Source organism: Manis pentadactyla, chromosome 16 (genome assembly GCF_030020395.1).
Source record: "Manis pentadactyla isolate mManPen7 chromosome 16, mManPen7.hap1, whole genome shotgun sequence".
Lineage (NCBI taxonomy): Eukaryota > Metazoa > Chordata > Mammalia > Pholidota > Manidae > Manis > Manis pentadactyla.
Genome location: NC_080034.1, coordinates 61,395,884 through 61,467,972, shown reverse-complemented (window position 1 = coordinate 61,467,972; position 72,089 = coordinate 61,395,884). Strand labels below are relative to the sequence as shown.

Here is a 72,089-nt window from a genome sequence, read left to right as displayed (position 1 = left end):
GCAGGCTAAGGTAAATTTTACAGTGTCATGATTTAAATTGATACAGTGAAGTCATGGGTTATGCTGAGATGCTTTTCTTTATCTGCAGAACACTCAAACATTCAAGGCCAAGTTGCTTCTTGCCTTTTGAGTTTTAACGGATCTCACTGAAGATGTCTATAGTCCCAGTCTGGTATCTTTACCCTAGAGAATTAGTGTGACTCTGACTTTGCATAATGCTTATCACAGAGTTTCCATAGGGACTTCTTTGCACATTGCTACATTGTTCTGACTGTAATTATCTTGCTCTGCTTTTTCTCCGGAGGCCCTCCCTTACTCTGCCTAATCTCACGGTCCCTGTCTCAATCAGGTATAAATGCAAAATCATTTACTGATAATTCAGATGGCAGTTGTCAACGTAGTATTAGAACACAGAAATACTCAGGTGAAGGGTCCCGATTCTGATGGTTTGAGAAGGAAAGAGTCTGTGATAGAGACACGATGTGCTCTTCATGCTCAGTTGTTCTCTGGTTCCGGGCACATGGCAGGCGTCCCAGGTATTCAGCAGTTATGTTTTGGCCAATGGGCTGTGAGCAGAAGGAACAAGTGTCGCTTCCAATCAGAGGCACTGTTGAGCAGATGTGAACATACATTTCACAGAAAACCCTGAAGCTGTGTGAAGATGGTGGCCTCAGGAGGTGGCGGAGCCTCTGTCGGCCTGCCTTGCTGAGTGGCTGCACAGCCTTCTGCTGACCCATGCTGTATGTGCAGTATGAGGAGGACATACATATTTGTCATGTTCAGCTACTGAAAGTTCAGGATTAATTTGTTACCCTAGCACATCCTACATGATCCTAACTAATACAGTGACCTTGGGTACTTTTTTAGTGTGACTCTAAATACCTGTCCTGGGCTGGGCCCTTGAATGAATCCTGAGATTCTCTGTGGAAGATCTGAGGTGGTGTAAAAGAACAGAGAGGCAAATCCTATGACATGTTTATGTTAGAAGTAAGGAGCACTGCTCAGCCAGGGTTCCATGCTGGTTTCTCACATAGTGACTGGGTATTTGAGCTGCCAGGACCCTTAAAGCTCATTCAGCTCACTGGCAGACACCACTGGCTGCATGTCTAAATCTATTTCTGGCTCTTTTTTTCTTGCTAATGGAGCCCATGTGCTCGGGGAAAGCCTCCTGGGCTCAGAGGTGATCCTCACGTATATAAGTTAATTATGTGGCATCTCCCTTGCCAGTGATTAGAGTGGCCATGTGACATGGTTCTGGCCAATGCTACATAAGAGGCAGTCCCCTGGGGGCCTCCTGGGAAAGGCTTTCCTTGCTCTTAAAAAGAGATAACATAGAAAAAAACACTCACTTAAAAAAAAATTTTTTTTTAAATGAAGTATTGCTGATATACAATCTTATGCTGGTTTCAAATGTACAACACAGCGGTTCAACAGTTACCCACGTTATCAAATCCTTATCCCCTCTTGTTCAGTTACTGTCAACATAGAAAGATGTTACAGAATCATTGACTATATTCTCCATGCTGTACCCCTGTCCCTGCGACCAACTTATATTGTGATTGTGAATTATTGTGCTCCTTTATCCCCCTTACCCTCCTGTCCAAACCTGCTCCATCCCCACCCCCTTGGTAACCACTAGTCACCTCTCAGTGCCTATGAGTCTACTGCCATTTTGTTCCTTCTGTTTTGCTTTGAAAAAACACTTATTTATTTATTTATTTATTTATATTTTATTTTTTGAGAGGGCATCTCTCATATTTATTGATCAAATGGTTGTTAACAACAATAAAATTCTGTATAGGGAACTCAATGCACAATCACTAATCAACCCCAAGCCTAATTCTCAACAGTCTCCAATCTTCTGAAGCATAACGAACAAGTTCTTACATGGTGAACAAGTTCTTACATAGTGAAAAAGTTCTTACATGGTGAACAGTGCAAGGGCAGTCATCACAGAAACTTTCGGTTTTGATCATGCCTTATGAACTATAAATAATCAGGTCAAATGTGAATATTCATTTGATTTTTATACTTGATTTATATGTGAATCCCACATTTCTCCCTTATTATTATTATTATTATTATTATTATTTTAAATAAAATGCTGAAGTGGTAGGTAGATGCAAGATAAAGGTAGAAAACATAGTTTAGTGCTGTAAGAGGGGAAATGTAGATGATCAGGTGTGTGCCTCTAGACTAAGTATTAATCCAAGCTAGACAAGGGCAATAAAACATCCACGGATGCAGAAGATTTCTCTCAAAACAGGGGGGGGGGGGTGAGGTTCTAAGCCTCACCTCTGTTGATCCCCAATTTCTCACCTGATGACCCCCCTGCGACTGTGCCTGTCTTAGGTTGTTCCTCCCTTGAGGAATCTTACCCGTCTCTGGCTAACCAGCCGTCTTCTGGGGCCATACAGGGAAATGTAAAGTTGGTAAGTGAGAGAGAAGCAATATTGTTTGAAAAGGTTAGCTTTTTACTTCTTTGCAGATTTATGCCCTGAAAAAACACTCACTTTTGTACATGGCTATGTGAAGTATGTGCTTGGAGGTCTTGTTGCCATTTGTGTTCATGAGCGGAATCAACACAGTGTAAACCAACACGCTGAAGACTGCAACGTGGGAGGACTTTGGCTCTTGACATCTTGAGGCCGAATAAAGCAACAGTGGAAGGGCTCCACATCTGGACTTGTATGTGAAATACAGTACCCTGACTGTTAAGTCGTTGTTACCTGCAGCCCAAACCCTCCTAACTGATGTGCCTACCCCCTCATTTTACATTTTGCAGGTAGAATCTGCCATGTGTTGACTTTAGCTTTGTTTTGCTATTCTGTAAATTCTAGAAGAGATCTGTATATAAAGTGTTGTCTCTGCTTTTTAAAAAAAAATATTGATATAATTCTCATACTATACAATCCACCCACTTAAAGTGCACAATTTGATGGCCTTTAGTATATTCACAGAGTTGTCCATCTATCAACATAATCAATTTTAGAACATTTTCATTACCCCCAAAAGAAATCTGTACCTTTTAGTAGTCATTTCTGAATTAGTCTTCTTGGGCTGCCATAAAAAAATACCATCAACTAGTGGCTGAAACAGAAATTTTATGTCTCACAGTTCTGGATGATGGGAGAGCCAAGATCAAGGGGCCAGGAAGGGAGGTTTCATTCTGAGGCCTCTTCTCTTGACTTGCAGGCTGCTGCCTTCTCACAGTGTGCTCATGTGACTTCTTTGTACACGCTCAGGGAGAAAGAGCTCCTCTTATGTGGGCACTGATCCTATTGTATCAGGGACTTAATCTGATGATCTCATTTAACCTTAATTACCTCCATACAGGCCCTATCTCCAAATATAATCACATTGGGGGTTAGCATCCATCTATGAATTTGGGGGCCTGTAGTCTCAGTTCAGCCCATTTCTCCCTTCCTCCATCCTCTGACAACCACTGATCTATTTTCTGTCTCCATAGATTTCCTTTTTCTGGACATCCGTTAGTTCATAATTGGTGTGATTTGGGATATCTCTGTTCACCCAAATTCAGAACAGGATAGACAGAAGGACCAGATGGAAAGCTAGTGCCCTTTGCTAATGCTAAAGCTCTAGAAAAACACAGCTGAACCACAAAGGATCCACTATTCATTAGGGGTGGCTAGGCTCCCCCCAGTGGTTGGCACAGCTGGGCAAATGCAGCCCTTTCCCTCGGGCCCTGTTCCTGCAGGCAGAGGGAAGCCCAGCACACAGCTTTCTGCAGGCTGAGAAGCCCCAACCCCTTCAAACTCACCCATCAACCAGGTCATCCCCAGCGGGAGTGGAGGAGGTGGGAGGGGGCAGGAGGACTTCCTGTGGCTTCTTCACAGGAAGGAAACACAGCAGTGACAGCTGGCTCCCCTTCATGCTGTGATTGTGAAATGACAATGCCATTTCTAGAAGTTCCTATTTGCCTTGATTTGCAGTCATTTTTTAATTTTGGTATTATTAATATACAATCACATGGGCAACACTGTGGTTACTAGATTCTCCCCATTATCAAGTCCCAACCACATACCCCATTACAGTCACTGTCCATCAGTGTAGGAAGATGTTATAGAATCACTACTTGTCTTCTCTGTGTTGTACAGCCCTCCCCGTGTCCCCCACCCCCTACATTATGTCTCCTAATTGTAATGCCCCTTTTTCCCCTTTGTCCCTCCCTTCCCATCCATCTTCCCCAGTCCCTCTCCCTTTGGTAACTGTTAGTCCATTCTTGGGTTCTGTGAGTCTGCTGCTGTTTTGTTCCTTCAGTTTTTTCTTTGTTCTTATATTCCACATATGAGTGAAAATATTTGATACTTGTCTTTTTCTGCCTGGCTTATTTCACTGAGCATAATGCCATCTAGCTCCATTCATGTTGTTGCAAATGATAGGATTTGTTTTCTTCTCATGGCTGAATAATATTCCATTGTGTATATGTACCACATCTTCTTTATCCATTCACCTACTGATGGACACTTAGGTTGCTTCCAATTCTTGGCTATTGTTAATAGTGCTGTGATAAACATAGGGGTGCATCTGTCTTTTTCAAACTGGGATGCTGCATTCTTAGGGTAAATTCCTAGGAGTGGAATTCCTGGGTCAAATGGCATTTCTATTTTTAGTATTTTGAGGAACCTCCATACTGCTTTCCACAGTGGTTGAACTAACTTACATTCCCACCAGCAGTGTAGGAGGGTTCCCCTTTCTCCACATCCTCACCAATATTTGTTGTTATTTGTCTTTTGGATGTTGGCCATCCTAACTGGTGTGAGGTGATATCTCATTGTAGCTTTAATTTGCATTTGTCTGATGATTAGCGATGTGGAGCATCTTTTCATGTGCCTGTTGGCCATCTGAATTTATTCTTTGGAGAAGTGTCTGTTCAGATCCTCTGCCCATTTTTTAATTGGATTATTTGCTTTTTGTTTGTTGAGGTGTGTGAGCTCTTTATATATTTTGGATGTCAAGCCTTTATCGGATGTGTCATTTATGAATATATTCTCCCATACTGTAGGATGCCTTTTTGATGGTGTCCTTTGCTATACAGAAGCTTTTCAGCTTGACATAGTCCCACTTGTTCATTTTTGCTTTTGTTTCCTTTGCCTGGGGAAATATGATCTTGAAGAAGTTGCTCATGTTTGTGTCCAAGAGATTTTTGCGTATGTTTTTTTCTAAGAGCTTTATGCTTTCATGACTTACATTCAGGTCTTTGATCCATTTTGAATATCTTTTGTTTATGGGCTTAGACAATGATCCAGTTTCATTCTCTTACATGTAGCTGTCCAGTTTTGCCAACACCAGCTGTTGAAGAGGCTGTCATTTCCCCATTGTATGTCCATGGATCCTTTATCATATATTAATTGACCATATATGTTTGGGTTAATATCTGGACTCTATTCTGTTTCACTGGTCTGTGGGTGTGTTCTTGTGCCAGTACCAAATTGTCTTGATTACTGTGGCTTTGTGGTAGAGCTTGAAGTTGGAAAGTGAGATGCCCCCTACTTTATTCTTCCTTCTTGGGATAGCTTTGGCTATTAGGGGTCTTTTGTGGTTCCATATGAATTTTTGAACTATTTGTTCCAGTTCGTTGAAGAATGTTGTTGGTATTTTGATAGGGATTGCATTGAATCCATAGATTATTTTAGGCAGGATGGCCATGTTGAAAATATTAATTCTTCCTAGCCAAGAGCATGGAATGAGTTTCCATTTGTTAGTGTCCTGTTTAATTTCTCTTAAGAGTGCCTTGTGGTTTTCAGGGTATAGGTCTTTCACTTCCTTCGTTGGGTTTATTCCTAGGTATTTAATTCTTTTTGATGCACTTGTGAATGGAATTGTTTTCCTGATTTCTCTTTCTGCTAGTTCATTGTTAGTGTATAGGAAAGCCACAGATTTATGTGTATTAATTTTGTATCCTGCAACTTTGCTGAATTCAGATATTAGTTCTAGTAGTTTTGGAGTGGAGTCTTTAGGGGTTTTTATGTATAATATAATGTCATCTGCAAACTGTGACATTTTACTTCTTCTTTACCAATCTGGATGCCTTTTACTTGTTTTGTCTAATTGTCGTGGCTAGGACCTCCAGTACTATGTTGAATAACAGTGGGGAGAGTGGGCATCCCTGTCTTATTCCTGATTTCAGAGGAAAAGCTTTCAGCCTCTCGCTGTTCAGTATGATGTTAGCTGTGGGTTTATCATATATGGCCTTTATTATGTTGAGGCATTTGCCCTCTATTCCCATTTTGTTGAGAGTTTTTATCATGAATAGATGTTGAATTTTGTTGAATGCTTTTTCAGCATCTATGGAGGTGCTCATGTGGTTTTTGTCTTTCTTTTTGTTGATGTGGTGGATGATGTTGATGGATTTTCGAGTGTTGTACCATCCTTGTATCACTGTGATGAATCCCACTTGATCATGGTGTATGATCCTCTTGATGTATTTTTGAATTCTGTTTGCTAATATTTTGTTAAGTATTTTTGCATCTATATTCATCAGGGATATTGGTCTGTAATTTTCTTTTTTGGTGGGGTGTTTGCCTGGTTTTGGTATTAGAGTGATGCTGGCTTCATAGAATGAGTTTGGAAGTATTCCCTCCTCTTCTATTTTTTGGAAAACTTTAAGGAGAATGGGTATTATGACTCCTCTAAATGTCTGATAAAATTCAGTGGTGAATCCATCTGGCCTGGGAGTTTTGTTCTTGGGTAGTTTTTCGATTACCAGTTTAATTTCATTGCTGGTAATTGGTCTGTTTAGATTTTGTGTTTCTTCCTTGGTCAGTCTTGGAAGGTTGTATTTTTCTAGAAAGTTGTCCATTTCTTCTAGGTCATCCAGCTTGTTAGCATATAGATTTTTTTTTTTATTTTTAGATAATTATTTTTTACTGAAGGGTAGTTGACGCACAGTATTATATTACATTAGTTTCAAGTGTACAACACAGTGATAAAACATTTATATACATAATTCTAGGATCCAGCTGTCACCCTACCAAGCTGTTACAATATCTTGACTATATTCCTTATGCTATACATTACATCCCGGTTAATTATTTATTTTACTTTTGGAAGTCTCTCCATTTTTTTTTTTTTGTGAGGGCATCTCTCATATTTATTGATCAAATGGTTGTTAACGACAGTAAAATTCTGTATAGGGGAGTCAATGCTCAATGCACAATCATTAATCCATCCCAAACCTAATTTTCGTCAGTCTCCAATCTTCTGAGGCATAACAAACAAGTTCTTACATGGAGAACAAATTCTTACATAATGAATAAGTTACATAGTGACCAGTACAAGGGCAGTCATCACAGAAACTTTCAGTTTTGCTCATGCATTATGAACTATAAACAGTCAGTTCAAATATGAATACTCATTTGGTTTTTATACTTGATTTATATGTGGATACCACATTTCTCTCTTTGTTATTATTATTTTTAATAAAATGCTGAAGTGGTAGGTAGATACAAGATAAAGGTAGAAAACATAGTTTAGTGTTGTAAGAGAGCAAATGTAGATGATCAGGTGTGAGCCTGTAGACTGTGTGTTAATCCAAGCTAGACAAGGGCAACAAAACATCCACGTATGCAGAAGATTTCTCTCAGAACAGGGGGGGTGAGGTTCTAAGCCTCACCTCTGTTGATCCCCAATTTCTCACCTGATGGCCCCCCTGTGACTGTGCCTGTCTTAGGTTGTTCCTCCCTTGAGGAATCTTACCCGTCTCTGGCTAACCAGTCATCTTCTGGGGCCATACAGGGAAATGTAAAGTTGGTAAGTGAGAGAGAAGCCTTATTGTTTGAAATGGTTAGCTTTTTATTTCTTTGCATATTTATGTCCTGTGGCTTCTATGCCCAGCATTTGTCTTGAGGTGTCTTTACCACTTGGAGGAGTTATGATACTCGGTAAATTTGATATGAGGCACGAATTCTATTTAAGGGTTGTAATTAGGAAGGAAGAAGAAAAGCTATAGAAGTAGCAGGCGGAAGAAAACATGGGAAGATTGATTATTTCTTTGACATATCTTCTTGTAGAGTAACTTAAGCATGTATAGGTTTTAAGCTACTACTTAAATTGCACACACACATTAACATAATAGGAGTATAGTTACATAACCAAAGCATATCTGTAATTACCAGCCATCTCCAGTGAAACCAAGAAAACCAGTTAGGCACCTTAGGCATTTGTGAAAACTTATCTATGATATGGTGGATATTGTCCAACTGAACTTGAACAGTCTGAGAGAAATCAGACAAATTAAAACAACCCATACCTGGGGAATGTTCACATCCCTTATGTTCTTTTAACAGTAAATAGTCTGTAGTTGTAAGATTTTGGAGCGCTACAATTTGCACTTCTCCTAATTCTTGGTTGAGTTACAACAGTATAGATCCAGTCAAATTTGTTGTTTTACTGTATGCACAGGCCAGCTTAGATATCTCCTTCCTCATTCCCATGGCAAGTCCAGGAACTGGTGGGATGAGTGGATCTATAGCTGTAGCAGTGCGTGGATCTTTGTTGGGGTTTTTTGATGATCATCTTCTGGCATGAGTCTTCCAGAGAGTGCTGATGTTGGAAGTTCTTTTTCATGTCGTATCTTAGTTCATTTTCGGGGTAGCCCAATTAGGCTTTGATCTTCTGTATAAACGCAAACAGACCCTTTGCCTACACTTTTGTATGCCCTTTATACCCTTGTGTAGAACTCATTGGAGGTTACCACACAGGAACTGCCCCCATTTTTTTTTGTTTTGTTTTGTTTTTGGTATCACTAATCTACACTTACATGATGAATATTATGTTTACTAGGCTCTCCCCTATACCAGGTCTCCCCTATAAACCCCTTTACAGTCACTGTCCATCAGCATAGCAAAATGTTGTAGAATCACTACTTGCCTTCTCTGTGTTGTACAGCCCTCCCTTTTCTCCTACCCCCCCATGCATGTTAATCTTAATACCCCCCTACTTCTCCCCCCCTTATCCCTCCCTACCCACCCATCCTCCCCAGTCCCTTTCCCTTTGGTACCTGTTGGTCCATTCTTGAGTTCTGTGATTCTGCTGCTGTTTTGTTCCGTCAGTTTTTCCTTTGTTCTTATATTCCACAGATAAGTGAAATCATTTGTTATTTCTCTTTCTCCGCTTGGCCTGTTTCACTGAGCATAATACCCTCCAGCTCCATCCATGTTGCTGCAAATGGTTGGATTTGCCCTTTTCTTATGGCTGAGTAGTATTCCATTGTGTATATGTACCACATCTTCTTTATCCATTCATCTATTGATGGACATTTAGGTTGCTTCCAATTCTTGGCTATTGTAAATAGTGCTATGATAAACATAGGGGTGCACTGATCTTTCTCATACTTGAATGCTGCATTCTTAGGGTAAATTCCCAGGAGTGCAATTCCTGGGTCAAATGGTAAGTCTGTTTTGAGCATTTTGATGTACCTCCATACTGCTTTCCACAATGGTTGAACTAACTTACATTCCCACCAGCAGTGTAGGAGGGTTCCCCTTTCTCCACAGCCTCGCCAACATTTGTTGTTCTCTGTCTTTTGGATGGCAGCCATCCTTACTGGTGTGAGGTGATACCTCATTGTAGTTTTAATTTGCATTTCTCTGATAATTAGCGATGTGGAGCATCTTTTCATGTGTCTGTTGGCCATCTGTATTTCTTTTTTGGAGAACTGTCTGTTCAGTTCCTCTGCCCATTTTTAATTGGGTTATTTGTTTTTTGTTTGTTGAGGCATGTGAGCTCTTTATATATTCTGTACGTCAAGTCTTTATCGGATGTGTCATTTTCAAATATATTCTCCCATACTGTAGGGATCCTTTTTGTTCTATTGATGGTATCTTTTGCTGTACAGAAGCTTTTCAGCTTAATATAGTCCCACTTACTCATTTTTGCTGTTGTTTTCCTTGCCCGTGGAGATATGTTCAAGAAGAGGTCACTCATGTTTATGTCTAAGAGGTTTTTGCCTATGTTTTCTTCCAAGAGTTTAATGGATTCATGACTTACATTCAGGTCTTTGATCCATTTTGAGTTTGCTTTGTATATGGGGTTAGACAATGGTCCAGTTTCATTCTCCTACATGTAGCTGTCCAGTTTTGCCAGCACCACCTGTTGAAGAGACTGTCATTTCGCCATTGTATGTCCATGGCTCCTTTATCAAATATTAATTGACCATATATGTCTGGGTTAATGTCTGGATTCTCTAGTCTGTTCCATTGGTCTGTGGCTCTGCTCTTGTGCCAGTACCAAATTGTCTTGATTACTATGGCTTTATAGTAGAGCTTGAAGTTGGGGAGTGAGATCCCCCCTACTTTATTCTTCTTTCTCAGGATTGCTTTGGCTATTTGGGGTCTTTGGTGTTTCCATATGAATTTTTGAATTATTTGTTCCAGTTCGTTGAAGAATGTTGCTGGTAGTTTCATAGGGATTGCATCAAATCTGTATATTGCTTTGGGCAGGATGGCCATTTTGATGGTATTAATTCTTCCTAGCCACGAGCATGGGATGAGTTTCCATCTGTTAGTGTCCCCTTTAATTTCTCTTAAGAGTGACTTGTAGTTTTCAGAGTATAAGTCTTTCACTTCTTTGGTTAGGTTTATTCCTAGGTATTTTATTTTTTTGATGCAATTTTGAATGGAGTTGTTTTCCTGATTTCTCTTTCTGTTGGTTCATTGTTAGTATATAGGAAAGCCACAGATTTCTGTGTGTTGATTTTGTATCCTGCAACTTTGCTGTAATTCAATATCAGTTCTAGTAGTTCTGGGGTGGATTCTTTAGGGTTTTTTATGTACAGTATCATGTCATCTGCAAATAGTGACAGTTTAACTTCTTCTTTACCAATCTGGATTCCTTGTATTTCTTTATTTTGTCTGATTGCCGTGGCTAGGACCTCCAGTACTATGTTAATAACAGTGGAGAGAGTGGGCATCCCTGTCTAGTTCCCGATCTCAGAGGAAATGCTTTCAGCTTCTCGCTGTTCAATATAATGTTGGCTGTGGGTTTATCATAGATGGCCTTTATTATGTTGAGGTACTTTCCCTCTATTCCCATTTTGCTGAGAGTTTTTATCATGAATGGATGTTGAACTTTGTCAAATGCTTTTTCAGCATCTATGGAGATGATCATGTGGTTTTTGTCTTTCTTTTTGTTGATGTGGTGGATGATGTTGATGGACTTTCGAATGTTGTACCATCCTTGCATCCCTGGGATGAATCCCACTTGGTCATGGTGTATGATCCTTTTGATGTATTTTTGAATTCGGTTTGCTAATAGTTGTTGAGTATTTTTGCATCTGCTTTCATCAGGGATATTGGTCTGTAGTTTTCTTTTTTGGTGGGGTCTTTGCCTGGTTTTGGTATTAGGGTGATGTTAGCTTCATAGAATGAGTTTGGGAGTATCCCCTCCCCCTCTATTTTTTGGAAAACTTTAAGGAGAATGGGTATTATGTCTTCCCTGTATGTCTGATAAAATTCCGAGGTAAATCCATCTGGCCCGGGGGTTTTGTTCTTTGGTAGTTTTTTGATTACCGCTTCAGTTTCGTTGCTGGTAATTGGTCTGTTTAGATTTTCTGTTTCTTTCTGGGTCAATCTTGGAAGGTTGTATTTTTCTAGGAAGTTGTCCATTTCTCCTAGGTTTCCCAGCTTGTTAGCATATAGGTTTTCATAGTATTCTCTAATAATTCCTTGTATTTCTGTGGGGTCCGTCGTGATTTTTCCTTTCTCGTTTCTGATTCTGTTGATTTGTGTTGACTCTCTTTTCTTCTTAATAAGTCTGGCTAGAGGCTTATCTATTTTGTTTATATTCTTGAAGAACCAGCTCTTGGTTTCATTGATTTTTGCTATTGTTTTATTCTTCTCAATTTTATTTATTTCTTCTCTGATCTTCATTATGTCCCTCCTTCTGCTGACCTTAGGCCTCATCTGTTCTTCTTTTTTTCCAATTTCAATAATTGTGACAGTAGACCATTCATTTGGGATTGCTCTTCCTTTTTAAAATATGCTTGGATTGCTATATACTTTCCTCTTAAGACTGCTTTTGCTGTGTCCCACAGAAGTTGGGGCTTAGTGTTGTTGTTGTCATTTGTTTCCATATATTGCTGGATCTCCATTTTGATTTGGTCATTGATCCATTGATTATTTAGGAGCGTGTTGTTAAGCTTCCATGTGTTTGTGAGCCTCTTTGCTTTCTTTGTACAGTTTATTTCTAGTTTTATACCTTTGTTGTCTGAAAACTTGGTTGGTACGATTTCAATCTTTTGGAATTTTCTGAGGCTCTTTTTGTGGCCTAGTATGTGGTCTATTCTGGAGAATGTTCCATGTGCACTTGAGAAGCATGTATATCCCGCTGCTTTTGGATGTAGAGTTCTATAGATGTCTATTAGGTCCATCTGCTCTACTGTGTTGTTCAGTGCTTCCGTGTCCTTACTTATTTTCTGCCCAGTGGATCTATCCTTTGGAGTGAGTGGTGTGTTGAAGTCTCCTAGAATGAAGGCATTGCAGTCTATATCCCCCTTTAGTTCTGTTAGTATTTGTTTCACATATGCTGGTGCTCCTGTGTTGGGTGCATATATATTTAGAATGGTTATATCCTCTTGTTGGACTGAGCCCTTTATCATTATGTAGTGTCCTTCTTTATCTCTTGTTACTTTCTTTGTTTTGAAGTCTATTTTGTCTGATATTAGTACTGCAACCCCTGCTTTCTTCTCGCTGTTGTTTGCTTGGAATATATTTTTCCATCCCTTGACTTTTAGTCTGTACACGTCTTTGGGTTTGAGGTGAGTTTCTTGTAAGCAGCATATGGATGGGTCTTGCTTTTTTATCCATTCTATTACTCTGTGTCTTTTGATTGGTGCATTCAACCCATTAACATTTAGGGTGACTATTGAAAGATATGTACTTATTGCCATTGCAGGCTTTAAATTCGTGGTTACCAAAGGTTCAAGGTTAGCCTCTTTAGTATCTTACTGCCTAACTTAGCTCACTTATTGAGCTGTTATATACACTGTGTGGAGATTCTTTTCTTCTCTCCCTTCTTATTCCTCCTCCTCCATTCTTCATATGTTGGGTGTTTTGTGCTGTGCTCTTTCTAGGAGTGCTCCCATCTAGAGCAGTCCCTGTAAGATGTTCTGTAGAGGTGGTTTGTGGAAAGCAAATTCCCTCAGCTTTTGTTTGTCTGGGAATTGTTTAATCCCACTGTCATATTTGAATGATAGTCGTGCTGGATACAGTATCCTTGGTTCAAGGCCCTTCTGTTTCATTGTATTAAATATATCATGCCATTCTCTTCTGGCCTGTAGGGTTTCTGTTGAGAAATCTGATGTTAGTCTGATGGGTTTCCCTTTATAGGTGACCTTTTTCTCTCTAGCTGCCTTTAACACTCTTTCCTTGTCCTTGATCTTTGCCATTTTAATTATTATGTGTCTTTGTGTTGTCCTTCTTTGATCCTTTCTGTTGGGGATTCTGTGTATTTCCGTGGTCTTTTCGATTATTTCCTCCCCCAGTTTGGGGAAGTTTTCAGCAATTATTTCTTCTAAGATACTTTCCATCTCTTTTCCTCTCTCTTCTTCTTCTGGGACCCCTATAATACAGATATTGTTCCTTTTGGATTGGTCACACAGTTCTCTTAATATTGTTTCATTCCTGGAGATCCGTTTGTCTCTCTCTATGTCAGCTTCTATGCGTTCCTGTTCTCTGATTTCAATTCCATCAATGGCCTCTTGCATCTTATCCATTCTGCTTATAAACCCTTCCAGAGTTTGTTTCATTTCTGCGATCTCCTTTCTGGCATCTGTGATCTCCCTCCGGACTTCATCCCATTTCTCTTGTGTATTTCTCTGCATCTCTGTCAGCATGTTCATGATTCTTATTTTGAATTCTTTGTCAGGAAGACTGGTTAGGTCTGTCTCCTTCTCTGGTGTTGTCTCTGTGATCTTTGTCTGCCTGTAGCTTTGCCTTTTCATGGTGAGAGGAATATTTTCCAGAGCTGGGACTAGTGACGGCTGGAACGACTTCCTTTCTTGTTGGTTTGTGGCCCTCCTCTCCTGGGAGAACAGCGACCTCTAGTGGCTTGTGCTGCGCAGCTGCACGCAGACAGGGTTTCTGCTTCCTGCCTGGCTGCTATGGAATTAATCTCCGCTGTTGCTGTGGGCGTGGCGTGGCTCGGGCAGCTGCTCCAAAGTGGTGGAGTCGCGTTGGAGCAGGAGGGGCTGGGAGGCTATTTATCTCCTTAAGGGGCCTCCCTGCTCCCTGCATCCCATGGGTTAGGGTGCCCAGAGATACCCGGATTCCCTACCTCTGGATTAAGTGTCCCGCCCTTCCCCTTTAAGACTTCCAAAAAGCACCCGCCAAAACAAAATGACCACCAAAAAAAAAAAAAAAAAAGAAAAGAAAAAAATTTTTAAATTAAAAAAAAAATTTTTTTTAATTAAAAAAAAAGGTGGTCGCTCATTTTTCTTTATTCTCCGGTGCCAGCCTCAGGCCTCTGCTCACCCGTCTTGCTGCCGGTTCCCTAGTATTGGGGTCCCTATCCCTTTAAGACTACCAAAAAGTGCTTGCCAAAACAAAACAGCAAAAAATAAAATGGGCACTCACTTTTCTGGTGTCCTCCTGCGCCAGGCCACCGGTGCCCGCTCACTGTTCTTGCTGCCCTGTTTCCCTAGTATTGGGGTCCCTATCCCTTTAAGACTTCCAAAAAGCGCTCACCAAAACAAAACAGCAAAAAAGCATAAAAAAAAAAAATGGTTGCGCGCTTTTCTTATGTCCTCTGTCGCCCAGCCTCCAGTGCCCGCTCACTGTTCTTGCTGCCCTGTTTCCCTAGCATCCAGGGCCCCCTGGGCATGTACTGTGTCTGCACTCTGGCCCGGTTGGCTGGGGCTGGGTGTTTGGCAGCCCTGTGCTCCGTCTCCCTCCCGCTCTGCCTATTCTTCTCCTGCTGGGAGCTGGGGGGAGGTGTGCTCGGCTCCCGCCAGGCCGGGGCTTGTATCTTACCCCCTTCGCGAGACACTGGGTTCTCTCAGGTGCAGATGTGGTCTGGATATTGTCCTGTGTCCTCTGGTCTTTATTCTAGGAAGGGTTGTCTTTGTTATATTTTCATAGATACATGTTGTTTTGGGAGGAGATTTCCACTGCTCTACTCATGCTGCCATCTTCCGCCCCTCCAGCATATAGATTTTTGTAGTATTCTCTAATAATTTTTTGTATTTCTGTGGTGTCCATTGTGATTTTTTGTTTCTCATTCCTGATTCTGTTTGTGTTTGTAGATTTCCTTTTTCTCTTAATAAGTCTAGCTAGGGGTTTATCTATTTTGTTTATTTTCTCAAAGAACCAGCTCTTGGTTTCATTAATTTTTTTTATTGTTTTGTTCTCAATTTTATTTATTTCTTCTCTGATCTTTATTTTGTCCCTCCTTCTGCTGACTTTGGGCTTCATTTGTTCTTCTTTTTCCAGTTTCAATAACTGTAAATTTATTTATTTGGGATTGTTCTTCCTTCTTCAAATAGGCCTGGATTGCCATATACACTCCTCTTAGAACTGCCTTCACTGCATCCCACAGAAGTTGGGGCATTGTGCTGTTGTTTTCTTTTGTCTTCATGTACTGCTTGATCTCTGTTTTAATTTGGTCACTGATCCATTGATTATTAAGGAGCATGGTGTTAAGCCTCCATGTGTTTGTGAGCCTTTTTGTTTTATTTGTACAATTTATTTATGGTTTCATACCATTGTGATCTGAGAAATTGGTTGGTACAATTTCAATCTTTTTGAATTTGCCGAGGCACATTCTGTGGTGTAATATGTGGTCTATTCTGGAAAATGTTCCATGTGCACTTGAGAAGAATGTGTATCCTGTTGCTTTTGGATGTAGAGTTCTATAGATGTCTGTTAGGTCCATCTGTTCTAGTGTGTTGTTCAGTGCCTCTGTGTCCTTGCTTATTTTCTGTCTGTTTGATCTGTCCTTTGGAGTGAGTGGTGTGTTGAAGTCTCCTAAAATGAATGAATTGCGTTCTGTCCTTTAATCCTGTCAGCATTTGTTTCACATATGTTGGTGCTCCTATATTGGGTGCATATTTATGTATAATGGTTATATCCTCTTGTTGTACTGAGCCCTTTATCATTATGTAATGTCCTTCTTTATCTCTTGTTACTTTCTTTGTTTTGAAGTCTATTTTGTCTGATACTAGTACTGCAACACCTGCTTTTTTCTCCCTGTTTGCATGCAATATCTTTTTCCATCCCTTGACTTTTAGTCTGTGCATGTGTTTGGGTTTGAGGTGAGTTTCTTGTAAGCAGCATATAGATGGGTGTTGCTTTTTTTTATCCATTCTATTACTCTGTGTCTTTTGATTGGTACATGCAGTCCATTTACATTTAGGGTGATTATTGAAAGATATGTACTTATTGCCATTGCAGGCTTTAGACTTGTGGTTACCAAAGGTTCAAGGGTATCTTCTTTACTATCTTACAGTCTAACTTAGCTTGCTTATTGATCTATCATAAACACAGTCTGATGATTCTTTATTTCTCTCCCTTCTTATTCCTCCTCTTCCATTCTTTATATGTTAGGTGTTTTATTTTGTGCTCTTTTGTGTTTCCTTTGACTGCTTTTGTGGGTAGTTGATTTTATTTTTTGCCTTTAATTAGTATTTGGTTGGTCTGCTTTCTTTGCTGTGGTTTATTTTCTCTAGTGACATCTATTTAGCCTTAGGAGTGATTCCATCTAGAGCAGTCCCTCTAAAATACCCTGTAGGAGTGGTTTGTGGGAGGCAAATTCCCTCAACTTTTGCCTGTCTGGGAATTGTTTAATTCCTCCTTCATATTTAAATGATAATCGTGCTGTATACAGTATTCTTGGTTTGAGGCCCTTCTGTTTCATTGCATTAAGTATATCATGCCATTCTCTTCTGGCCTGTAAGGTTTCTGTTGAGAAGTCTGATGATAGCCTGATGGGTCTTCCTTTGTAGGTAACCTTTTTTCTCTCTCTGGCTGCCTTTAATACTCTGTCTTTGTCCTTGATCTTTGCCATTTTAATTATTATGTGTCTTGGTGTTGTCCTCCTTGGGTCCCTTCCGTTGGGAATTCTGTGTGCCTCCGTAGTCTGAGCAACTATTTCCTCCCCTAGTTTGGGGAAGTTTTCAGCCATTATTTCTTCAAAGATACTTACTATCCCTTTTTCTCTCTCTTCTTCTTCTTGTACCCATATAATGCAGATATTGTTCCGTTTGGATTGGTCACACATTTCTCTTAATATTGTTTCACTCCTGGAGTTCCTTTTATCTTTCTCTTTGTCAGCTTCTCTTCATTCCTGTTCTCTGATTTCTATTCCACTAACCACCTCTTGCACCTCATTCATTCTGCTTTTAAGTCCTTCCAGAGATTGTTTTATTTCTGTATTCTCCCACCCAACTTTATCCATTAACTCTTGCATTTTTCTCTGGAGCTCCGTCAGCATGGTTATGATCTTTATTTTGCATTCTTTTTCAGGAAGATTGGTTAAATCTATCTCCCCAGGTTCCCTCTCAGGGAATGTCTGTGTGATTCTGTTCTGGATCAAATTCTTCTGCCTTGTCATGACAATAGAGGTAGTTGTGGGCAGTTGTTGCACGTATTAGCTGGGAGAACAAAATCCCTTCCCACTTGCTCATTGCCTTCCTCTCCTGCTTGAATGGCGAACCCTAGCAGCTTGTGCGGTGCAGCTGCATGCTGATGGGGCCTTTTAGTCTGACTTGGGCGGCCGTGGGGAAGGCTCTGTGCCGCTGCTGTGGGCGTGGCTGGTCTCAGGCCGCCGCTATGCTATGGCGGGGCTGCTCCGGAGGAAGAAAGGGTGGGAGGCTGTTTATCGCCATGAGAGGCCTCAGAGCTGCGCTGCTTCCCGGGGGATTATGGCACCCATAGTTCCCCAGGATTCTCAGCTGCTGGGCTGAGTCTACCAGGACGCTTCCGTCCAGCTGTGACGCTGCTGTCCCTTTAAGACTTTCAAAAAGCACTCGCTTTTCTTTTGTCCCAGGGGCACCTTCTGTGGGGACCCGCTCACAGGTTTTACTGTTCTGTTTCTCTAGTATCCAGCACACCATGCACTGTGTGTCTGCGCTCCCGGTGCGGATGTCTAGAGCTGGGTCTTTAGCAGTCCTGGGCTCCCACTCCCTCCCCACTCCGACTCCTCTCCTCCCACCGGGGAGCTGGGGTGGGGGGTGTGCTTGGGTCCTGCTGGGCCACGGCTTGTATCTTGCCCCCCTTTGTGAAGCGCTGGGTTCTCACATGTGTAGATATAGCCTGGCTGTTGTACTGTATCTTCTGGTCTCTCTTTTAGGAACAGTTGTATTTGTTGTATTTTCAAAAATATGTATGGTTTTGGGAGGAGATTTCCGCTGCCCTACTCATGCCACCATCTTGGCTCATCTATCCCTTTTTATTACCTCTGGTGACAGCTATTTAACCTTGGGAACATGTCCATTTATAGCAGTCCCTCCAAAATACACTGTAGAGATGGTCTGTGGGAACTAAATTCTCTCAGCTTTTGCTTATCTGGAAATTGTTTAATCCCTCCTTCAAATTCAAATGATAGCCTTGCCAGATAAAGTATTCTTGGTTTGAGGCCTTTCTGTTTCATTGCATTAAATATATCTTGCCACTCCCTTCTGGTCTATAAGGTTTCTGTTGAGAAGTCTGATGATATCCTAATGGGTTTTCTTTGTGTGTGATCTTATTTCTCTCTCTGGCTGTTTTTAATAGTCTGTCCTTATCCTTGATCTTTGCCATTTTAATTTTATATGTCTTGGTGTTGTCCTCCTTGGGTCCCTTGTGTTGGGACATTGGTGCACCTGCATGGCCTGAGAGACTATGTCCTTCCCCAGATTGGGGAGGTTTTCAGCAATTACTTCCTCAAAGGCACTTCGTATCTCTTTTTCTCTCTGTTCTTCTTCTGGTACCCCCATATACGAATATTGGTCACACAGTTCTCTCAGTATTCTTTCATTCTTAGAGATCCTTTCTTCTCTCTATGCCTCAGCTTCTTTGTATTCCTCTTCCCTAATTTCTATTTCATTTATCATCTCCTCCACTGTATCTAATCTGCTTTTAATACCCTCCATTGTGCTCTTCAATGATTGGATCTCCGTCCTAAATTCATTCCTGAGTTCTTGAATATTTTTCTTTACCTCCACGAGCATGTTAATGATTTTTATTTTGAAATCTCTTTCAGGAAGAGGTCGATTTCATTTGAATCTTTCTCAGGTGTATTCATAATTTTGCTTTGAACCAGGTTCCTTTGACATTTCATAATTTGTCTGTGGTACCCTCTAGTCCTAGAAGCTCTACTCTCTGGAGCTGCTCAGCCCCTGGAGCAATGTCAGGGGTCTCAGGGGAGTGGTGTTGGTGCATGGGGGGAGGAAAGCACTGCTGTGCCTGTCTCCGCTGCCAGAACCTGTAGGCCAAACACACAGTTGTAAGCCTCTATGCTTTGTGTTTGTAGTTGCCATAGGCGGGGCTTCCCTCTAGCTGCGCAAACATCAGGGTATGGGCTGCTGGTTTATGAGCCTGAGCCAGGTGCAGGCTAGCTGGGAGGAAGACACAGCAGGCTGCATATCACAGTTGGGGGCCTTGGAGCTGTGTAGCCAGACAGGGGGATGGAGCACCTGAAGATCATTTAAACTCCCAACCTGCTGAGCATAGTGCACCCAGACAGTTTTGTCTACCTGTCCTTTCTCCTGAGCAGTAAGTTCTGTGCAATCCTTGCCCCTTTAGCAGCCCTCTCACTTTGCCCACCCAGATCAGCTGGATATGAATCCCCGTCCTCCACAAGCAGCTGGAATCTCTGTCTCTCCAGGCACTCTGCCTGTCTCAGCCCTCCAACTGCACTAAATCACCAGAGCACCACGCAATGTTTGTTCATGCTTCAAAGCAGATCTCAGGGCTAGGTGTTCAGCAGTCCCAGACCTCCACTCCCTCCCTGCTCTCTTTGTCTTCCTCCTGTCAGTGGGCTGGGGTGGGGGAAGGGCTTGGGCTCTGCCAGGTCACAGCTTCGGTACGTTACCCTGTTCCCTGAGGTCTGCTCTTTTCTCCAGGTGTATGCAGTCTGACGCAGCCTTGTTTCCTGTTGCTCTTTCAGGATTAGTTGTATTATATTATATTTTCGTATTCTATGTGGTTTAAGGAGGAGGTCTTTGTCTCGCCTCTCACACTGCCATCTTTAATCCCTGTCTCATACATTATACTTTAAACATGCATTTGTGGGCTGTTGGGAACATGATCATCCCCAATCACATTTCTATGGAAGAACATATGCCAAGATCCAAGCAAATTACTTACAAACAAACTTTTAGTAAATAACCCTCTTTAATGTGCTGCTTTAAATAGAGACAATATAATGAAGCGGTTCAACATAAAGGCTCAGAGCTTTCAAATATCTGTTGGGAGTGACTCCCAGCCCGGCCATCTGCAGCAGTGTCACCTGGGCAAAGTGCTTAAACCCCAAAAGCCTCAGTCCCTTAGTTTGGTAATGAAGATAATAAATACTACTTCATAGATTTGTTGTGAGGATTAAGTGAAATTTTCCAGCTTATAAAAAATGCTCTGTAAATGAAATTATACTATTGTAGAGATCATCTTATAGTATTCACAATATTTTAATTATTTGGCACCAAATATCCTTATGCCTTGCTTTCCAAAGGCACAAAGTAGGCTATGATATTAATAGTTATTCTTCTAAACTCTCTATGCATATGCATTTACCTACATTTCTCCAAAGAGTATCTGTTTCTGGTCAAGAACTTGCCCTAACCCACAGGCTTGCTGCAGCAAGCGCCCCTGGGGTCAGTAGTGATTTCTGCATTGCCAAATCCAAAGGACACTTTCAATTTAAAAGACATTTTCAAAGCCTCTGTGCTATGTTTAATTATCTATCAAATCCCTATTATGGACTGAATTGTGTCCCTTCAAATTCATATGTTGAAGTCTTAACCCCTAGTACTTCAGAATGTGACTGTATTTATTTGGGGCCTTTGAAGAGGTAATTGAGTTAAAATGAGGTCATTAGGGTGGAGCCTAATTCAGTATGAAGGTGTCTTTCTAAAAAAGATCAGGACACAGGCACACCCGAGGGAAGGCCATGTGAGGACACAGGGAGAAGGAGGCCAGCCACAAGCGGGGCGGCGGCCTCAGAGGAAACCGGCCCGACAGCGCCTTCGCCTTGGGCTTCCAGCCTCCAGCACCGTGAGGACTGTATTTCAGTTGTTTAAGCTGCCCAGCTTGTGGTTCTTTATAATTGCAGCCCTGGGAGACTAACAGCCTCCTTTTTTTTCTCACTCCTGCCCAGATTACCAGAGCTCCACAGAGTCCTGGTTCCCACTTTTCCAGTGGTTCTTTCTGGATGGCCTTGTTGCTCTTTGCCCTTCCCTAAATATTGGAGAACATCAGAGTTTAACGCCTTCTCATTCTGTACACTCTGCCCAGCAGATGTCACCTGCTCTTACTTTCTAATTACGTTGACAGTGACCAATTCTTTTGTACTTTGACTACGCTGATGGTAACCAGTTGAATGACTCCAGTCTAGTCCTCTCTTCCCAGCTCCATTTGTGTGCAAAATCGTACATCTGTCCCTAATGCTCTTCGCACCACCTTCTCTCCAAACCGGCTCTGCCTCCTATGTTGTCTCTTGCATTAAGTTGCATACATCACCATCTTACTGTGCATTCATGCTAGAGACCTGAGAGCCAGCCTCCATCTCTCCCTTTCCTTTACTGCTGTGTATTATCTCCTGAATACGGACTGAGCCCATTCTATCCTTTCCATGTTTACCGCTCTAGTCCTCACAGGAAGCCTCTCCTGCTTAGCCTGCTGCAGCACCTCCTAGTTTCTCTTTCTGCCTTCTGTCTCCACAAGTCAGGCCTGGTTGTAGTTGACTACGTGATCGCCTCTTCCGCGGATAGCACCACACGCCGTTTAGGACTCTGATCAGGTATCAGCTCCTCCAGAAAGACTTGTGGATCTACTTTGGCAGGCAGCACAGGGAGGGACTGACTGGGAAGGTGCTGTTTAATGTGGCTGGAAGGACGAGGAGGCATCCTGGGGTCTCTCAGAACACTTGTCCAGACTTCAAAAAAAGAAAATTCAAAATCTACTTCAGCTTTTGCCATTTTTCCCAAAGGTGATCCGTAAGGGTTGTTCGGTCTATATGAAGTCATCTACTGCCACCTTATGGCAAGTAGTTGAAAAGAAACTCCCACGCATAAAATTCTAACTTCTAAAAAAGCCTGATCATCTCTCTCTGTGTCACAAGGGAAGGATTATTCTGTGCTCCATCTAAGAACACTACCTCTTCTCGTGCGCTGGGAACTGCCCTCTCTGGCTTCCGTTGCCACGTTCCCTCTCTCTACTGATTCATTCCCATCAGCACGCCGACCTGCTGATTATCATCCACTTGATAACAAAACGACGACAGCAAAACAAATACCTTAACTCAGCCTGGCACGTCTTTCTGGCGGCCACCCCATTGCTCGGTTCTCCTTTTTGGCAAACCTCTTTTCTATACTTGCTGCCCTCACTTTCTTCTCTTCTTGTTCTCTCTCAAGTCCATTCCCAATCAGGTTTTGCTCTGACCTTGTACCCAAAGGGCTGGGTCAAGGCACTTAATGACTTCCATGTTGACATCCAGTGGTCAAGTCTCAGTTCTCATTGTGATCCAACTGAGGCTGGACATTATTGCTGAGTTCCTTTGTGAAACACTGTTCTCATATCTGAGACTCTATTCTCTCCTGGTTCGTTCTTCTAATCCACAGGCCATTCCTTCTCAGTGTGCGTCCTGTTTCCTCCTGTTAACTCTAAGCTTTAAGCACTGGACTGCCCACAGCTCAGCCTCCTGGGCTCTTACTTATGCACTTTCACTCCCTAGGCTATCCCATCTAGTCCTTCTCTCTCAAGTACCACTCATAAACTGATCACTCCAAATTACTCCAGCCTTACCTCCTGAATTCCAGACTTGACATTACCACTGTATGCCTGACAGGTATCTCTAATCAAGCATCTTTAAAATCAAATTTGTGATTTCAACCCAATCGCCTATCCTAACCAGCTTTTCCCCTTTTCCCTCACCTCAGAAATTGCCATGTCATTCTTCCAATGGCTCATGCTTCACTCCTTTTCTTGTGCCCACATCCAACCCATTGGCAAATCCTATTGACTTTAGCGTTTTACCATTTCTGACCACCACCACCACTATCAGCCTAGTCCAAGCCAGCGTCACCTGAGACTAATAGAAAATCTTCCTACGAGGTCTCACTGCTCCCACCGTGACCCCTTATCGCTCGTTTCTCCACCTAGGAGCCACAGATCCACCATGTTCCTTTGGACATGCAAGTAAAGCCATGCCACTTCTGTGCTTAAACCATCTAGTGGCTCCCCGTCTCACATGGGGTGAAATACAGAACTCTCCCTGAGACCTTCAAGGCCCTGCTTGCTGTGTGCTCACCCCTACTTCTGGTTTCACCTCCTGACACTATCCCCCAGCTCACCCTGCTCCAGCCTCGTCAAGAACATGGGATTTGCTGTTCCAGGAAGAATCAGGTGAGCCTCCTGTTTATTTAGATGTACAGCAACGGGGCTGGGGCAGGGCCTTTTTGGTGACTTGATTAAGGCTACCCATCCCTCCATCACCAAAGTGTAGGAAGAGAAGGAACTTCCTGAGAAGAAAGAAATGGACACTCAGATCTTCTCCTTTTTGAGTTTGAAAAGGGTTTGGACTTCTACAGATCGAGATGATTTTGGGCTGAGGCAGGTCTATGGGGAGAAGACACCTCAAAGGTCATCCGCAGGCTGCAGACCACAGGGGAGTCTGGCCCAGGGTGTCATGGGGCAACATTGCTGCGAAGGAGTGTTGGGTGGGGACGCCTCTCCACCTGGTGTGGGGTGTATGCTTGGTGGGGGGCGTTGGGAGTCAGGCTGCTTTGGGCGTGGAGCCTCCTGGGTAGCGATATCCTTGCAAAGTGGGATTTTGCTGCCTTAAAGAATTGCTGCATATCGAAACCCACAGTAGCACCAAAGATTTCTTTGAATCAGACAAGATGAGTACTTAATTGCAGCTCTTGTGATCCTCATTGCCTTCCTGGGCAGCTAATTCTGGAGCAGCTGCTTCTGGGGGCGGCTGTGGTTTCCTTCAGCCCCCAGGGCATTTGTCTCAGTTTGCTTCATGTGACTGGACAGGACAAGAATGGCTTTGGAGGCACTAATAAGCACTGGGGGGAGGGTAGGGGGTTGGATAATGCTAAGAGGTTGATGGGAAGCTGCAAGCTGTCAATGTTGAACTTCCTGCTAAACTGGTGTGTTGCAGCTTGAGCCGGGTTCTGTTTGAAAGATAAATGTAATGCTGCCTTCTGTGTGTCCTAAGCTGGTTGGGCTGCTCGTTCCGGTGATGTAGCAGCCTGGTGTCCTCAGTTCTACATCGGCTGCTTCTGTGTGTCACACTGTCCTCTCTCTTGCCCGTGTCCCTGATTCCGATGGCTGTCCATCGCAGCCCACCTGGAAAAACTCAAGTCTTTCCCTCTGTTCCTACCCTTGTGCCCTAGAGAATGTCACAGACACCCCTGGCACCACTGGAGGTGTATGGACCCCAATCAGCACCCTCCATCCCTGTAACTTCCCTCTTTCTTCGCATCTTTCTGCTTTCCCCAAGTGACAGCTTGACCACTTCCCCTTCACTCTGAAAATAGAAACCAACAGACAGAAACTTCTACCTCCCCGCCACCAAAGCTGTTCCCTTATCAGTGTCTGAATGATAAAAAGCTGATCTGTTTGGACTGGGCTTGCACAGCTAGTCAGGGCAGAACTGGAATATGTCCTTGAGCAAACTGATTCCAGAGGGCCCAGCACCTGTTATGGTGCCTGGACCACATAAGCACTGAAGTACTGGGTAAAAATGTGTTAAATGAACCAATACATGAATAAATTAATCTGCAGAAATAAGGAGGTTGAACTCCAGCTTTAGATTAGAATGCCGGTCAACTCAGCATCAAACACAGGGGAAAATAACAATGATTTTCTGGGGGAGGAAGTGGTGATACACAGTTAATTTATATTTTAAAATTTTATTCTTCAAATACAAAAACAATATCTACTAATTAAAAAATATGTGGACGATTCATAAAAGTATAAAGCAGTAAAATAAAACCACTAAGAAACCAGTAAAACCTGTTACCTCTTGAAATCCAAGTATCATCGGGAAAAAGAGGCTCCCGACATTTACACCTGTGTCTGAATGAATTTCAGATCCCTTTTGAAACCAACTGCAGTGAATGTATAAGGCTAGCATGCTGACAGCTGGTCCTTCTCCCCACTCCAGTTGTCAAGGGGCCCAAATGGGGATTGAAGTATTAATTTCATTTGTGACAACCAACCAGGTGCCCACTGACCCTCAAAGTGCCCGGCCTGCAATGCTAGATTGGAGAATGTACCTGGATCGCCCACACCCTTCTCCAGATTGACCCTATGTGAACAGATAGGGAGGTCTGGCCTGACTCACCCACCCCACCAGTCAGAGTTCTCCAGAGAAAGAGAGTCAGGAGCATAGGTATATATTTATATAGGGAGATTTATTTTAAGAGTTGGCTCACGCTATTACGGAGGCTGGCAAGTCCAAAATCTGCAGGGTAGGCTGGCAGGCTGGAGACCCAGTGAAGAGCCCCGGTTGCAGTGCCAGTCTGAAGGCCATCTGTTGGCTGAATTCCTCCTTGCTTGGGGAAGGTCAGTTTTTCAGTTCTATTCAGGCCTTCGACTGATTAGATGAGGCCCACCTACATTATGGAGGACAATCTGCTTTACACAAAGTCTGCTAATTCAAATGTTAATCTCATCCAAAAAACACCCTCACAGAAACATCCAGAATAATGTTTGACCAAATATCTGGCCCAGACTGGTGACGTGTAAAATTGACCATCACACTCACCTTGCTTCAGGTGTCAAAACTGGGGAATGATCTCCTTCCCATCCAGAGGCTGGAGGTGGAGGGCTCTCTGTCCTTGAACTCTGGCATTGTCAAGGGCTCAGACACAGTTGTTTTTAATACAGTATATTTCGGACCTTGGTCTAACGTGGGTCAGTCCCTATCTCCAGACAGCCAGATGCTGGGTGGTAGGATGCCGGAGCTGGAAGGGGGGGAGGGTTTCTTCTGCTTGACCCCCATCTGCCAGTTTCTTGGGTGAGAGAAGGAGGCCCATCTGCTCATTATGTCATCCACTTCTGACCATTCCTCGTGTCCTGACCAGGATTTTACTTTCTCACCAGTATTAAGTTTGGTTTGTCCCTAATGTTTTTGGAAATAACCTTCTAAAGTTTTCATGGGCATTATTGGAAGGAAGTAGTCTGGTGGTTTTGCCATAGGTGTGAAAGTGTGAAGGGTAGGGTGGGTTAGAGGAGAGGATTGTTCAGTGTGTACTGTTCCATCAATAGAAAAGGAAGTATATGCTGTAGATAAAGGGAGCACAACTGTCAAAGGTACTGTGATGGCGAATTTATGTGTCAACTTGTTGGGCAACGGGGTGCACAGATAGCTGGTGAAACATTATTTCTGGGTGAGTCTGTGAGGGGTTTTCAGAAATGATCAGCATTTGAGTCCGTGGGCTGAGTAAAACAGACTGCTCTCCCAGCATGGGTGGGCTTCACCCCAGTCTGCGACGGCCTGGCTAGAACAAAAAGGTGCAGGAAGGGCAATGTCACTTTTTCTGCCTGACTGCCGAAGTTGGAGCATTGTTCTTCTCCTTGAGCTGGGGCTTACACCTCTGGCTTTCCTGGTCCTCAGGCCTTTGGGCTCAGGCTGCAGCTACATCATTGGCTCTCCTGGGTCTGCAGCTTGCAGACAGCAATCAGGGGACTTCTCAGCCTCCATAATCATGTGAGCCCATATTGGGTAACTTAAATGGAATGGAAGGCTCAAGAAGTCCTCACTATCCCAGTCCTTATTATCTGAGTTCTTAAAAGTTATAGTGTTGCTAAAATAGACACATCATGAAAATATTTAGTCATGGATCGGCCACATGTAAAATCTTCCTCTGCTCAAACATCTGTCCCAGATACAAAGTATCTCTGATTGGAGTCTGGTATTATAAACACTCAGTGGACTGCACAATGACTGCACAATGACAGTGCAGATCCGGCAGAAGAGGTAGGATTTTTTAGGAAGTTGACAAAAATGATAATGGATTACTGCTCAGATCTCATGCAGAGTTATAAGCGAATGATGCTCTGGCAGCATGGGACCAGTTACAAAATGAAGAAGAGAGAGTTTACAAGAAAATCAGGATAGATTCTTCAAAAAGGGATGATTTACACATCAAAGGATTAAGAGAAACCCTTGGGAGAACCAACCACATCTGCCAATATTTTTGTAAAAATGTGCTGTAAAGAATGAAGGAGCGGTTATTACACAATCATAGAATTTTATCAGAAAAATTATCCCTATCCATAAATGCCTGATTTATTTCTTGTTGATTGTGAGAATTGGTTTATGGTTCAAATTATAATGGAAATACTGTTAGATATAATGTAAAAAACACTTATTTAATTTCATTTTTCTAGATGAAATTCACCCCAAACATTTTTTTCATTTCCTTGGTACCAGTTATCCTTGGATAAGGAAGACTGTTTTCCATATGCTGGGGTGGGAAAAGCCTTCCTAAGCAAGACACAAAATGCGAAAGAAAAAGGCCATCATAACTGACCACTAAAAATTTGATAATTTTGTGTGGGAGGCTGATAATAGACAAACAACTCACTGGGTGAAAATCTGTATAATATGTATGTTCACTAAAGGTTAATAGACATGATATGATATGTAGAAAGTAAATACAAATTAATAAGAAAAAGAAAAGCCACCTAATGACAAAATAGGCAAAATCTACGGCTGGTGGGCTCATGGAAGAAGAAAAAGGGGAACAGGGATGGGAAGTGGCTAACAAATCTGGGAACGGATATCCACCCTTAATGGTAATCAGGGAAGTGCAAAATTAAACATCAAAACACCATTTCAACCCACAGATTGCCAAAGATGTAGAGGTAACTTCAGTAATGGTGCAGGTGCAAATAAATACACATTCTTAATGTATTTTCGCCCTTTTGGAGAAGCAGGTTAGTAGGATGTAGCAAAATTAAAATAATGTTTGCCTTTTAATATAGAAATTCCACTTCTAGGAATAGAAATCTACCCCACAGAAATGCTCACATGTGCTCACACAGAAGTAGCTACAAGTTGTTTGCTAAAGTATAATAGAAAAATTGGAAATACTGCTATTACTATGAATAATGGCTAGTCCTTAGAGAAGGCCTTCTCTGGAGAAGTGCTTGTCTAAATGCTTTATGTAAATGAGCTCAATCTCTATGATAACCCTGTCAGTGCTTTTATTATCCCCATTATACAGATGAAAGAGCCGAGGCAAAGTGGTGAAGATGCAGTTTATTCAAGGCCTCATAGCTAGCAGGAGGCAGAATTGTAATGTGATGTGAGCCCAGGGGGTCTGGTCTGAGTCTGTGTTCTATATCACTTGCTATACAACCTGTATCCGGCATAGAATTGGTTAAATCAATCATAGAAAGTCCTTACAAGGAATACCAAGGCATATTGTAAAATGAGACAAATGGGTGGTGGTGTGATCCCGTTTATGAAATATACAACCATGTATATGGTGTGTGTGGGTGTGTGCGTGGGGTGTATGCGTGTAAATACACGGATGAAGGCGAACTGGAAGAAACAAACTTATTAGTGTTACATCTGCTAAAGGACATGCGGCTGGGGGCAGGTGATGGGGGTTCTGGTTTAGGGAGACTTTTCATTTTTACTTTATGAATCTTTGAATTGTTGATTTTTAAGGTGATATATTTATTACTTGTGTAATTTTAAATTGTAGGAACCAAACATGAAGGGGTTGCAGGTACTTCTGATCTGGTCTGTAAATAGCCTAGTCTGAGGCTCGGTAATTGTTTCGAGTTTGGTCAGAGGGTGAACAGCAGTCCCAAGGCAGAGGCCCAGTGAGCTGCAGTGGTGGGCTGGCAGCTCTCTCCATGAGGCAGGGCTTCTGCACTGGACTCACCCCTCCCTGGCCTAGGAGATAAGAGAGAAAATAGGGTATTTCTCACCTGTCTCTCTCTCTCTCACACACACACGATTTATGAGAGGCTGCTTTTATGAATGCAGTGTTTATTTGTTTAAATGAAGATGTATCGGAGGAACATGGCATCGGGGTGTGCTCTGAATAGGGCAATGACATGCTTAATACGATTATCTCTTTATGGACTGGCAAACCCAGAGTCATTTACAATGCCTTCCTCAGCCATAGAATTTGAAGGCTAAAAAGATTCACTTTCCCAGACTCCCTTGCCGCTGAAGGGTGACTGTATGACCCAGACCTGGTCTATGAGATGTTCGTTGATATCACTGATTGGACTTTCAAGGAAGCTTCTTGACGGTGCAGTCTAGACTGGAACGACCTATCTGCTGCTTCTCCCTCCTTCCTGGCCAGACCACAGATGCCTGTAAGTCTGAGGATGAAAGTCACACACTGTTAGTTTCCTAGGGCTGCTGTAACAAATTACCACAAATTGGGTGGCTTAAACAACAGACATTTATTCTCTGACAGTGCTGGAGGCTAGAAGTTCAAAATCAAAGTGTGGGCAGGGGCATCCTCCCTCTGAAGGCCCCTGGGGAGGATCCTTACTCCTTTTTTCCTAGCTTCTGGTGTTGCTGGTAATCCTTGGCCTTCCTGGGCGTGGAGAAGCTTCACTCCCCTCCTGCCCCTGCTGTAACATGCCATTCACTCTGGTTCTGTGTCTCTTCTCCTCTCATACGGGAACCAGTCATGTTGGATTTAGAGTCCACCCTATTCCAGTATGACTGCCTCTTAACTTGATTACATCTGGAAAGACTATTTCCAAGTGACATCACATTCACAGGTACCAGGGATTAGGATGGTAATACCATTTTAGTCATAAAACACACTAAGAATAAAGATGGATGCCCCTGATAGCTCTGTGGAACCACTACCTACCTCGGACAGCTGACCTGTGCCTTCTTATGAGAAGCTCCTGTTTAGGTTTTTATTTTCACCGCAGTAGCACATTCCTAACTGACACATTTCTAGTTGCTGTACCTATGCATCTATCCATCCATGTAGTCAGCCAAATTTTGGAAGATTCCTATATTATTCTAGGCAGGGAGCTAGGCTATATCTTACTTAGAATTGAGCCTTTCACAGAGAGAGTACTTAATATTTATTTGTTCAGTACATGCATGGAAGACCAATTTCTTTCCTTTCATGGAACTTATAGTCTAGAAAGTACACACAAAAATAGACATGAAAGCAGAGAGAGAGAGAGACTAAATGTGATGGGGCTTGTACCTAACTCAGACTTGGGGTTTAAGGGAGGTTCCTTGTGACAAAGGTGGTGGGGGAATGTAGAGTAGCTGAAGTGGGGGTTAAATAACTGAGAAAATGTTTATTATGACTGACCCATGGAGGGTAGGAAAAGGGGGAGGATGGAGAGAGGGAATGGGAGATGTGTGTGTGGATGAATACGAGGGGCATCTGGAGAGATGAGGCTGGAGACACAAGCACCACACTTGAGATCATTCTTTAATGTTTGAACCTGTGTGTGCGCTAACTGGTGACTGTGAATGGTACTTTCATATTTGGGAGTAGAGGGTCTGGCAGTGGGATGTCTTTTAATTTTTAAGTTACTGGCTGATATGACAGAAAGTACAATGCGCACCAGAAGAAAAAGGGCCTTAAGATGCAAACACCACTCTCTTGCGTTCTTAGCGATGACCCTGGGAAACTCCTGATTCTTGGGTCTATTGTTTGGAAGCTCGAGTTTTGTATCTCACGTCGCATGTGTTAACACTTAAGGGATGTGTCCAGTAGGGCTTGCGTTCGCACATCACCCTCATGCAGCTGTGTTTTCTGGGCGAGGCCCGTGGAGAGCTGGTTTAATGCCAAGTGCTCACTCCCAGCACTCACTCAGATTCTCGCCTTACAGCTGGCTTGCTGAGCGAACAGGCATAGACAGCTTTCACCTCCACACACTTCTTTTCCTGCATCTCTAAGATTAACCTTCTAAAAGTTCATAGAAAAACAAAATAAATATATGATGTCTTGTACATTGTAAGTACTAAAAATTGATTGAACAAATGTATACAAATTGAAGCACAAATATGATCCATGTCTTGGGAAGAGTCACTGCCTTCATTTTGAGGGGTGATCAGAAACAGCTGATTTTGTGGTGCTGTGGATGGATGAACAATCAGGCAGAGTCGGTGGCTCTTCTGGTCATCTCAGCTGGTACTGACCTAGATATCTAGCATTGGTGTGTTCCAGGCCTGGCAGGTGTTGAAAGCTGAGCAGTTCTTTAGAGGGTTCCCTGTGGGTTCTTGGGGAGCCCCGTCAACTCGGACCTCTTGTCTTCTTTCTCTTGATGTAGGTGGACACATTTCTGTAATAGCTGGTCACTTGTGACCCCTTTGCAGTCCCTAGCATCTAGATGTACCCCGCTGGGCTCTTTCCATTAGGAGTCGCCTTGCCCCTCTAGGGAAGCCCTTTACAGCAGCATCTAAGACAACCCCTGCCAGCTTTATCTCATGGCCATCCTTGGCCCATCACATATCCTTTAGCAGGACATCTTCAGGTTGCTCAGGCCAAGCCCGGTGCAGCGGTAGCCTCTCCTGGCCTCTGCCCACAACCCAGGAACCAACCAACCCTGCCCTCATTAGACTTATCAGGCATGAGTCAGGGACTGCTCCTCTGATGCCCTAAACTACAGCGGGTACACATTAGGCTTTTTAAATAGTCCCACTGAAGCCCCTTTCCCTGGGTTTGAGGTGGGGGAGGAGCATCCCTAATGGGGAGGAGAGGACACAGCACGCTGAGAACTCCCTGCATACACCTGTCCTTGTCAACACCTCCTGCCTGTCTTCTCTCCTTGTGGTTTAGGGACCCAGGAGTCATGAATCAATTTTGAAAAATTTGTATTGCTGTCTCTCACCCCTCTTTGGAATAGGGCATGTGTTCATGCTTCAGGCAAAACATGAACTTTAACATCCTATTACAGTTTCTCTGAACTTTGTTTCCTCATCTGATACCTCATCTGATACCTATGCAGCCATAGGGTGGTTGTGAAGTAAAGGAGATATCCAAATGAAGTCCTGACTGTGTCTGGCATGGAGTGGATGCTTGGCCAGTGGTTCGTCCCTCCCAGTTGGCCTCATACTCTTGAAGGTGTTAATTGAGACTGGTGGTCAACTTGCCTGGCAAAATTACTTCTCATGTCAGCTTTCAGAGGAACAATAGGATACTGTCTTGATGTAGTCCCTGGGGTTGATTTCTCTGCTGCATCCCTGGTGCTGGCACCTAGATTATCCAGTAGTTCTGTCTACACAAGGAGGTGAAGGGTCATCCCTTTAACTATGAGTCTCCAAGCACTTCATCCAGAGGAACTAGTGCTGATGACCCACAGGGCAGAGTCTGTAGGGTACCCACAACCCCAGGACCATGGACTTGGTCTGCCTAGAGGTTGAATGTGAGTCATTGCCCGACAAATTTCTCCCTCTGGGGCTCCTTTGTATATGGTCTCTATACTGCATCCCTTGGTGGGAAGGAGGAAAGGGCAGGGGATTGTTTCCTGAAAGGGAGGGGAAGTGATGTTCAGATCTGCACTTAGTAGGGCTGAGAAACTGGCCTTTCTTCATCTTATAAAACTGAGTCTCAGAAATAGCCAAGATTTCACCTGGCTAAGGAAGGAAAAATCTTGGAGGAGCTAGAGAATCACTAGTTTCCATTTTTAAGTTTCTGGGTATGTCAGTGTCCATTGACTGGGCCAGAACTGAGGATGAGTCCACACTACCCCCTAGAGGTCCTCTTGTGCTCTTGACCAAATTCCCCCAACCACAGAATTTTCGGGTATCATGTTAGGATGTCACAATATATTCTATTACCCTTAAAGCAGATGCTCAACTATTGTGGTAATTCAGGAGTTCAGAGGAAATAAGCTGAGCCTTGTCCACAGAGAAGCTTCAGGAATATATTGACCAAGGGAAACAGGACAGGACCAGGGCAAGAGAGTCAATGGAGGTCCACAACCATATGTACACGAATGTTAAAGTTATGAGTCAACCTGATAAACTATCAGATACAGTGTATCCTTCGACTTTGACAAATGTACTTTCGTAATGACCTGGAAGGCCAAATTCAAATTCAGAATTCTTAGACTTCTTGGATTTCTACTTCTGAACATCACAGTGTGGGAGAGCCATTCCCTGCCTGAGTTCTGTCTGTCTTCTGTTTGCACATGTAAGTCTATCTGTCACTGCAAGAAGATTCAAATGCACACATGTGGACACCGTAGGCCCCAACTGCAACCTCTGTCCACAATATCCCCCGAGCAGTTGCCCCTCGGCCACCTCCCAAGTCTGTCCAGGCTATATGTACTGGAGGTGCAGTCTGCCCTTGGGAGAACAGACCCCAAATAAGAGGGTATGTAGACCTTATAAGTTATCTTGGGGCCATTTGGGCAGGGATTCTAGGATCCTGGGTACCTGGAGCATGGAAGACTGTGGTCTCTGAGTGAGCATGTTCCCTTGATCCTATTAACTCCTCTCCCTGTGAGATGGAGCATGTCTTGAAAGGCAAAGTAGAGCCCTCTAAAGCATGAGGCTCAGGGCAGGGGTCTTCTTACTCAAGTCTAATGGCTGTTGTTGATTGAAGAGTCCCTAAAGGAAGCCCTAGTCTTAGGAAGGACATCTTGGCTGCTGAGAAAAGAAATCAACAATGGATGAGAAAGAAGGCTGGAAGAATAGACAAGCTGAATAGCACAGTTTGGTTGAGCAGGGTACAATGGTCCCAGGTACGGGGTGAGGCTGTACTTAGCCAGTCCTCAAACTTGTGGCTTCCCTTTCAGCAGCCCTTACCCCAAATTCCAGTGCCTGTGAAGTCTGGGGAGAAGAGGGCTTTCATGTAATGGAAACAACCAAATCCAAGTTACAAGCTCAATAGCTCTGGTGTGGAAAGTCCCTCTGAAAGAGTTGGTTGTGCCAGGACTCAGGAAGCATTTCCCATAGGTCAGAGATCTGCAGAGGTTGGAGGTGTGAAGGCTTTTGGGATGTAGGAGGTGAGGGGGCCAAAGATCAGTGGTAGTTAGAGAGGGAGAGGGAACATGAGGGAGGCAGAGAAATAAGTCATGGGGCAGAAGGCTGGAGAGGGGAGTTGACCCTGGAAGTGAGGGTCTAGAGAGCTGCAGGCAGCAGCCCTGATTATCCATCAGCTCCCATGGGACCAATAGAGAGAAAGCCTGGGGATCAATCTGGCTACATGTATAGTTTCCATGGGAACTTTGGAGACTCTTGGAGTGGGGACCCTGGGAAAAGACAGGCCTCCCTATGATTCACGGCAACAAGATGGAGCAAATGAAGAGTCAGAGCATCTAGATATAGAGTTAATAGAACATGATTAATTTGAACATGTAAGGCCTGGGCTTGTCTGATTCCAGAAGTTTTTTGGAAAAATGAAAATAAAAAACAACCTAAAGAATTAACTTGTTTCCTAATGAGGAGTCTGCGTGCATTACGTGCTTGTAGTATGTTCTTAATTATAGATTATGAAATAATGGGGTGCACAAAAGAAAATGCTTCCTATCTCCAGATGTGCCTGTCTTTAGTACAAGGCAATTGAAGTGGATTTTTCTGTTTCATCCTCAATTGTAATCTTTTTCCAGTTAATTCTCAGGAAGACAGATGTTTCCAATTTAGCCTTGAAAAGTATACAGTAATAAAATAATTTTCAAATTAGCATGTTGGTAGGGACTAGTGTTTATAATCCATTTTGAAAAAAAAAAAGCTCTGCCTTTGCGTGTTGCAGCTCCGTCAGGAAGATGGAACTGCCCAGCAAGCATCATCATGTTATCTTCGGGACGTTTATGGTCAGCTGCTGATTCAGACATGACATTCTTTCTTTGAAGTGCTCTGCAGAGGCTGACCAAGTATTTATATATTTTCAGACATGAGGTTCCTCTTTTCTTTTTCTTTTTTTTTTTGTTGGTCAAAAAATCTTCCTTTTTTATGAGCCCTCACTAAATCTTATTTGAATATTTGTGAAGCTTTTTAGAAGACACTAGATAACTGTTCTACTGATTAAGCCTCTGAGGGAGTGAAGAATTCCAGGGGAGACCCATTATCTGTTCCACTGGAGAAAATTTGGATAAGCAGTGGGGAATGACAGAAAACAGCATGAAGATAAGCACGTGGTTGGTCATTTCAAGCATCCCACTGAGATGCATAGAAGGAGAATGTGACTTCTAAAACCTGGGCTCTGGCCAAGGCCAACCACCGTGGCTTCTCAGGAACAAGATCTCCATCTACTTTTCATTCCATTAATGGTGGTAACCTTGAGCTAGGATTCATTTGTTTCTCAGTCTTGTCCAGGTTCCAGGTCTGTGCTCATTCAGCAGAGGGAGGGTATTGCAATGGCTGCCATTTCTTTAGGACTACTTCTGTTGGGAGAGGTAGAGTCTACTTCCACTCTCCTTGATTTTGGGCTGGCCTGTGACTAATCCAAACACTACATATGCTAGAAACAATTCTAATGCAGTTCCAGGCATAGGCTTTGGAAGGATTGCAGCTTCCACACTGATACTTAGAGTCCTGAGTTGCCAGACAAAAATTCCAACTATTCTGTTGGAAAGACCACATGGAAAGGCCCTGGAACTCTCTAGACAAGGAAAGGGATCTAGCTGGGCCCAGCCTTCCAGACACTTCTATTAAGACACCAGGCATATGGGTGGAGCCTTCTTAGACCCTCTAGACCCAGACCAGTGACAGCTGAACAGTATCTAGTAACTCCAATCAACAGCACAAGAAGCATAATTGCCCAAATGAATCCTGCCCAGATTCCTGACCCACAAAATTTTGAGTGATACCTGTGGTTTTAATCCATTACATCCTGTGTAGTTTATTTTATGGCAACCCATAATCTTAACAGGCATGGCTGCCACCTAGGAAACAGGCAGAGAATTCAGACATCATCCTGATGCACCTTGATGGAGTCCATTCCTGGGGACTACACTATAAAAAAACAAGCCCAGAAAGAGGGATTTCTCAAAACATTTCCATCTCCAGAGAATTATGAACACCCCTCAGAGGCCCAAATTCAACGAGCACCCAGGTTACACATCTGCCTCTCTGCTTTTTGCCAAAATTTCTGACCCCTACAAATAGACTTCCAATGGGCAGGCTCTACTAGTCCATCCAACTGGGCACGTCTGGACCTCCCTGCTTATGCAGCTTGGGCTCAAGCCAGGACCTGTTGTCAAAACAGTATCTCACTTGCACCCAGGTCAGCCTCTCTGATCTGCTGAGTGGTTCCGGATCAAATGACTCCCGCCACTTTACTATGTTGACAAAAGAGTGAGTGATGGGTGAGGTCAGTCTCCCACCAAGTATAAACCTGATCTGTGTTACAATGTCTTTAACTGAGAAGTTTCTCCATAAGAATTCTTATAACAAGTATAGCTGTGGTTGGGGAACAAAAAGAACACAGTGGGATGCAGCTCTGTAGATAAGAATACAAAATATCTCAACAATTTGCAAACTTTATCAGCTGCTCAAACCTCAGTATATATCACACAGACAATAAAATAAACAAAATCAGCATTATTTACTTGGCATGAATAACTCCTGACTCTAGAACCATGGACATGTAGTTAAAGCTGGGCTGCCTTTGCTGTGTTGGGCTTGTCAGGCTGTCCTCTGAATGTGGTGCCTGATTATGAAACTGCTTGGAAATACCTGAAGGACCAGTGTTATTTCTGAGGCAATGTCCCTCAAGGTTTCACTAAGGAAAGTGGTGTTAAAATGGTATTAAAATGGTGAACTGTATTTAAGGATTTTAACACCCGTTTTTCCCATTGTTAGGAAATGTAGTGTGAAACTGAATTTTTTTCAATCGATTTTTGGAAATTCATTTTTGAGACTTTTTCTGTCCTAATGGTGACATTTTAATTTGAAGGACTTCTGCATAGAAAGCAAAAAACTCAACTGGTTTAATTTCCCTAGAAAAAGGATCTCAAATCACATGTGTTATAATCCTTCATTCAATAGGAACGTCCTGGATAGGTACTGAATTGATATTTTGGTTTCTGTTAGAAGAGTGTGTGTTCTAGGACACTCATGAGTTCTTGATGAGAATTTCATATTGTCTGTTTTAATTTACATGACACAATAAGAAAATTAATATTAGCATGTTCTGATTCATCTGAATGACTACCTTATAACCAAGTACTTCTACATACTTTCAGTGCCTGTGGTTGTTTGAATTTAACTTATAACTTTGTTTTTAATTTATAGTTGCGTAAGACCTACACCTATCACTTTAGTCCTAGCTTTATATTTGCATATGTATTACTTTATTAAGCTCACATTTTTGTGCCAGGCACCTAACTAAAAACTTTACATGTGTTATTGCCTTTGCTCCCCTCAACAACTCAGTGAAGTACTGACATTATCTCTCTATTGTATGGGAGAGAACTGAGGCACAGAGGGGTAAAGCTTAAGTAACAGAAGGACAAATCAGACTCCCTTAAGTAATAATAGAGATTTGTTAACTCACGGAATTGAGAAGTCCGGAGGAAACACGAGCTTAAGGTACATTTTGGCTAGAGTTCTGGCTCAGTTGCTGTGTAATTACTTTGGTTCAACCCCTCCTACTTGTCCACTTCATTTTCTAGGTGGCTTCTGTCGGGATCACAAGATGGCTAGCCTCAGCTGCCAGGATCCCAATTTCCTCCTTTACATGTAGGGAGAAAGAGTCCCTTCCACAGCTCTTTCTGGTTTCGCTGAGATTGAGTCGATTCAAACCTGTCTTGGTGGCCAAGAGAAGTCCCAACTGATTGGTTTAGGCTTCAGGTAATCACGTGCCAGTGGGGATGGGATTATCATGATTGGCTCCATAAACTGACCACTGCCTCCCATGGGGTTGAAGATTTAGTCCCACACAAACTATATGGCTGCTACACAACAGATGTCTGATGAAATGGAGTTAAGAGGAGAAGTAATCACATGTTACCGTATTTAGTTAAGTTTCCTCAGATCATGTGGTTAACAAATGATAGCTAGGATCCAATCCAGCAGACAGACTCCAGGGTCAGCATTCTTAACCCCTATAATCCATATCTAAGTACATCTGTAATAAAAATTATTTGAACAAGTCCAAAACTTGATTTTAAGAAAGACTATGTGTGAGAATATTTTAAAAGGAGAAAGAGAAAAGATAAGCAATTTGGTATCTGCTATCTAGTGCTGTATAACACATCACCCCAAAACTTAATGGCTTATCTTTTTTCTTATTAGTTTTATTTTAGTATCATTAATCTACAATTACATGAAGGACATTATGTTTACAAGGCTCCCCCCTTCACCAAGTCCCCCCCACATACCCATTCACAGTCACTGTCCATTAACATAGTAAGATGCTGTAAAATCACTACTTGTCTTCTCTGTGTTGCGCAGCCCTCACCGTGCCCCCCACACACTATACATGTTAATTGTAATGCCCCCATTCTTTTTTCCCTCCCTTATCCCTCCCTTCCCACCCATCCTCCCCAGTCCCTCTCCCTTTGGTAACTGTTAGTCCATTCTTGGGTTCTGTGATTCTGCTGCTGTTTTGTTCCTTCAGTTTTCTTTTGTTCTTATACTCCACATATGAGTGAAATCATTTGGTACTTGTCTTTCTCTGCCTGGCTTATTTCACTGAGCATGATACCCTCTAGCTCCATCCATGTTGTTGCAAATGGTAGGATCTGTTTTTTTCTTATAGCTGAGTAATATTCCATTGTATATATGTACCTTAATGGCTTATCTTTTGTGGTTTCTGGGTCAGGAGTCCAGGAAGGACTTGGCTGGGTGATTCTTGCTCGTCTGTCATGTCGCTGCGGTCACAGTGGTTGGAGCTGGAATAGCTGGGGCTGGCTAGACATTTCTGTTCATTTACTCTCAGTATTACTCTGCATGGGGTAGTTTGGGTTTCCTTCAACTATGGTGGCCTCAGAAGATAGATGGTAACTCACCTCTCCAGAAGCAAGTGTCCTGGGAAGATCAGAGGGAAGCTTTATCACCTTTTATACCTAGACTTTGAAGTGACACACATACCTTTCACCAAAGTTATGAACGGGCCCAAATTTTCAGATTGGAAACATAGAGTCCACATCTCTGTGGAAGGATTACCAAAGTCAGTTGCACTATCTCTGAATTAGGATGTGAGGCATTGTCATTCCATCTTTGGAAAATATAGTCTGCACAATTTTTATGCATATGTTACTGATGGGTTCTTGAGATTTTAAAAACAGAATGAACACCTAGTGAGTAGCCTATGGAGTTGCTTATGGACACCTAGAGCTGTTGTTTGCTTTCACATTTCAACTGACTGCTTTAAAACATGATTTGAGAGGAAAGTAGTGATTCCTTCCCTGTCACGGTTGCATTTTGCAGGGGTTTGCTTCTTTGTACCATTTCTTTCAACTGCAAGAGCTTTGTTTCTCATGTTTGTGAGTTGGAAAAGGATAAAACTGGAAGTTTGGGAATAGAAAAGGAAGATAAAGCAAATGGCAGATCAGGAGGAGAGGGTTTCCACTAAAACGTAGGGGAAAGGAAGGAAGATGAGGAATACGTAATCTGGGACTTTACTATATCCTCCTGTCTGTGGGAGGGAGGGAGCTGAGGCATCAATCAGAGATGCTGACAGCTCCTGATATGCCTTGAAGGAATGCTGGGCAAGGCAAGCTGTGTATTGGGCAGTGGGAAAGTGTCTGAAGAAGCACCTACTCACTCCTGCTGTGGAAGTATAATAGCTACACAAAGCATCTTGAACATCCCTCTGCATTTCCAGAATCATAGTTAAGAATGAAAAAATTTCATGTCATAACATTAAAATGAAAACAAATGTTGAGATGCTCATTATCCATAATAAAGAAAAATGAGCATGTCACTAAAACCAGAGGAAGGGAAATTGTAAAAGATTTCTAGGTATTAGAGCATGATAAATGGAACTTCATCATAGAAAACCATTACTGCAGATTTAATATGCATAAAATATAATTGGTAAATAAAAAATAGAACTACCATATGTTCCAGCAATCCCACTTCTGGGTATCTCCCCATAACAATGGAAATCAGGATCTGGAGGAGATATTGTCATTCTCATGTTTGCAGCAACATTGTTATCTATCTGTCTATCTGTCTATCTATCTATCTATCTATCTGTCTGTCTGTCTGTCTGTCTGTCTGTCTATTTATTTATTTATTTATTGGTATCATTAATGTATAGTTACATGAGCAACACTGTGGTTACTAGACTTTGCCCATAATAAAATCCCCACCACATACCCCATTACAGTCACTGTCCGTCAGCATAGTAAGATGCTATAGAATCACTACTTGTCTTCTCTGTGCTATACTGCCTTCCCCATGCACCCCCCGCTCCCACCACATTATGCCTGCTAATTGTAATGCCCCTTTTTCCCCTTATCCCTCCCTTCCCACCCATCCTCCCCAGGCCCTTTCCCTTTGGTAACTGGTAGTTCATTCTTGGGTTCTGTGAGTCTGCTTACAGCAGCACTGTTTTTTATTTTTCACTTTTTATTAAGGTATCATTGATATACAATCTTATGAAGGTTTCACATGAGCAACATTTGGTTACTACATTCACCTATATTATCAAGTCCCCCCCACATACACAGTCACCATCCATCAGCATAGTAAGATGCTATGGAGTCACTACTTGTCTTCTCTGTGCTATACTGCCTTCCCTGTGCCCCCGTACATTATGTGTGCTAATCATAATACCCCTTAATCCCCTTCTGCATGCCCTCCCTTCCTGCACGGCATTCCCACTCCCTTTCCCTTTGGTAACTGCTAATCCCTTCTTGGGACTACAGCCTGTGAGTCTGCTGCTGTTTTGTTCCTTCAGTTTTGCTTCGTTGTTTTACTCCACAAATAAGTGAAATCATTTGGTACTTGTCTTTCTCTGTTTGGCTTACTTCACTGAGCATATTACCCTGTAGCTCCATCCATGTTCTTGCAGATGGTAGGATTTGTTTCTTCTTATGGCTGAATAATATTCCATTGTGTAAATGTACCACCTCTTCTACATCCATTCTGTCAACACTTAGGCTGCTTCCATATCTTGGCTATTGTAAATAGTGCTGTGATAAACATAGGGGTGCACATGTCTTTTTGAATCTATGGTCTTGTTTTTTTTGGGTAAATTCATAGGAGTGGAATTCCTGGGTCAAATGGTATTTCTATTTTTAGTTTCTTGAGGAACCTCCATACTGCTTTCCACAGTGGTTGACCTAATTTACATTCCCACCAGCAGTGTAGGAGAGTTCTCCTTTCTCCACATCCTCGCCAACATTTGTTGTTGTTTGTCTTTTGGATGTTAGCCATCCTAACTGGTGTGAGGTGATATCTCATTGTGGTTTTAATTTGCATTTCTTTGATGATCAGCAATGTGGAGCATCTTCTCATGTGTCTGTTGGCCATCTGAATTTCTTCTTTGGAGAAGTGTCTGTTCAGATCCTCTGCCCATTTTTTAATTGTATTATTTGCTTTTTGTTTGTTGAGGTATGTGAGCTCTTTATATATTTTGAATGTAAACCCTTTATCAGATCTGTCATTTATGAATATATTCTCCCACACTGTAGGATGACTTTTTGTTCTGCTGACGGTGTCCTTCACTGTACAGAAGCTTTCCAGCTTGATATAGTCCCATTTGTTCATTTTTGCATTTGTTTCCCTTGCCTGGGGAGATATATTCATGAAGAAGTTGCTCATGTTTATGTCCATGAGATTTTTGCCTATGTTTTTTCTAAGAGTTTTATGGTTTCATGACTTAGATTCAGGTCTTCGATCCATTTTGAATTTACTTTTGTGTATGAAGTTAGACAATAATACAGTTTCATTCTCTTACATGTAGCTGTCCAGTTTTGCCAACAACAGTTGTTGAAGAGGCTGTCATTTCCCCATTGTATGTCCGTAGCTCCTTATCATATATTAATTGGCCATGTATGTGTGGGTTTATATCTGGACTCTCTATTCTACTGCATTGATCTATGGGTCTGTTCTTGCGTCAGTACCAAATTGTTTGGATTACTGTGGCTTTGTAGTAGAGCTTGAAGTTGGGGAGTGTAATCCCCCCACTTTATTCTTCCTTCTAAGGATTGTTTTGGCTCTTCAGGTTTCTGTGGTTCATGTGAATTTTAGAACTATTTGCTCTAGTTTGTTGAAGAACACTGTTGGTATTTTGATAGAGTTTGCATTGAATCTGGAGATTGCTTTAGGCAGGATGGCCATTTTGACAATATTAATTTTTCCTATGTATGAGCATGGATGTATTTCCATTAGTTGTTGTCTTTTTTCACTTCTCTCATGAGTGTCTTGTAGTTTTCAGGGTATAGGTCTTTCACTTCCTTGGTTAGGTTTATTTCTAGGTATTTTATTCTTTTAGATGCAATTGTAAGTCAAATTGTTTTCCTAATTTCTCTTTCTGCTAGTTCATCGTTAGCATATAGAAATACAACAGATTTCTGTGTGTTAATTTTGTATCCTGCAACTTTGCTGAATTCAGTTATTAGTTCTAGTAGTTTTGAAGTGAATTCCTTAGGGTTTTTTTATGTACAATATCATGTCATCTGCAAACAGTGATAGTTTAACTTGTTCCTTGACGATCTGGAATGCCTTTTATTTCTTTGTGTTGTCTGATTGCCATGGCTAGGACCTCTAGTACTATTTTGAATGAAAGTGGGGAGAGTGGGCATCCTTGTCTTGTTCTGATCTTAGAGGAAAAGCTTTCAGCTTTTTGCTGTTAAGTATGATGTTAGCTGTGGGTTTGTCATATATGTATGGCCTTTATTATGTTGTGGTACATGCCTCTGTACACATTTTGTTGAGAGTTTTTATCATGAATGGATGTTGAACTTTGTCTAATGCTTTTTCAGCGTCTATGGAAATGATCATGTGGTTTTTGTCCTTCTTTTTGTTGGTTTGGTGGATGATGTTGATGGATTTTCAAACATTGTACCATCCTTGCATCCCTCTGATGAATCCCACTTGATAATGATGTATGATCTTTTTAATGTATTTTTGAATTTGGTTTGCTAATATTTTGTTGAGTATTTTTGCATCTATGTTCATCAGGGATATTGGTCTGTAATTTTCTTTTTTTGTGGTCTTTGCCTGGTTTTGGTATTGGAGGGCTGCTGGCCTCATAGAATGAGTTTGGAAGTATTTCCTCCTCTTCTACTTTTTGGAAAACCTTAAGGAGGATGGGTATTAGGTCTTCACTAAATGTTTGAAAAAATTCAGCAGTGAGGCCATCTGGTCCAGGAATTGTTCTTAGGTAGTTTATTGAATACTAATTCAGTTTAATTGCTGGTAATTGGTCTGTTCAGATTTTCTGTTTCTTCTTGGGTCAGGTTGTATTTTTCTAGAAAGTTGTCCTTTTCTTCAAGATTATCCAATTTGTTAGCATATAATTTTTCATAGTATTCTCTAAGAATTCTTTGTATTTCTGTGGTGTCCATAGTGATTTTTCCTTTCTCATTTTGAATTCTGTTTATGCATGTAGACTCTTTTTTTCTTGATAAGTCTGATTAGGGGTTTATCTGTTTTGTTTATTTTATCAAAGAACCAGCTCCTGGTTTCATTAATTCTATTGTTTTATTCTCAATTTTATTTATTTCTTTTCTGATCTTTATTATGTCCCTCCTACTGACTCTGGGCTTCAGTTGTTCTTCTTTTTCTAGTTGCATTAATTGTGAGTTTAGAGTGTTCATTTGGGATTGTTCTTTCTTGAGATCTGTATTGCTACATACTGTCCTCTTGGAACTGCCTTTGCTGCATCTCACAGAAGTTGGGGTGTTGAGCTGTTGTTTTCATTTTTCTCCATATATTGTGTATCTCCATTTTAATTTGGTCATTGAGCCATTGATTGTTTAGTAGCATGTTGTTAAGCCTCCATGTGTTTGTGGGCTTTTTGTTTTCTTCGCACAATTTATTTCTAGTTCCATACCTTTGTGGTCTGAGAAGTTGGTTGGTACAATTTGAATCCTTCTGAATTTACTGAGGCTCTTTTTGTGGCCTAATATGTGATCTATTCTGGAAAATGTCCCATGTGCACTTGAGAAAAATGCGTATCCTGCTGCTTTTGGGTGGAGTGTTCTATTGATGTCTGTTAGGTCCATCTGTTCTAATGTGTTGTTCAGTGCCTCTGTCTCCTTATATATCTTCTTGTAGAGTAACATAAGCATGTATAGGTTTTAACAAACTACTAATTAAATTGCGTACACACATTAATGTAATAGGAATACAGCTACATAACCAAAGCAGACCTACAATTACCAGCCATGTCCAGTAAAACCAAGAAAACCAGTTAGGTACCCTAGGCATTTGTGAAAACTTATCAGTGATATGATGGATATTGTCTAACTGAATTTAAATAGTTTGAGAAAAATCAGACAAATTAAAACAACACATTCCTGAGAACTGTTCACGTCCCATATATTCTTTTAACAGATAATCTATAGTCACACGATTTTGGAGCACTGCAACTTGCACTTCTCCTAATTCTTGGTTGAGTTCCAACAGTATAGATCCAGTCAAATTTGTTATTTTACTGTATGCACAGACCAGCTTAGATATCTCCTCCTTCATTCCAATGGCAAGTCTAGGAACTGGTGGGGTGAATGCAGTTACAACTGCAACAGCGCCAGGATCTTTGTTGACGTTTTTTGATGATCATCTTCTGGAGACTCTTCCAGAGTATGTTGATGTTGGAACTTCTTTTTCATATTGTATCTTATTTCGTTTTCTGGGTAGCCAAATTTGGCTTTGATCCTCTGTATAAACACAAACAGACCCTTTGCCCACACTTTGATATCCCCTTTATACCATTGTGAAGAACTTATTGGAGGTCACCACACAGGAACTGCTTTTTTTTTTTAAGAGAAAGGAATATTATCAGAAAAATGTACTTCCATAGCTAATAATCTGACACCCTTTAAATGATCAAAATTAAGGATATTTGAAGCATGCATTAATCATTGACTTACGGTTAGTTTTATCCTATCAGGGAGTAATCCACCTTTCTTTTTTTTTACATCCCGGTTACTTATTTATTTTACCATTGGAAGTGTGTACTTTTTTGTTTGTTTGTTTGTGAGGGCATCTCTCATATTTATTGATCAAATGGTTGTTAACAACAATAAAATTCTGTATAGGGGAGTCAATGCTCAATGCACAATCATTAATCCACCCCAAGCCTAATTTTCGTCAGTCTCCAATCTTCTGAGGCATAACAAACAAGTTCTTACATGGAGAACAAATTCTTACATAATGAATAAGTTACACAGTGAACAGTACAAGGGCAGTCATCACAGAAACTTTCGGTTTTGCTCATGCATTATGAACTATAAACAGTTCAAATATGAATACTCATTTGATTTTTATACTTGATTTATATGTGGATACCACATTTCTCTCTTTATTATTATTATTTTTAATAAAATGCTGAAGTGGTAGGTAGATACAAGATAAAGGTAGAAAACATAGTTTAGTGTTGTAAGAGAGCAAATGTAGATGATCAGGTGTGTGCCTGTAGACTTTGTGTTAATCCAAGCTAGACAAGGGCAATAAAACATCCAAGTAGGCAGAAGATTTCTCTCAGAACAGGGGGGGTGAGGTTCTAAGCCTCACCTCTGTTGATCCCCAATTTCTCACCTGATGACCCCCCTGCGACTGTGCCTGTCTTAGGTTGCTCCTCCCTTGAGGAATCTTACCCGTCTCTGGCTAACCAGTCATCTTCTGGGGCCATACAGGGAAATGTAAAGTTGGTAAGTGAGAGAGAAGCCTTATTGTTTGAAAAGGTTAGCTTTTTATTTCTTTGCATATGTATGCCCTGTAACTTCTATGCCCAGCATTTGTCTTGAGGTATCTTTACCACTTGGAAGAATTATGATACTCGGTAAATTTGATATGAGGCACGAATTCTATTTAAGGGTTGTAATTAGGAAGGAAGAAGAAAAGCTATAGAAGTAGCAGGCGGAAGAAAACATGGGAAGATTGATTATTTCTTTGACATATCTTCTTGTAGAGTAACTTCAGCATGTATAGGTTTTAAGCTACTACTTAAATTGCGCACACACAGTAACATAATAGGAGTATAGTTACATAACCAAAGCATACCTGTAATTACCAGCCATCTCCAGTGAAACCAAGAAAACCAGTTAGGCACCTTAGGCATTTGCGAAAACTTATCTATGATATGGGGGATATTGTCCAACTGAACTTGAACAGTCTGAGAGAAATCAGACAAATTAAAACAACCCATTCCTGGGGAATGTTCACATGCCATATGTTCTTTTAACAGTAAATAGTCTGTAGTTGTAAGACTTTGGAGCGCTACAATTTGCACTTCTCCTAATTCTTGATTGAGTTCCAACAGTATAGATCCAGTCAAATTTGTTGTTTTACTGTACGCACAGGCCAGCTTAGGTATCTCCTTCTTCATTCCCATGGCAAGTCCAGGAACCGGTGGGATGAGTGCATCTACAGCTGTAGCAGTGCGTGGATCTTTGTTGGGGTTTTTTGATGATCATCTTCTGGCATGAGTCTTCCAGAGAGTGCTGATGTTGGAAGTTCTTTTTCATATCGTATCTTAGTTCATTTTCGGGGTAGCCCAATTAGGCTTTGATCCTCTGTATAAACACCAACAGACCCTTTGACTACACTTTTATATGCCCTTTATACCCTTGTGTAGAACTCATTGGCGGTTACCACACAGTAACTGCCTTTTTTTTTTTTTGGTATCACTAATCTACACTTACATGATGAATATTATGTTTACTAGGCTCTCCCCTATACCAGGTCCCCCCTATAAACCCCTTTACAGTCACTGTTCATCAGCATAGCAAAATGTTGTAGAATCACTACTTGCCTTCTCTGTGTTGTACAGCCCTCCCTTTTCTCCTACCCCCCCATGCATGCTAATCTTAATACCCCCTACTTCTCCCCCCCTTATCCCTCCCTACCCACCTATCCTCCCCAGTTCCTTTCCCTTTGGTACCTGTTAGTCCATTCTTGAGTTCTGTGATTCTGCTGCTGTTTTCTTCTTTCAGTTTTTCCTTTGTTCTTATACTCCACAGATGAGTGAAATCATTTGGTATTTCTCTTTCTCCACTTGGCTTATTTCACTGAGCATAATACTCTCTAGCTCCATCCATGTTGCTGCAAATGGTAGGATTTGTTTTCTTCTTATGGCTGAGTAATACTCCATTGTGTATATGTACCATATTTTCTTTATCCAATCATCTACTGATGGACACTTAGGTTGCTTCCAATTCTTGGCTATTGTAAATAGTGCTGCGATAAACATAGGAGTGCATCTGTCTTTTTCAAACTTGATTGCTGCATTCTTAGGGTAAATTCCTAGGAGTGGAATTCCTGGGTCAAATGGTAAGTTTATTTTGAGCATTTTGAGGAACCTCCATACTGCTTTCCACAATGGTTGAACTAATTTACATTCCCACCAGCAGTGTAGGAGGGTTCCCCTTTCTCCACAGCCTCGCCAACATTTGTTGTTGTTTGTCTTTTGGGTGGTAGCCATCCTTACTGGTGTGAGGTGATATCTCATTGTAGTTTTAATTTGCATTTCTCTAATAATTAGCGATGTGGAACATCTTTTCATGTGTCTGTTTGCCATCTGTATTTCTTTTTTGGAGAATTGTCTGTTCAGTTCCTCTGCCCATTTTTTAAGTGGATTGTTTGTTTTTTGTTTGTTGTGGTGGGTGAGCTCTTTATATATTTTGGGTGTCAAGCCTTTATCGGATCTGTCTTTTTCAAATATATTCTCCCATACTGTAGGGTTCCTTTTTGTTCTATTGATGGTGTCTTTTGCTGTACAGAAGCTTTTCAGCTTAATATAGTCCCACTTGTTCATTTTTGCTGTTGTTTTCCTTGCCCGGGGAGATATGTTCAAGAAGAAGTCACTCATGTTTATGTCTAAAAGGTTTTTGCCTATGTTTTTTTCTAAGAGTTTTATAGTTTCATGATTTACATTCAGGTCTTTGATCCATTTTGAATTTTCTTTTGTGTATGGGGTTAGGCAATGGTCCAGTTTCATTATCCTACATGTAGCTGTCCAGTTTTGCCAGCACCATCTGTTGAAGAGACTGTCATTTCGCCATTGTATGTCCATGGCTCCTTTATCAAATATTAATTGACCATATATGTTTGGGTTAATGTCTGGAGTCTCTAATCTGTTCCACTGGTCTGTGGCTCTGCTCTTGTGCCAGTACCAAATTGTCTTGATTACTATGGCTTTGTAGTAGAGCTTGAAGTTGGGGGGAGTGAGATCCCCCCCACTTTATTCTTTCTCAGGATTGCTTTGGCTATTTGGGGTCTTTGGTGTTTCCATATGAATTTTTGAACTATTTGTTTCAGTTCATTGAAGAATGTTGTTGGTAATTTGATAGGGATTGCATCAAATCTATATACTGCTTTGGGCAGGATGGCCATTTTGACGATATTAATTCTTCCTAGCCACGAGCATGGGATGAGTTTCCATTTGTTAGTGTCCCCTTTAATTTCTCTTAAGAGTGACTTGTAGTTTTCAGGGTATAGGTCTTTCACTTCTTTGGTTAGGGTTATTCCTAGGTATTTTATTCTTTTTGATGCAGTTGTGAATGGAATTGTTTTCCTGATTTCTCTTTCTATTGGTTCATTGTTAGTATATAGGAAAGCCACAGATTTCTGTGTGTTAATTTTGTATCCTGCAAGTTTGCTGTATTCTGATATCAGTTCTAGTAGTTTTGGAGTGGAGTCTTGAGGGTTTTTTTATGTACAATATCATGTCATCTGCAAAAAGTGACAGTTTAACTTCTTCTTTACCAATCTGGATTCCTTGTATTTCTTTGTTTTGTCTAATTGCCATGGCTAGGACCTCCAGTACTATGTTAAATAACAGTCGGGAGAGTGGGCATCCCTGTCTAGTTCCCGATCTCAGAGGAAAAGCTTTCAGCTTCTCGCTGTTCAGTATAATGTTGGCTGTGGGTTTATCATATATGGTGTTTATTATGTTGAGGTACTTGCCCTTTTTACCCATTTTGCTGAGAGTTTTTATCATGAATGGATGTTGAATTTTGTCAAATGCTTTTTCAGCATCTATGGAGATGATCATGTGGTTTTTATCCTTCTTTTTGTTCATGTGGTGGATGATGTTGATGGATTTTCGAATGTTGTACCATCCTTGCATCCCTGGGATGAATCCCACTTGGTCATGATGTATGATCCTTTTGATATATTTTTGAAATCAGTTTGCTAATATTTTATTGAGTATTTTTGCATCTACATTCATCAGGGATATTGGTCTGTAGTTTTCTTTTCTGATGGGGTCTTTGCCTGGCTTTGGTATTAGGGTGATGTTGGCTTCATAGAATGAGTTTGGGAGTACTCCCTCCTCTTCTATTTTTTGGAAAACTTTAAGGAGAATGGGTATTATGTCTTCTCTGTATGTCTGATAAAATTCTGTGGTAAATCCGTCTGGCCCGGGGGTTTTGTTCTTGGGTAGTTTTTTGATTACTGTTTCAATTTCTTTGCTCGTAATTGGTTTGTTTAACTTTTGTGTTTCTTCCTTGGTCAGTCTTGGAAGGTTGTATTTTCCTAGGAAGTTGTCCATTTCTTCTAGGTTTTCCAGCTTGTTAGCATATAGGTTTTCATAGTAGTCTTTAATAATTCTTTGTATTTTTCTGTGGAGTCTGCCATGATTTTTCCATTCTCATTTCTGATTCTGTTGATGTGTGTTGATTCTCTTTTTCTCTTAAGTTTGGCTAGAGGCTTATCTATTTTGTTTATTTTCTCAAAGAACCAGCTCTTGGTTTCATTGATTTTTTCTATTGTTTTATTCTTCCCAATTTTGTTTATTTCTTCTCTGATCTTTATTATGTCCCTCCTTCTGCTCTTCTTAGGCCTCATTTGTTCTTCTTTTTCCAGTTTCGATAATTGTGCTGTTAGACTATTCATTTGGGATTGTTCTTCCTTCTTTAAGTGTGCCTGGATTGCTATATACTTTCCTCTTAAGACTGCTTTCACTGCATCCCACAGAAGTTGGGGCTTTTTGTTGTTGTTGTCATTTGTTTCCATATATTCCTTGATCTGTATTTTAATTTGTTCATTGATCCATTGATTATTTAGGAGCATGTTGTTAAGCCTCCATGTGTTTGTGAGCTTTTTGTTTTCTTTGTAGAATTTATTCTAGTTTTATACCTTTGTGGTCTGAAAAGTTGGTTGGTAGAATTTCAATCTTTTGAAATTTACTGAGGCTTTTCTTGTGACCTTGTATGTGGTCTATTCTGGAGAATGTTCCATGTGCACTTGAGAAGAATGTATATCCTGTTGCTTTTGAATGTAGAGTTCTATAGATGTCTATTAGGTCCATCTGCTCTACTGTGTTGTTCAGTGCCTCCGTGTCCTTACTTATTTTCTGCCCAGTGGATCTATCCTTTGGGGTGAGTGGCATGTTGAAGTCTCCTAAAATGAATGCATTGCGTTCTATTTCCCCCTTTAGTTCCGTTAGTATTTGTTTCACATATGCTGGTGCTCCTGTATTGGGTGCATATATGTTTATAATGGTTATATCTTGTTGGACTGAGCCCTTTATCATTATGTAATGTCCTTCTTTATCTCTTGTTACTTTCTTTGTTTTGAAGTCTATTTTGTCTGATACTAGTACTGCAACACCTGCTTTTTTCTCCCTGTTGTTTTCATGAAAAATCTTTTTCCATCCCTTGACTTTTAGTCTGTTCATGTCTTTGGGTTTGAGGTGAGTTTCTTGTAAGCAGCATATAGATGGGTTTTGCTTTTTTATCCATTCTATTACTCTGTGTCTTTTGATTGGTGCATTCAGTCCATTTACATTTAGGGTGATTATTGAAAGATATGTACTTTTTGCCATTGCAGGCTTTAGATTCGTGGTTACCACAGGTTCAAGGTTAGCTTCTCTAGTATCTTACTGTCTAACTTAACTTGCTTATTGAGCTGTTATAAACACTCTCTGGTGATTCTTTATTTCTCTCCCTTCTTAGTCGTCCTCCTCCATTCTTTGTATGTTGGTTGTTTTATTCTGTGCTTTTTCGTGTTTCCTTTAACTGCTTTTGTGGGTAGTTGATTTTATTTTTTGTCTTTAGTTAGTATTTGGTTGGTCTGCTTTCTTTGCTGTGATTTTATTTTCTCTGGTGACATCTGTTTAGTCTTAGGAGTGCTCCCACCTAGAGCAGTCCCTCTAAAATACCCTGTAGAGGTGGTTTGTGGGAGGCAAATTCCCTCAACTTTTGCTTGTCTGGGAATTGTGTAATCCCTTCTTCATATTTAAGTGATAATTGTGCTGGATACAGTATTCTTGGTTCAAGGCCCTTCTGTTTCATTGCATTAAATATATCATGCCATTCTCTTCTGGTCTGTAAGGTTTCTGTCGAGAAGTCTGATGATAGCTTCATGGGTTTTCCTTTGTAGGTGACCTTTTTCTCTCTAGCTGCCTTTGAAACTCTGTCCTTGTCCTTGATCTTTGCCATTTTAATTATTATATGTCTTGGTGTTGTCCTCTTTGGGTCCCTTCTGTTGGGAGTTCTGTGAACTTCTGTGGTCTGAACGATTATTTCCTCCCCCAGTTTGGCGAAGTTTTCAGCCATTATTTCTTCAAAGACACTTTCTATCCCTTTTTCTCTCTCTTCTTCTGGTACCCCTATAATGTGGATATTGTTCCTTTTGGATTGGTCACACAGTTCTCTTAATATTCCTTCATTCCTGGAGATCCTTTTATCTCTCTCTATGTCAGCTTCTATGCGTTCCTGTTCTCTGATTTCAATTCCATCAATGGCCTCTTGCATTCTATCCATTCTGCTTAGAAACCCTTCCAGAGTTTGTTTCATTTCTGCGATCTCCTTTCTGGCATCTGTGATCTCCTTCCGGACTTCATCCCATTTCTCTTGCGTATTTCTCTGCAGCTCTGTCAGCATGTTTATGATTCTTATTTTGAATTCTTTTTCAGGAAGACTGGTTAGGTCTGTCTCCTTCTCAGGTGTTGTCTCTGTAATCTTTTTCTGCCTCAAATTTTGCCTTTTCATGGCGATAGAGATAGTTTGCAGAGCTGGCAATAGTGACGGCTGGAAGGACTTCCTTTCTTGTTGGTTTGTGGCCCTCCTCTCCTGGGAGAACAGCGGCCTCTAGTGGCTTGTGCTGCGCAGCTGTGCACAGACGGGGCTTCTGATTCTTGCTTGGCCACTATGGGGTTTATCTTCGCTGTTGCTGTGGGCGTGGCCTGCCTCAGGCCACTGCTCCAATATGGTGGAGCCGCATTGGAGGGGGAATGGCCAAGAGGCTGTTTATCTTTGTGAGGGGCCTCTGAGCTGCCCTGCTATCCAGGGGTTTAGGGTGCCCGGAGTTCCCTGCTGCTGGACTAAGTGTCCCAGGACGCTTCCTTCCGGCTGTGGGGTCCCTGTCCCTTTAAGACTTCCAAAAAGCACTCGCTTTTCTTTGTCCCTGGGGTGCTGGCTGCAGGTACCCGCTCACAGGTCTTAATGTCCTGTTTCCCTAGTATCCAGGGCCCCGTGCATGCACTGTGTCTGCGCTCTGGTCCAGATGGCTGGGGCTGGGTGTTCAGCAGTCCTGGGCTCCGTCTCCCTCCCGCTCTGCCTCCTCTCCTCCTGCCGGGAGCTGGGGTGTGGGGCACTTGGGTCCTGCCAGGCCAGGGCTTGTATCTTACCCACTTCGCGAGGCGCTGGGTTCTTGCAGGTGTGGATGTGGTCTGGATGTTGTCCTGTGTCTTCTGGTCTCCTTTTAAGGAAGAGTTGTCTTTGTTGTATTTTCAAAAATATATGTGGTTTTGGGAGAAGATTTCCACTGCTCTACTCATGCCGCCATCTTGGCTCCGCCCCCTCCACTCTTTATATGTTAGGTGTCACATTCTGTACTCTTTGTGTATCCCTTGACTGACTTTGTGGGTAGTTGATTTAATTTTACACTTGCTTAGTAATTAATTGTTTTACTTCCTTTACTGTGGTTTTATTTTCTCTGTTGACAGCTATTTAGCCTTAGGAGCACTTCCGTCTAGAGCAGCCCCTTTAAAATACACTGTAGAGATTATTTGTGGGAGGTAAATTCCCTAAGCTTTTGCTTATCTGGAAATTGTTTAATTCATGTTTCAAATTTAAATGATAATCTTGCTGGGTACAGTGTTCTTGATTTGAGGCCCTTCTGTTCTGTTGCATTAAATACATTATGCCACTCCCTTCTGGCCTGTAAGGTTTCTGCTGAGAAGTCTGCTGAGAGCCTGATGGATTTTCCTTTGTATGTGATCTTTTTTCTCTCTTTGGCTGCTTTTAGTACTGTGTCCTTGTCCTTGATATTTGTCATTTTAATTATTATATATCTTGGTGTTGTCCTCCTTGGGTCCTTTGTGTTGGGAGATCTGTGCATCTCAATGGCCTGAGACACTATTTCCTTCCCCATACTGGAGAAGTTTTCAGCAATTATTTCTTCAGAGGCACTTTCTATCCCTTTTTCGCTCTCTTTTTCTGGTACCCCTATAATGTGAATATTGTTCCATTTGGATTGGTCGCAGAGTTCTTAATATTCTTTTATTCCTAGAGGTCATTTTTTCTATCTGCCTTAGCTTCTTTTTGTTCCTGTTCTCTAATTTCTATTCCAGTTACCATTTCCTCTACCTCTTCTAGTCTGCTTTTAAATCTCTCCATTGTATGTTTCACTTCAGATACTGCATTTTTCAAAGTTTCTGTCTCTTTCTTTAATTTGACCCTGAGATCTGGAATATTTTTCTGTAACTCCATTAGCATGTTTATGATTTTTATTTTGAAATCTTTATCAGGAAGACTGGTGATTTCAGTTTCACTGAGCCCTGTTTTTGGTGCTTGAGGGATTTTTTATTGAACCAGGGTCTTCTGCCTTTTCATAATCCTTCAGAATAGTGTGGAATAACAGCTTTGTTTAGGTGGCACCCTCTAGTGCCCAGAAGCTCTACTCTCTGGAGCTGCTCAGCCTCTGGAGTGATTGCAGTGGTGGCAGGTGAGTGGCTCCCATGCCTGTGGGAGCAAAGAGCTCTTTCCTGCTTCCTGGCTGCAGTGCCTCCTCCATTGCAAGGGCCAGTGGGCTGAGCACAGAGGGTGAAGCCTCTGTGTTATGCCCCTGTAGCTTCTGTAGGCGGGGCTGCCCTCTGGCTGACCTGGTGTGATGGCAGGGGTAGCAGGTTTGTGAGCAGGTATCAGCCGGGAGCTAAGATAGTAGGCTGCATATCTCAGTGGGGGCCCTTGGGGCTCTGTTGCCAGCCAGCGGGATGGAGTGCCTGAAGCTCCTGAAAGTTCCCAACCTGCTGGACTGAGTGTGCTGGGACAATTTGGTCCACCTGTCCTTTCACCTGATCAGTGACCTCTGTATAATCCTTGCCCCTTTAGCAACCCTCTCACTGTTGGGAAGTCTTTCAAATTGCCTGCCTTTCTTTTGTCCCAGAGCAGTCAGTTTTGAGTACCCATTCTCCACAATTCGAGGGGCCTAAATCTCGGTCTCTCCAAGTATTCCACCTGTCTTTGCTTTCCAACCCCTCTAATCTCCAGAGCACCATGCAATGTGGGTTTGTACTCTTGGAGTAGATCTCCAGGGGTATGCATTTAGCAGTAATGGAATTCTACTCCCTCTCCACTCTATTTGTCTTCCTCCTGTCAATGAGCTGGGGTTGGGGGAGAGCTTGGGTCCCACCCAGTTGTGGCTTTGCTACTTTACCCTTTTCCATGAGGTCTTCTCTTTTCCTCAGATGTAGGCCATCTTGTTACCATCTTCTTTCTGGTCACTCTTTCTGGATTAGTTGTATTTGCTATATTTTCATGTTATATGTGGTTTTGGGAGGAGATTTCTGCCTCACTTCCCAAACCACCATCGTTTCTCCCCTCTTCAGCAGCATTGCTAATAATAGCCAAGAGGTGGAAACCTAAATGTCCATCGATGATAAAAGATAAAGAAAATGTGGTATATACACACAATGAAATATGATTCAGCCTTTAAAAGAAAGGAAATTCTGACACAGGCTACAATGTGGATAAATCTGAAGAACATTATGCTCAGTGAACTAAGACAGTCACAAAAGGAAAAATACTGTATGATTCCACTTATATGAGGTCCTTACAGTAGCCAGATTCATAGACAGAAAGTATAATGTCACTTTCCATGGATGGCAGGAGAGAGAAATGTGAAGCTCCTGTTCAAAGCATATAGAGTTTCAGATTTGAAAGATGAAAACTTTCTAAGGAGTTGCTGTGCACCATTATGCCTATAGTTAATAATACCATACTGTAATACTGTACTGTACACAGAAATTTGTTAGGAGCATAGCTCTCATATTACATGTTTTTTGCCACAATAAAAACAACATTGGTAATTTATTTACTCCCTATGTTGTCTTTATGCTTTAGTTTTGTGATTATAAAATGTTATAATGACATTTGTATGTTTACTGGAAATTTCTCCCTTTCCACCTTATTTTTGCCTTAGCATGTCTTCAAATTAAATCATACACTGGGGTTCCTAGAAAACTAGCTTTCATGGCTAAGAGTGCACCCTACAGTGACACCAGCTTCTTAGGAGAACTGTACTTGGCTGTGATTTTCTTAACTTTAAGAGTTAACTAATAGCGCCTATGAGTCTATAATGAGAGCAATTCTCTAAAAGTGTTTTACTGTAGAAAGCATGCAACTAAGTGGGAACTCTTTTAATTAATTACTTTCATGGTTGGCTACCCCTTCGTTGCTTGCATTTACAGCCAATTTTCAGAAATAATTTTTGCCCTTCAAAATGAGCACACAAGGTCAGGAGGGTGACTCAAAAATACAAGCTCGCGAGAGTAGACTATCCATGCCATTTAAATTATTTCAGGTCTTAAAAAAAAGAAGATCTTCAACGAGAGGGATCATTCATTTCTTAGTACTTAATTTTTTTTTCTTTAAACATCCCCCTGCTTTTCTGTAATAGAATAAAAACATACTTTGGGAGTATAAGGTCATATTTTGATGGTTTCTGTCTAGGACAGTGACCAGAAACTTTCTGAATCAGGAGGTGTGGCTCCCATTTTATAGTTTTTTTCCCCTTCTCTTGAAAATGGATTCCCTATAGTGATGTTTCATACCTAAAAAAAGGTCTAATTGCTCAAACTATTCTCTAGGTCAAGAACTATTAATTATTAATGGAAATGGCTAGAATGAGTCTCAGGGTTGTATAAAGATCTTCATAGATTCCCATATCCGGATCCCTAGGACGATCCATTCTTATCTTGCCTTTTTCAAATGAAGAAAAGGGGGAGGTAGCCTGGTGACTTCCGTTTCCCTGACGGTGATAGGGTACTGCAGCCAGACTAGAGCCTAGGAAACTGGGGCCTGAGGCTGTAGTGTCTGTGGCCTTGGCCTCCATGTTAATCTGCTGGGGACACCATAACAAAGTGCCATAGACTGGGTGGTTTACACAGCAGAAATGTATTCTTTGCCATTCTGGATGCTGGAGGTACAAGATCAAAGTGACAGCCTATTTGGTTCCTGGTTTGCAGAGGTCTGCCTTCTTGATATGTCCTCACATGGTGGAGGGGGGAGAGAGAGAGAGAGAGAGAGAGAGAGAGAGAGAGAGAGAGAGAGAGAGAGAGACGGAGGGAGGGAGGGAGGGAGGGAGAGAAAGGAATCTCTTCTTCTTCTGACACTGACAAGGGCACTAATCCCATTCTGAGTCATGTCCCCCCAACCTTCGCCATGACCTCGTCTAACCCTAACTACCTCCCCTCCCAAAGGCCCTTCCTCCAAATACCATCTCCATACTGGGAGTTAGGGTTTCAATTTATGAATTCGGGAGAAACACAACTAAGTCCATATCAGCCTCCCTTAGTTACCTTTCTCGGGAACAGATTCTGAGTTCTGTTTTCCTGGGACACGTTCAGGAAGAGAATTACTTCTCAGTACCCTGATTTTCATATCTGAAAAGTGATTCTTACCAGTAACTTCTTAGAAATGCCAAAGTTTATGTAAATAATAATGGCATGTTACATGGTGTGGGGGATCACGGGGAGAACCGTGTATCACAGAGAAGGGACATAGTGGATCTCTGGCAACTTGCTGCACTGATGGACAGTGACTGCACTGGGGTATGGGTGGGGACTTGATAATATGGGTAAATGTAGTAACCACATTGTTTTTTCATGTGAAACCTTCACAAGAGTGTATATCAGTCATACCTTAATAAAAAAATAAAAATAAATAATGGCATGTTACGAAACACCAAATCTACTCTGATGCCTTAGATAAAAGTTAACCTGTGGTATATTTTGATGGAGAAATATCTTGGAGAAATTATTACTACATTCTTATTACTTTCAAAATTCCTTCTAACTTGTGGAGCCCATTTGCAGTAGTGGAGTGAATTCTAGTCCGGATGTGCAGAAGGCTGGGTTCTTGCTCTGGCTCTGGAACTTGCAAATCAAAACCTCAATTTTTCTGCATTTAAAAAGTTCCTTCTTCTCATATCATTAGGGAAAAAGGGATGGATGTCTGCTATCTGCTCCCAAGGTGTCATGTGGCTTTTCAGGGATGTCCCACCTTTTCTTCTTTAGACTTCACATCACCATTGGTCTCAGTCTGGAATCCACTGACTGCAGTGTGCATGAGGTTTGTGTGTGTGCATATGTGTGTGTGTGTGCACATGCACATGTGCTGTAAAGGACACTGATGGAATAGGATCTTTGTTTTTGAGTGATAAGCATCCAACACCAACCAGCTTAGGAAAAGGAGGATGTACTGATTCACATGAGCATGGGGTAGCAAGAACAGGCATGCCCAGAACTAAAAGCTCCCTTTCATCCCCTTCTTTTTACATGCTATTATTCTCATGTAAAATATTTTCTCCTTAGGATTAGAATCATGGCTACTGGTAGCACTGGACACACATCATCCTAACTTTTCCCTTTGAGAGGAAAAGTCTTCTTCTAGCTTCAGATGATCAAAACTGGGTAAAGGTTGTGATTGGCCTGGTTTGCATCCTGGGCCAGCTGGAAGAGCCTCACTGTGGCCAAGGCCTCCCTTGGACTTGTGTGGCACAGGATAACGCCATACAGCTCCCATGTGGACCACATGTTAGAGTAAAGCAATTCCCCAAAGAAGAAAGGAGGGCAAAGGCATGATTGGTTTGGGAATTTACAGCTGGGCATCTGCCTCATTTCTCAGAGTGTTTCTACTATAGTGAGACAGGACTCATGTCCCTCTCTGTAGCTTTTTGGTACTTCTCTGTATAGCCTTACACATAGCTACATGGGCAGATCAGATTTTATCAGAGGATGGGGAAAATTAAAGTGAATAACAACATATGGTGGACAAAATCGCAACCCATATGCTGATATTGCCTATAGTCTAAGGACAAGCATGTAAGTAGTCAGCCTTTGAATCAGGAGGTGTGGCTCCAGTTTTATAGGTTTTTTCCCCTTCCCTTGAAAATGGATTCCCTATAGTGATGTCATACTTAAAAAAGATCTAATTGCTCAAACTATTCTCTAGGTCAAGAACTATTCATTATTAACCCTCTGACTTGGGGTGCTATGCAGTGCACAGTTTCTGCCTTCAGGCCCCCACCTCTCTATGCCATGTGCCTCCTTCCCTAAGCTCCACCTAACTCTCTGCCTGCTGTTTAGGAAACACCATCACAGGGATTGTTATGCCCCAGGATGCAATTTTCTCTCCTCCCAGCAATACTTGCCCAAAGGCTCAGTAAGTCAGTCTAGAAATAGCATGCCAGGTGGTGGTCTTTGCCACTCCACGACCCCCGGGATTGTTCAGGCACCAGACTTGGGTACTGCTGCTTTAAAATATCCTGTGTCAGGTTCCTCTTTGAGACTGTCCTGGCAGGCCTCCCGAGGTGGTTCTTCACGCCCTGCCCACTAGTGTGAGCTGTGGAGTGCATATTTATTTTCTCCATTGCCTAGCTGAAGGAAAGAGATGAATACTTTCCTAAAAGTTCCATAATTGCAAGGCCTACTTATTCACAATGGAGTTCTATTCACTTTGGATTCAAATTGTTTCCTAGTGGGTCTGTTGGGGGTAATAAACAGGCCCATTACTCAGCCGTACTCAATGGCTGCTCCACTGGCTGCCTAAAAAGACCTTGCCAGTACATTGAATTTTCTGCTTAGAGAGGCTGGATTAACTTCTTAGAGAAGGATTATACTTCCTAATCTCTATCTGGAGAAAAGAGTTTTTTTTCTCTCCATTATGCAAACTATTTTCCTTTCCACAGTAAGCTTGAAAATTTCTCTGAAGTTTATGGTTTATCTTAAAATTAATGTAAATTTTGCACTCTACTCCATTATGTATCTTTATTATATAAGTTATGTTTTAAATTACTTCCTATTGAGCAAACTACATTTTCTGAAAATATGTGTCATATTCATCCTGTTACCCTGTTATTCTCTAGCTTTGAGTAATTCTTGGCAAGGAATTGGAGAATCCTGGTAATATGGAATTACAGATTTATTCCTCCCCTGCCTTCCAATCTCCAATCTTCTGAGCAACTGAGGAGCCCAAACCTTTGTAAAACTGAATCTTAGGGACACATAATCTCACCCAGATAATTGAGGGTGATGAATGGAAAAGAACTTTCCAGACAAGCTCAGACAGTCAGAATGCCCTTACCCATACCTTCTTTCAACAACTTCCTGACTGGACTTCAACTTCATGTACTCATTGACCTTTTATGAATCATTGATTCAGATAATTGTCAGATGAATGTAGAACCACCAACTTCTGGCCAAGTCCTGGAGAACCTGGTTTGGGCGGGTGTGCGAGTCAGGACATCCACACTCTTCTGGAGCTGGTTCCAGAATCTGGTGTCCTGCTGTCCACTATCCATTCAGTCTTCTCCGGTAACCACACCCCGGGGTCACTCTGGGGACCTACCTCTAATCTGCTTTCACTCCATCTACTTCTGGTGGTTTTGGCTCCTTTGAGGGGCAGAACATATGACTCAGGTTTGGCCAATCAGGGTGTCTCAGTTCCCTGGACACAGACCCAATATGACTCAATCAGAGTGAATAAAATGAAATCCTAGTGGGCTTGGAGCCTGGAAGATATATAATCTAGATCTTCTGTAGACATCTTGTGATCAGGAAAAGAGAGACTGTCTGAAAATAAGGCCAAAACTCCGAATAGGCCATGGCCACTAGAGCATGTGATAAAGAGAACTGGGTCCTGGCAGCGTCATTTGGCATTTACACAAATATGTGCTTGAAGCCAGAAGTACCCCTGAGCTTTTCAGTTATCTTAGCTAATAAATTACTATTTCTTTTTTGGCTTTAGCCTATTTGGGTTGGATTTTTGGCCTTCTGGAGCTGGATGAATTCTAACTATATGTTCTTGTAAGCAGGGATCCTGTCTGCCTAATTTACCACCATATCCACAGAACTGAAAATGATGTTTGGCACATGACAGGTACTCAAGAGATACTGGTTGAATGAATGAGTGATAGATAAATTAGTACTAGGAATAAGAATTAGTAAGTACCAGATTCTGTAATAGGGAATTGGCTAAGTCAACGTCAAGTGGAAGTCACAAGGAATCTTCTATCCCAGGTTGTAACATTGACAATACTTGTTAAGTGATAAGGGAAATGCGCTCACAGCATGGACTAACACGGGTAGCACCAGGGACTCAGTAGGAAGAACTCCAGGTATTGGCCTGGAGTTACTTTTTGTGGTCTTCTGTGAGCACTTACAATAAAAATACAAGCCTAGGCCAAAAACAATTTGTGGTTGCTTAATTCTGGAGACACTCTCCAGACCTAAATTCATGTCACTAAGAAGTAAGTTGATAGAGGATAGCCTTTAAGTAAGGCATTGCCTCATAAGACTATCTCAGATGTGACTATGGAGGATAATAGATAAGGAGATCTTCCAAGAAGGCCATGGAGAAAACAGATGAGGGAGAGCTTCCAGGGCCATCTAGATTGGCTCACCAATGATCAAAGTTCAATTCCAGGAAGTAAGCCTTGTCATTGTTGTAAAGCAGAACATGGTATGTGCTTTGAATTGGTGAACACTGAGTTATTTCCAGTTCTTGTCTTTCCTGAGTGGTGGTTGTATGGCAATTATTTTGTTCTCTCTACACCTTTGTGTATTGAACATATCTGGGGTTGCTAAAATGATCATCTAGCTATAGATAATCAGATTATGAGACATAACATTTTCCAGAGATCCTAGTCTTGGTGCTACATTAGATTTGGATTATCTTTTGGAGAACTGGTGAAGGTATTTTAAGTAGGTGCAATAACTGTGCAAGATGTGGAAGGAAGCCTCTGTGTGTGTGTGTGTGTGTGTGTGTGTGTGTGTGTGTGTGTGTGTGTGTGGCAGAGGTTTGGACTGTAATGGATTTCAGTTGTATTTTGACAGACAGAAGCAATTTACCTTTATTCTGACAATCATGTCTGATTTACCTCTAGGAAGTCACCCCTTCTCCATTCTCTTGATTTTATATCCAGACGTACATTTGGAGCATCCAGTTCCCTATCTGCACATGACCAGTTGAAGCCAAAAAAACATAGTCTAGACTCTGGAAATCTCTGGGAAAGATACTCTTGCCCTTTCCAACTGGAACTGAAGCTTCCAGAAGAGAAAATCTGGAACCACTACAACAACCTTATGACACAGAGGGAGAGCAGATTCGAGGTTAAAGCCAATATATGGAAAACAGTAGACTGAGCCAAGAGACAGTGATATTGGATCTTGATGTTATATTTAAATCCCTACATCCCAGCACATGAAGTCAATCTTGTCCTTAGACTTTTCAGGTAAATGAGCCATTCCAATTTATCAAAGTACATGTTCTGTTGAGTTTCCTACCATTTCTAACTGGAGGAATCTCAGCTGATACCTGAACAAGTATCCACACTCTTAGAGATGCCCTTAAGGAGAAACCCTGAAAGGAGAGCCTGAGACAAGGACTTGCTTGGGTGCACATAATTTATTTGGAGGTAATTTCTGGAAGCAGAAATAAGGGAAAGTTAGACAGGAAGGGTCAAACCCACTGGGGACCCTCTGAGGAACTGTGTGGAATGCAACTCAAAATTGTTCCCCAGAAGATGGGGAGTCTGTGATGTTTATACACTGGCCCTATCCCTATTATTTTGGGGCTGCTCCCAGGAGTCAGCTCCAGTTTATATAAGGATTGCAAATAACTGAAACTGAGCAGATTTCCACAGTTTTAGAGAAAGCTCAAGGCCAGCGAAGCAAAGGAACCTTGAGAAATCCACTTGATGTGGAATGTTGGCAGTATGCACAGAACGGTCCATCACAGATGTACTGAAACTAAGTGGACCAAATTGTTGTGGTTAGTGTGCCTTAGGCATCAGTGGCATGATCCATTCCCTGTTTTTTCCTTTAAAGTTTCTCCCAATAGCAGACCTCTTTAAATCAGCTGTAGGAATTGAAGAACCTGCTCACCCCTGCCTTGGTCTTAGCCTATTCCAATATAACTCTTCCAAATCATCAAATTGATGTCTTCAATATCATGGTGGTGGTGCAACAGTTTATGAAAGCACCCCAGAATAATTTCTCTGTACCCCTATGCCTGCTTCTCAGAGAAGCTGGTTTGGCCAAGGTATATTTATTGGTAGGATATGAGACATTTCTAGAAATCAAAACCTTTAGGCAGTGGATACCTAAACTTGGGCAGATCCAGAATGCAATGAACATGGAATTTGACTACCCTCTTCTAAGAAGCCAAGACAAACAAGGACAGCTAGAGCTCACGGTTGATGAGGGGAGTCCAATCCTTGACGTATTTGAATTCAAACCAGGTCAAGAAGTACCCATCAGAAGGTGGGGACATAGCCTGTGGGTCTTTGTCTTTGTCTCCTTCCTCTTGGAAAAAATATCAGGTACTGGATGTCTCTTCCTCTAAGTCTATGGAGAATTGCGTATTCTACATGCAGCATAACTGACCAGTCAATTTAAAAACTATGTGTGGGGCTAACTTGGTTCAGAGCTGGTTTGCCAACCACATATATCTGTTCCTGTGTTGTTCTTGAAATAAATCTGAGAAGGGAGTGTGGATATGAAATCTGTAGACTGATAGATCATGACTTCACTTCGTATGGGCCTTGAGGCCTCCAAACTGCAAGGCTAACCTAACTTAGGGGTGTAGTGTAGAAGCCTGCTTGGGTAAGTGGCCAGTGGTTTAGCAGATGGGGAAGAGACTCTGTGTGTGTGTGTGTGTGTGTTGGGCCCCCTGCCGCCCAGATGACCTCTCCCTGGTAGCCAAGCCTCCCCAGATGTCCCTGCTGAACTAGCAGACTCAGCGGCTTTGTTGTATCTTCTTTCCTGTTCTTTGCTTGTTTGGGTATTTTAGCTTTTAAATTGCCTTAGTAAAAGTGAAAGCGATTGCATCCTGTCATGAGATATATTTTATCTTTAGTCAAAAATACCTCGTAATTAAGTAGAAGTCTATGGTATCTTGTGTAGAATTAAATTATTTCCCTTTCTCTGTCCTTTCTAAAGAGGGAGTAGATGGAGCAGAGGCCTCTTCAATCCAAGAGATTTTTAAACCTCCCTGCCCCACCTCCCCAATTTTAGGCATTTAACCTCACTATTTCAAGTCCTGAGAATATTCTATATCCCCCCAAATGATCCAGCATTCAGCAAGGACTTGTTCTGCCTAAATAACCAGTTAACATATCCAGGGAAAGGAGAACCCAGATCTCAGGGTTACGTTTCTGCTATGAACCTACTCTACAAAATATTGATCATGGTCTGTAGAAATTTCTGGAATCCTTGAATCTGGGGTGATGCTCTTTGTTACAGAACTTTGAAATTTTTACCTAGGACAATGGAAAACCCAGAGAGTTAGCTTCATTGTGGATTCCTGAACTCCATTAGCAAACATCCACATAGACATCCTGCTATTTCCTGGACCCATGGGAGTATTTGCTAATGTCAGACACTCCAAAGATGGCTTATATTGTGCCCTACACTGGATCGCCATTCATTTCAGCCATAGCTGCCTATAAACAAATGTAAGATTCTGCCTCATAGAGCATCCTGGCCATCATATCATGGCCTGCAGTTTATATCCTGGTTCTGAAAAGTATTATCTAAATTCCTTCATGTCCTCAAATATACCTGGGAGAGTATTTCAATAGCTATATTTGTAACAGACACAGAATCAGAGCATCTTTGTAACACAGAATCTTGTAGGTCTACCAGGAAGAGCTGCAGCACACCCTGCAGGGCACCAAGAAGCTGTTCAAAGCACAGGCTCCAGGAAACAGGAGAGATCCTTTAAACAGGTGATGCCACCGGCTTTCCTGTGGACACACCTGTAACACCCGCCTTTGCTGGAAACGGGAAGACTGTTTCCAAGAGCGACTTGCAGTGAGCATCCTTCCGGAGTATGAGCCTGTTTTCTGCTAGTCTATGTACCTGTCATGTATCTGCTCTATCACTACCTGTCCCTCTGCTCCATGGCCTTTTGTTCAGCTCTGTGGAATCAGAATGCAAACCAGAAAAAAGAAACTCAAGCTCTATTGGCAACATGTTATTGGCATATAGTAGGACTCCACAAATATTTGATTGATACATGAAGATGTGTTTGTTTACATTTATTACATTCCTAGACATCTAGTATTTTAATCAAATGTACCTCACCTGCTTACATTTGGAGCACTGCCACCAAAACCCAGAACTCATGTGGGATTCTGGATTATATTTCCCACTTAAAGGCTACCCTGACTATATGCCTTAGCATTTGTTCTTAAGCCAGGTGAAAACAATTCAGGGCCCCACTAGAGGCATGTCTTTCAAAAGTACTGAAGATCAAGACTTCCACTTTGGGTTGTATCTTCTTAAAAGCAATTCTATTCCATTTTATAGTTGTTTCATTTTTAGTTTTAGGAACAAGAAATACAAACTCTGAAAGAGGACCAAGTGCTTCTGCCTCATAAGCAGAACAATTTATAACTACCAACATGTCAGAGAATTTGGACCAGCTTCCTTCCTTTAACATCTTTCATGTAGTCATTGTCTTCAGTCATTTAATTCATCTGATAATTTCCCAGACTGTCTCCATTACATTTGCCTAGTGTTGAACTTGCTTTTGGCCTAATTTCCCTTCTGATGGCACGGTTTTGCTGAAGCTGATTTTCTAGGAAATTCCTATCTCCATCCTCAAATTCAGACCATAGACTGAGCAGAAGGTGGAATTAACTGTTATAATCTCTAAATGTCTCTAAATGCTAAACTGTGGCCTCAGCCACACGCTGATGAGCATGTCCCATACCAGTGGATGATCCTTTACCTGGGGGAGAGATGTTTTCTCTCCTTTTTCCAGACAGATCTGGTCGATGCGTTCAATCATAAAGCATGCAGATGATCCCAAACCGCCCGTAAATAAGAGCCAAGTGAGCACTATGAGCCTTAATGTCTTAATTTCCAACATGATAATTAAGTGACTTAATTGCTAAGCTCAGAAAAGGTGTTGCTGGTCTTTAAACAAGACTGTTCTTTGGTGTGAGGGGATGTCCTATACGTTGCAGGATATATAATATCGCTGGGCCCCACCCTCCAGTTAATGTGGCACTAAAACTGCTCCTGCACCTCTCAGGTACCTCACCTGTTTGAGGAGCACTGAAGTTTTAAGGAATTTAATCTCAAGAGAGTGTCTGGGAGTTATGTGCAAATCTATACCTACCTTCATGAAGAATCCGGAAGGACAGACAACACATAAATAATGCCCTCACTCTCCACTAGAAGTGGCTCACTCTGCACAATGGGCTTGGACTCCAGTGGTTAAACTCTTGATCCACACCCAAACTGGCTCAAGAAAATTCTCCTAAGGGATCAGGGATGCCTGATCTCAATTCAAGACTTGACTTTGGCTCTAGAGTTTACCCTAAACTTTTCTCCTTCTAGAGATTGGAAATAGATACCAGGATTAAAAATGGGACTTTTCCCAGGACCAGGCGTGATCTGCATGGAGCTGGTGCTGGAGTCTTTGATCCTCTTGGCCTGGACAGTTCCAGGGGGTGGGGCACTAATATCCATATTTTACTTTTGTCACTTTTTAGGTACCCCAGTATAGGGCTGTATTGACCAGATGGGCTGTGTTCTGTGGGCTAAAAAAAAAAAAAAAAAGATCCTAGCTTTGTTAGGATATAAAAAAAAAAAATGCCCCAACTAATGAAAACTTAAGAGACCAAAATGCTTATTATGTGTGATTGTCAAAGCGAAGCATTGTTTTAGAATGTTGTTGACACAGGTCTTGAACTGTGTATTCATAAACATAGTGCTCTCATGGGTGGAAGAAAATTCCAATCTAGGTTATTTTTAGAGAAAATTGTAGTCCTTTATTTCTCCTAAAATAGAAAGGATCATATTTTCAATGCCTTTGTGGCTGTATCATGTTAATGAGGATAGTAAAAATATGTGGCCCTAACTCTGGTTTGATATAATACTCAAACAAGGGGCAGGAGGTAAGCACATGCATGATTCCTTTCTAAAGGATTTAGCACCTATGTATGGAGTATGTGTTATGTCTAACTCACCGCTAAGTGCTGAAGAAATATAAAATAGTATGTTACATAAGATACCTTTATTACCTTCCCACCAGGAGTTCCAATGAGCCACATACATACAAGAGGCAGTTAGGAAGCAATGTAAGACAGTTTGGGATTATATGCCACCAGGCTGGTCACTGGCATTCAGAAAACCTTCTGTGGGCCATTGGCCATAATCACAGTAGCTTTGTCTCCAAGTAACATCACCGTGCCTCCCATATGAAGACTGTCTACATGTGGATTTCAGCTCTGCATCTGTAGGATCTTTCTAATCTATACTTCTAACTGGAGATTTAATGTTTTGGAATAAAATATTCTGCCATATAATAACTTTTTTTCCCAAGTAAATAAGTACCTGAGCTCTCTGAACACCTCTGAAGTACGTTGTCCTGATCAGTCAAGTTCCCCAGTTGGCTCTGAGTCCAGACCTTTGAAGGGTTGGGGTGAAACACTTTACCCAGTTTGTTGTCCTGAAAGTGGACTTGATTCAGGGTTCCTAGTCACTTCAATCCTATTTCAAAGCAGTAAGCATTTACTGAACGGCAGTTCCTGGTAACACAGCTGTGGGAGATACAAGACCTGGTTAGTGAGTCTCCATTCTTCCAGGGTCACAGGCTAGACTAGTGATTCTCAACCCTGCCTATCTATTAGAATCGTCTGGCAAGTTTCAAAAATATATAGATGTCTAGGACCCATCAGCACCTGCTGAATATGATTCTGTGGAAGTAGGTCCCAGGCATCATTTTATTTCATTTTTGTTTATTTTTTGCTGTATGATTTCACTTACATGTGTAATCTGAAAAAACCCTCAACTCACAGACACAGAGAATAGATTGGCAGTAGCCAGAGGTGGGGTATATGGGGTGAGCAAGAGGGGTGAAGGGGGTCAAAAGGTACAAACTTCCAGTTATAAGATAAAAATCCTGAGGATATAATATACCGCATGGCATAGTTAACGCTATATTGTATATTTCAAAGTTGTTAAAAGAGTAGATCTTAAAAGTTTTCATCACAAGAAAAAAATTGGTAGCTATGTGTGGTGATGTAAATTTATCCTGGTAAATCATTTTGCAATGTATGCGTATATCAAAAAATTATGTCGTATACCTAAAACTAACACAATGTTATTGTCAATTATATCTCAGTTTAGAAAGAGAGTTCTATTTTTCATTTCATTGTTTTAATAACCAGTTCAGATGATTCTAACGAGCATCTGGAGTACTGATCCAGGCAAACAGACTGAAACAACCACTTGATAAATATTATAATAGTGTAAATAAAATGTAAGGAAAGGCCAGAAGAGGAGAATAATATCAAATGAGAACATCAAAGGTCTCTTCTTGAAGAATGCAAGTTTGGATTTGGGTCCGGTTGCTAAAATCTTTGAGTTCTTACGTCTGCTTTTCATAATCTTTTTCCAGTTTTCTCTCCTGTTAGAGGGCTACTCACTGTCGCTCTCACAGCTGTGAGTGTGTGTCTATCGCAGCCCATTTCTAATGTGGTATTTCTAAGCATCTGGGGATAGGAAATTTAATTTCTAAGTTTGTTGGAATTGAATGTAAATTAGGAATAAATAGCTTCTACTTCCCACTAAAGGAACTAGGACTCCTTGGAGAAATGATTGACTCCAGGTCTGGGGCAGGAAATGCGTATGGTGATCCTAGGGCAGCTGTCATGCCAGAAAGCAAGGACGCTCCCAGGACTAATGGGGTCATGTCACAAGGACACAGATCCACCCTGAGGAGGCTGCCACGGGCCGAGGAGGGGGCATTCTGCATACCAACAACGATAACTGCAAAGGATTAAAATACATCAAAATATAAATATCCAGGGCTCATAATGATACTAAAAACACAAAAGCAATAAAAGTCAAAAAACTCCAAACCTCAGTGGTGAGTTGGAATTACAGGATGCTATGAAAATTCAAAAGTAAAGGGAAGCCTTAAGAATTTGTTCCCCCTTTCTCATATTTACTTTTTCAGGGCAAACAGTTGTTGGGGGGGGGGGGTGGAGTTTTCCTTTTTTAAAGTAGATTTCCAGCTAATCAATGAAGAAGAAATTAGAAAAACCATATTTTGCAACCCCTAGTGAGTTCAGGAAACAGTCATCGGTGGGTTGGTGTCTCTCTGTCTGTCTTTTTTGTCGCCGTCTCTCTGTCTATCTCAGCTATCTGTTGAGGCATGGCTAAGCACCATCCTGTGGGGTAGCTGGAGTCACTCAGGTGGCTACATTCTTTTGGGAGCTCAGCCAGGGCTGCAATGTTCAAGATGGACCCATTCACATTGGGGGTCACGGTTCTGACTGTCACCAGGGAGCCTGGGGTCTCATTTGTGTGGTCATAGTCTGTCCTGAGCTTCCTCAGAGGGTGGTTGCCTTCAAGGGTGGAGGTTAAAGCTGTCAAAGCTGGTAGGTCTCTTAAGTACTTCACCCAGAAAAGACACAGTGTCACCTCTGCCACCTTCTGTTGGTTGAAGCACATCACAAAGTCAGTTCAGATTCAGTGGGAAGGGAAATAGAATCCAGCTCTGATGGGAGCTATCACCATATTTGGGAACAATTTATACCACTGTTTGTCTCCTAGCCACTGTAGTTCACATCCCTTCCATATGCAAAATACACTTAACTCTCCCCCAAATATCTCCACTCGGGCATCAGCTCAAAGTCCAGGATCTTGTAGCAAATCAGGTCCTCAGGTGTGGTCCTATTCATTTGAGACCTATGAACTAAGAAAACAAGAAACACCCAGCAAACAACAGTGAGACTGCAGTGGGCACCTCTGGTCACAAGAGGGAGGAACCGGAAGGGCTGAGCAGGCTCTCTTCCATGGCGATTCTGAGTCCGTTAGACATCAGTCCCACAGTTCTGGGGCCAGAGGTGAGAGGAATTGCCGGTGGTGATCTTTGACAACAGTACATTGCAGATATTAAAATCTTTAGGTGAGAAGTCGGTGAAGAACTTCATGCTGGAGAGATTGGGCTGACACTACATGGATCTGATAACCAGCATTAGCAGTGCTCAAAGGGGGGCAACCAGAATTACGTGCGTTATGATCTAGTACGGCAGGAAGCCTGTGGTATTGCTTAGCAAATGTTCCTGTCCAAAAATTGATCCTGAATCTCTTTAAACAGACCTGACAAGGCCTTTATAGGAAACACAAGCAGTAGAGGAACAAGTTAAATGGCACAAAGAAACAATAGCCAGATCCAGAGGCATAGGGTTCCATAGGATGGATAAACAACCTTCCAATCAGTGGTATGACTAAATAGAGAGAGTTGTCAGAGAACAAATGAAATAAATGAGAGTTCGGAGGCATAGCCACCACATGTAACATGTGGACCTTATTTGAAACCTGACTCAAACGTAACTGCAAAATCATGCCTTTGAGACAATCAGCAACACTTAATTATAGCCAGAGAATTAGATGATATTAAGGAATTATTGTTAATTTTATTAGGTGTGATCATGGCAGGGTCATTCTGTAAAAACAGTAAAATTTCCTGTCAGTTGGAGAGGCATACTAAGCTATTTATGGGTAAAATACCATAGTGCTGGGGTTTGCTTTAAAACATTCCCCGTCAAATGAATGGGGCAGGTTGTGGGTGCACTAGGGGGCCAAGCAAATCAAATGGGTTAAATGTCGTTAACTGTTGAAGATGGAAAATAGGAAAATGGTAGTTCTTTCTGTGCATGTTTCAACATTTGCATAATAAAATTTTATAAAGAGAGAGAATAGTTTCTGAATGAAGGGACTGAATTCAGGACTTTTCTAAATAAAGAAGTGAAGTACCAGCACTTTGGTGTGGCATTTTTGGGCCCCAACTGTGGCTTGCTTCCTAATTCTCAGCTGGGTGGGGGCGGGTGGGGACTGTATGATGGACAAGCTGTGAGCTTATTTAATAGCTCAGATCCACTCCTCACACCCGGCCTTTGCTATTGAAGATCAAATAACCCATTGGCTTATATATATTAGACAAGTCAGACAATCAGTCAATGAATCAATCAATTATTGATGGGCCTCCCTTACTTTTAAAAAACTAATATTCATTATTTTAAAATAACACATGTTCATAGTTCTAAAGAAGCCAAGTAGTTCTACACAACTTACATCAAAAAAGAGGCAGCCGTCCTTTGCTCCTCTTCTCCCTACTCAGATTTCCGCTTGCCAGAGCAGCAACGTTCAGCTCTTCTAGTTCTTTCTTGTAGTATTATTTCTGTACATCAGAATGACCTGTTTGTCCTATTTCTTCCCCCACCCCCCAATTTTAGATATAACCCTTTGGCCTCCTACTGAAGAAAGTGAGGATTTAGCTCTCTTACATCACCCTCCATGCATACAAGCTTGCCTCTTTTCCTATTTTCCTAATAGCTTCATTTTTTTTTGTTGTTAAATCAATAGTCAGTATTTGCACTCTGAGAACCAGGTAAATACTGTTCACAGCCCAGCCAAGCAGTGAGCTCACAGTCTATTTTCTTTCTTGTGAAATGTTTTGGTTTCTCAGATGTTAATAATTGTCTCATCTGGTCATCTATTCATTTGCTTAGTTTCCCAGGGAGCTGAGCTCCAAACCCCACCACAGGCCTTGCGACAGCCCAGTATGTTCTAAATATATTCATACGTGTCAGGTGATGGGTTCCTTTTCCTTCTTTCCTGGGGACACCCTCCTGGATATGTCTACCCCCTACTTCCAGGCTGAACCAGCCACCCTGCACGCCCACCTGACAGATGCCATCTGGAGCTTCTTTGCACCTCTTCCCTTTGCTCGATCCCTCACTTCCTGGATCTCAGATCTCTTTCCTGATTTGCTTCCGTGATTTGGTGGAACACGCTTTTCTGTAGTTTCTTGAGAGAGATCATGTGGGGGAAATAATGAATATTTCATTGGTGTTACGTGTATGAGAAAATGAAAGCCAGGTCTGTCTTATCCCAGGCTGGGTGCCCTGTGACACGGACTCTGAGAAGGAGCCGGGAGTGCAGGCGGTTTATTAGGGTGCTCTTGGGATCAGTGTTCTGGAAGGGAAGGAATCAGGTTCGGGCAGAAGGAGCTGAACTGCGATGGAGTCTCACTGAAGCCTCAGGCGGTCATACAGGTTGCTCTGTAGCTGAGATGAGCCTTCAGAGTTGCCCCAGGTTGGGGTGAGGGTGCCAGGCCTTTACACACCCACAATTAGGCATTAGATTCCAACGTCTCTGGAAGTGAGTGTGGTCTTGAGCAAGGCACCTCTCTTTGGCCAAGGTAGTCCCTGTAGGGGCTGGGGGGGATCTGGGCAGCACATCGCAGTGTCCACCGCAGTCCACCCCTGTGCTGCTGCTTATTTTTCCTATTATTATTAAGGTATCATTGATACACAATTTATGAAGCTTTCATATGAGCAACATTGTGGTTACTACATTTCCCCCTATT

The 72,089-nt window shown here is 41.8% G+C and overlaps 2 long non-coding RNA genes across 3 annotated transcripts; both read right to left on the bottom strand.

Moving 5' to 3' along the window:
- Nucleotides 1–28,280: 28,280 nt before the first annotated feature.
- LOC118931917 (uncharacterized) lies at nucleotides 28,281–65,516 on the bottom strand. Of its 2 annotated transcripts, XR_008994334.1 has the most exons (5): nucleotides 65,430–65,516; nucleotides 38,857–39,096; nucleotides 37,622–38,333; nucleotides 35,934–36,078; nucleotides 28,281–31,084 (listed from the first exon to the last, which is right to left on the bottom strand). It is a non-coding gene; the product is annotated as an uncharacterized LOC118931917 (long non-coding RNA). The 2 variants fall into 2 exon arrangements; XR_008994335.1 differs by lacking the exon at nucleotides 37,622–38,333 and having other exon boundaries at nucleotides 39,002–39,096.
- A 1,530-nt stretch (nucleotides 65,517–67,046) lies between these two features.
- LOC118907957 (uncharacterized) lies at nucleotides 67,047–70,882 on the bottom strand. Its single transcript, XR_005023048.2, has 3 exons — nucleotides 70,793–70,882; nucleotides 68,969–69,148; nucleotides 67,047–67,248 (listed from the first exon to the last, which is right to left on the bottom strand). It is a non-coding gene; the product is annotated as an uncharacterized LOC118907957 (long non-coding RNA).
- Between the last annotated feature and the right edge of the window lie 1,207 nt (nucleotides 70,883–72,089).